Source organism: Triticum dicoccoides, chromosome 7A (genome assembly GCF_002162155.2).
Source record: "Triticum dicoccoides isolate Atlit2015 ecotype Zavitan chromosome 7A, WEW_v2.0, whole genome shotgun sequence".
In the NCBI taxonomy this organism is placed as follows: domain Eukaryota; kingdom Viridiplantae; phylum Streptophyta; class Magnoliopsida; order Poales; family Poaceae; genus Triticum; species Triticum dicoccoides.
This window is the reverse complement of record NC_041392.1, coordinates 125,683,428-125,755,516: the sequence shown is the minus strand read 5'-3', so window position 1 is coordinate 125,755,516 and position 72,089 is coordinate 125,683,428. Positions and strand designations below refer to the sequence as shown.

General features: G+C 47.0%; 3 protein-coding genes across 7 annotated transcripts in view; 2 read left to right on the top strand and 1 right to left on the bottom strand.

Moving 5' to 3' along the window:
- LOC119328463 (putative pentatricopeptide repeat-containing protein At5g08310, mitochondrial) overlaps nt 1–10,315 on the top strand; it is a 16,143-nt gene extending 5,828 nt beyond the window's left edge. For 2 of the 5 annotated variants that reach the window (XM_037601445.1, XM_037601442.1), the window contains exon 3: nt 9,597–10,315. The gene's annotated coding sequence lies outside the window, so the exon portion shown is untranslated. The remainder of the gene's footprint in view (nt 1–9,596) is intronic. The other 3 variants (XM_037601443.1, XM_037601446.1, XM_037601444.1) reach the window with 3 other exon arrangements.
- A 21,876-nt stretch (nt 10,316–32,191) lies between these two features.
- On the top strand, nt 32,192–47,541 carry LOC119328802 (pentatricopeptide repeat-containing protein At3g18110, chloroplastic-like). The gene is made up of 7 exons (XM_037601785.1): nt 32,192–35,873; nt 35,959–36,159; nt 36,812–36,902; nt 45,105–45,837; nt 45,912–46,031; nt 46,504–46,616; nt 46,782–47,541. Exons 1-4 carry the CDS (start codon nt 32,359–32,361, stop codon nt 45,639–45,641), a joined length of 4,344 nt encoding a protein of 1,447 aa, XP_037457682.1. The 5' UTR covers nt 32,192–32,358; the 3' UTR covers nt 45,642–45,837; nt 45,912–46,031; nt 46,504–46,616; nt 46,782–47,541.
- A 22,829-nt stretch (nt 47,542–70,370) lies between these two features.
- Nucleotides 70,371–72,089, bottom strand: part of LOC119328387 (pollen receptor-like kinase 3) — a 2,444-nt gene continuing 725 nt past the window's right edge. The window contains exon 1 of the mRNA XM_037601378.1: nt 70,371–72,089. This exon is cut by the window's right edge and continues 725 nt beyond it. Within this exon, the coding sequence (XP_037457275.1) occupies nt 70,538–72,089 (1,552 nt within the window). The 3' untranslated portion in view covers nt 70,371–70,537.

Here is a 72,089-nt window from a genome sequence, read left to right as displayed (position 1 = left end):
TCAGCGAAGAACACCTGCGCCACTGATTCTGCCGTGTACGGGTGGGCCAGCGCCACAAAGTGGCAATACTTGCTGAAGCGATCCACCACGGTGAGGATGACAGACTTCCCGCCCACGCGAGGGAGCGCTTGCACGAAGTCGATGCCGACGTCAGTCCACACGCCCGTGGGCACCGGCAGCGGCAGCAACAGCCCAGCGGGGTGCAAGTGCTCGGACTTGTACCTCTGGCAAGTACTGCAAGTGCGGATGTACTCTTGCACCGTCTTGCGAAGGTTAGGTGCGTGGAAGTCGCGGCGGAGACGATGCAAGGTGCGCAGGACGCCTTCATGCCCATCATCGTGCACGGCACTGAGAATCTCCTGGAGTAGCGGGGGCGACGGCGGAATGTAGAGGCGGCCGTTGAAAGTGACGAGGCCGTCGGAGAGAGCCCACGACTGCTGCCGCGTACCCGCCGTGATATCCTCACGCAGCGTGACGAGCGCCGGATCTGTGGACGTCGCTTGCCGGAGGCGATCGATGAAGTCGAAGCGAGGACCCGAGATCGCCATGATCGACGTCTCCTCCGTGTCGCGGCGGGAAAGGGCATCCGCCACCGTGTTTGTACTACCGGCCTTGTACTCCACGGTAAAGTCGAACCCCAATAGTTTGCCGACCCAATGATGCTGCGGGATGGTTGCCAAACGCTGGTCAAGTAGAAATTTGAGACTGTAGTGATCCGGTTTTACCGCAAATTGGCGCCCCCAGAGGTATGGTCTCCAGTGACGAATCGCGAGCACCAGGCCAATGAGTTCCCGTTCATATGCTGCCAGGGAACGGTGACGTGGCGCGGCTGGCCGGCTAAAGAAAGCCACCGGGTGTTGGTCCTGAAGAAGGACGGCCCCGAAGCCGTATGTCGAGGCGTCACACTCGACGATGAACGGCCGCGTGAAATCCGGTAACGCGAGGACGGGAGCCGTGGTGACTGTCGTCTTGAGGGCGTGAAAAGCTGCTGCCGCCTCCGGCGACCAGGAGAAACCATCCTTGCGAAGGAGGGCCGTTAGTGGCGCGGCAACCACGCCAAACTCCTTGACAAACTTGCGGTAGTACCCCGCAAGGCCGAGAAACCCCCGAACCGCGCGCGCCGAGCGTGGTTGCGGCCATTCGGCCACTGCCTGCACCTTTTCCAGATCCATGGCCACTCCTGCAGCGGAGATGGTGTGACCCAGGTATGAGATCGACTCGACGGCGAATGCGCATTTGGATCGCTTGACGAAGAGCCGGTGCTGGTGCAGGACGGTGAAGACGGTGCGCACATGTCGGAGATGGTCAGCCCATGTCTCGCTGAAAATGAGGATGTCGTCAAAGAAGACGAGAACAAAACGGCGCAGGTACGGCCGCAGCAGATCGTTCATGAGGGCCTGGAACGTTGCCGGCGCGTTGCAGAGGCCGAACGGCATCACCAGGAACTCGTAGAGGCCGTCATGAGTACGGAAGGCGGTCTTCGGGATGTCCTCCGCACGCATCCGCACCTGGTGGTAGCCGGAGCGCAAGTCGAGCTTGGTGAAGAAACGAGCGTGCCGGAGCTCGTCGAGGAGTTCGTCCACCACCGGGATCGGAAACGCATTCTTGACAGTAATGGCGTTTAGGGCGCGGTAGTCGATGCAGAAGCGCCAGGACCCGTCGGCCTTGCGGACCAGCAGTACCGGGGACGAGAATGCGGAACAACTCGCTCGGATGATGCCCTGAGCGAGCATGGCGGCGCACTGACGCTCCAGCTCGTCCTTGTGCGCGGCCATGTAGCGATACGGACGGACGGCCACCGGGGCGGAACCGGGCAGCAGGGTGATGCCGTGGTCGCGGCTGCGGGGCGGGATTGCCTTCGATCCACAACGGGGCGGCTGTTCCAGAACCAGAGCGCGTGACTCGTGCGCGCCTAGCACGCGGCGTTCGCCAGCTACTCGTCCACTGGAAGGGTGAAGCAGTTTCGTCAGCTACATGGGAGGATCTTGACAGTTTCGTCGAGCGCTACCCCGCTTTTCAGCTCGAGGACGAGCTGCTCGTCGAGGGGGGGAGAGATGTCATGTGGGGCACGTCTTACAGACGTGGGCCGCGCGGCCAGGAGCAGCCGACGGCCGCATCAGGCAAGGCGCAGGCTGGACAGGAGTCCTGATCCGGGCACATTAGTTCCTAGACTAGTTTATTTCGTATAGGTTTCTAGTTTGTTATTAGCCCATGGGGCCTTTATATATCAGATAGTTAGCACCCTTTAGGGATAAGCAATAAAGTTATTTCCTTCTATCTTCCCCTCCCGCATCATAGAGCAGCCAGGCAAAAACCCTAGCGCTCCTATCCACCGCGACTACGAACTACGTAGTCGAGGTCCTGCTGTCTTGGGCACCGAGGCCCTTGACAACTTGGTATCAGGTTCCAGGCGATCCTCCTCCTCGTCCACGCTCCATCCGCCGGCCGCTTTCCCCCCTGTGTCCGCGCCCAGCTCCCCGACATCGCCACAATCCGCTGCCGCCTCGGTCACTTCCGGCATGGCAGAACCGACCACCGCGGATCTGGCTAAGATGATCGAGGCCTTGACGGCCACGGTGATGTCCCTGCAGTCGTCCGTCACCGCACTCCAGAAGGACAAGTCCTCCTCTTCGTCCAGCGCGGCCGCCGCCCATGATGGGCAGCACCACAATGATCGGCCACCCAGGTTCCAGAAGATGGACTTCCCCAAGTTCGACGGCAAGTCTGATCCGCTCGCCTTCATCAACAGATGCTAGTCCTTCTTCCATCAACAACGGATCGCCGAGGAGGAGAAGGTGTGGATGGCATCCTACAATCTCGAGGGTCCTGCCCAACTATGGTATATGCAGGTCCAGCGCGACGAGGGCACACCTCCGTGGCGCCGCTTCTCCGAGCTGCTCAATCTCCGCTTCGGGCCACCGCTGCGCGCTAACCCGCTGGGCGAACTAATGGCGTGCAAACGCACGACGTCCGTCGTCGACTTCCAGGAGCGGTTTGAGGCACTCCTTCCCCGGGCAGGCACCTTATCCGAGACACAGAAAGTGCAGATCTTCACCGCGGGACTCCAGCCACCCCTCAGCCTCGACGTGGAGATCCATAACCCACAGTCCCTCGCCGTCGCCATGAGCCTCGCCCGCAAATTGGAGCTGCGCGACCAGTGCGCGCTTTCCGCCGCGCCACCGGTGCGTTTTCCACAGAAGGGCATCCTGCCGACACCAGGACCACGCCTCGCGCCCCCCGCTCCGGCCCCACCAGCCGCACCTCAGCAGGGCCACAATCTGCCGGACGGACGCCCAATCAAGCGTCTCTCCCAGACAGAGATGGAGGAACGCCGTCGCCTGGGCCTTTGCTTCAACTGTAACGAGAAGTTTGGCAGTTTGGCAGGGGCCACAACCGCGTGTGCCAGCGCATCTTTCTCCTCGACTTAGCGCCGGACGACGACGACGACGACGCGGCCTCCGCCACTGATGATGCATCGCGGGCCGACCCTCAAATCTCGCTCCACGCGATCGCCGGCGTGCGCACGAGTGAAACCATGCAGATGCAGATTACTCTCGGAGGTGTCTCCCTCCTCGCCCTGATCGATTCAGGCTCCACCCACAACTTCATCGCCGAAGAGGCGGCCGCTCGTGCTACGTTACCGCCCCCCACCACAGAGAAGATGCGCGTCACGGTGGCCAACGGCGAGCGCGTTCCGTGCCAGGGCGCGTACCGCGTCGTGCCCTTCCGCATCGGCCACGAGGAGTTCGCGGAGGATTTCCTCGCCTTGCCGCTCGCGGGCTATGACATCGTCCTGGGCACGCAGTGGCTGGCGTCGCTCGGACCGATCCTGTGGGATTTCCGAGCCCTCTCCATGACATTCTGGCGGCGGGGCCATCGGGTGTGCTGGCACGGCATTGCAGGACCGGACGGGCCAGCCCTAAAATCATGCAGCGGCCGCGACTTCCTGGACGCCATCATCACTGAGTTTGACGGCATCTTCGCCGACCCCTCCGGCGTGCCACCGCCCCGCAGCCGCGATCACGGCATCACCCTGCTACCTGGTTCCGCCCCGGTGGCCGTCCGTCCGTATCGATACCCGGCCGCGCACAAGGACGAGCTGGAGCGTCAGTGCGCCGCCATGCTCGCCCAAGGTATCATCCGTGCGAGTTGTTCCGCCTTCTCGTCCCCGGTACTGCTGGTCCGCAAGGCCGACGGGTCCTAGCGCTTCTGCATCGATTATCGCGCCCTGAACGCCATTACTGTCAAGAATGCGTTCCCGATTCCGGTGGTGGACGAACTCCTCGACGAGCTACGGCACGCCCGTTTCTTCACCAAGCTCGATTTACGTTCCGGCTACCACCAGGTGCGGATGCGTGAGGAGGACATCCCAAAGACAGCTTTCCGTACTCATGACGGCCTCTACGAGTTTCTGGTGATGCCGTTTGGACTCTGCAACGCGCCGGCCACGTTCCAGGCCCTCATGAATGATCTGCTGCGGCCATACCTGCGCCGTTTTGTTCTCGTCTTCTTTGACGACATCCTCATTTTCAGCGAGACATGGGCTGACCATCTCCGACATGTGCGCACCGTCTTCACGGTCCTGCACCAGCACCGGCTCTTTGACAAGCGCTCCAAATGCGCGTTCGCCGTTGAATCAATCGCATACCTGGGTCACACCATCTCCGCTGCAGGCGTGGCCATGGATCCGGAAAAGGTGCAGGCGGTGGCGGACTGGCCGCAACCACGCTCGGCGCGCGCGGTTCGGGGCTTTCTCGGCCTTGCGGGGTACTACCGCAAGTTTGTCAAGGACTTTGGCGTGGTTGCCGCGCCCCTGACGGCCCTCCTTCGCAAGGATGGTTTCTCTTGGTCGCCGGAGGCGGCAGCAGCTTTTACCACCCTCAAGACGGCAATCACCACGGCTCCCGTCCTCGCGTTAACGGATTTTACACGGCCGTTCATCGTCGAGTGTGACGCATCGACGTACGGTTTCGGGGCCGTCCTTCTTCAGGACCACCACCCGGTGGCTTTCTTTAGCCGGCCAGCCGCGCCACGTCACCGTTCCCTGGCAGCGTATGAACGGGAACTCATCGGCCTGGTGCTCGCGATTCGCCATTGGAGGCCGTACCTATGGGGGCGTCAGTTTGTGGTAAAAACGGATCATTACAGCCTCAAATTTTTGCTTGACCAGCGTTTGGCCACCATCCCGCAGCATCATTGGGTTGGCAAACTCCTGGGATTCGACTTTACGGTGGAGTACAAGGCAGGTAGTACCAACACGGTGGCGGATGCACTTTCCCGCCGTGACACGGAGGAGACGACGATCATGGCGGTCTCAGGGCCTCGTTTCGACTTCATCAATCGCCTCCGGCAAGCGACGTCTACTGATCCGGCGCTCGTCGCACTGCGGGAGGATATCATGGCAGGTGTGCGGCAACAGCCTTGGGCGCTCTCCGACGGCCTCGTTACTTTCAACGGCCGCCTCTACATTCCGCCGTCATCCCCGCTACTCCAGGAGATTCTCAGTGCCGTGCACGATGATGGGCATGAAGGCGTCCTGCGCACATTGCATCGTCTCCGCCGCGATTTCCACGCACCTAACCTTCGCAAGACGGTGCAGGAGTACATCCGCACTTGCGGTACTTGCCAGCGGTACAAGTCCGAGCACTTGCACCCCGCTGGGCTGCTACTGCCGCTGCCGGTACCCACGGGCGTGTGGACTGACATCGGCATCGACTTCGTGGAAGCGCTTCCTCGAGTAGGCGGGAAGTCTGTCATCCTCACCGTGGTGGATCGCTTCAGCAAGTATTGCCATTTTGTGGCGTTAGCCCACCCATACACGGCAGAGTCCGTGGCACAGGTGTTCTTCGCTGAGGTTGTTCGTCTCCATGGCGTGCCGCAGTCCATGGTCTCTGACCGCGACCCCGTCTTCACCTCCGCTTTTTGGCGAGAGCTCATGCGCCTCACGGGGACAAAGCTGCACATGACGTCAGCATTTCACCCGCAGTCGGATGGTCAAACGGAGGCTGCTAACAAGATCATTGTGATGTATTTACGGTGTCTTACCGGGGATCGTCCCAAGCAGTGGCTCCGGTGGCTTCCCTGGGCTGAGTACATATACAACACCGCCTACCAGACAGCAACCCAAGAGACTCCGTTCAAGCTTGTGTATGGCCGTGACCCTCCCACTATTCGCTCTTACGAGCCCGGCGACACACGGGTGGCTGCAGTGGCCAGGAGCATGGCTGAGCGCGACGAACTTCTCGAGGACGTCCGCTATCGTCTACAACAGGCACAGGCGGTCTATAAGTCCTACTACGACAGACGTCATCGGGACATTCGGCATGAGGTGGGCGATTGGGTTTGGCTTCGCCTTCGACAGCGCGCCGCGTCCTCTCTCAACTTGCCAACCAGGGGCAAGCTCAAGCCACGATTCTATGGGCCGTACCGCATTTCAGAAGTGATCAACGACGTGGCATACCGTCTTGAGCTTCCGGCACGCTCGCGCCTCCATGACGTGTTCCACGTGGGCCTCCTCAAGAAGTTCTTCGGCATTCCTCCAACTACACCGCCGGGATTGCCTTCGATCCACAACGGGGCGGCTGTTCCAGAACCAGAGCGCGTGACTCGTGCGTGCCTAGCACGCGGCGTTCGCCAGCTACTCATCCACTGGAAGGGTGAAGCAGTTTCGTCAGCTACATGGGAGGATCTTGACAGTTTCGTCGAGCGCTACCCCGCTTTTCAGCTCGAGGACGAGCTGCTCGTCGAGGGGGGGAGAGATGTCATGTGGGGCACGTCTTACAGACGTGGGCCGCGCGGCCAGGAGCAGCCGACGGCCGCATCAGGCAAGGCGCAGGCTGGACAGGAGTCCTGATCCGGGCACATTAGTTCCTAGACTAGTTTATTTCGTATAGGTTTCTAGTTTGTTATTAGCCCATGGGGCCTTTATATATCAGATAGTTAGCACCCTTTAGGGATAAGCAATAAAGTTATTTCCTTCTATCTTCCCCTCCCGCATCATAGAGCAGCCAGGCAAAAACCCTAGCGCTCCTATCCACCGCGACTACGAACTACGTAGTCGAGGTCCTGCTGTCTTGGGCACCGAGGCCCTTGACAACTAGGAGAAAGATGCGCTGGCACACGCGGTTGTGGCCCCTGCCAAACTTCTCGTTACAGTTGAAGCATAGGCCCAGGCGACGGCGTTCCTCCATCTCTGTCTGGGAGAGACGTTTGATTGGGCGCCCGTCCGGCAGACTGTGGCCATGCTGGGGTGCGGCTGGTGGGGCCGGTGCGGGGGGCGCGAGGCGTGGTCCTGGCGTCGGCAGAATGCCCTTCTGCGGAAAACGCACCGGTGGCGCGGCGGAAAGCGCGCACTGGTCGCGCAGCTCCAATTTGCGGGCGAGGCTCATGGCGACGGCGAGGGACTGCGGGTTATGGATTTCCACGTCGAGGCTAAGGGGTGGCTGGAGGCCTGCGGTGAAGATCTGAACTTTCTGCGTTTCCGACAAGGAGCCTGCCCGGGGAAGGAGCGCCTCAAACCGCTCCTGGAAGTCGACGACGGACGTCGTGCGCTTGCACGCCATCAGTTCGCCCAGCGGGTTCGCGCGCAGAGGAGGCCCGAAGCGGAGGTTGAGCAGCTCGGAAAAGCGGCGCCACAGCGGAGTGCCCTCGTCACGCTGGACCTGCATGTACCACAGCTGGGCAGAACCCTCGAGGTTGTATGACGCCATCCAGACTTTCTCCTCCTCGGCGATCCGTTGTTGATGGAAGAAGGACTCGCATCTGTTGAGGAAAGCGAGCGGGTCGGACTTGCCGTCGAACTTGGGGAAGTCCATCTTCTGAAACCGCGGGGGCCGATCGTTGTGGTGCTGTCCGTCGTGGCTGATATCGGCGGCTGACGAGGAGGCCGACTTCTCCTTCTGGAGGGCTGCCACGGACGACTGCAGGGATGTCACGGTTGCAGTCAGGGCTTCGATCATCTTGGCCAAATCAGCGGTGGTGGGTTCCGACATGGCGGAAGAAACCGAGGCGGCGGCGGATGGCGGCGATGGAGGTGGGCGGGGCGGCGGGTGCAGCGTGGAGGAGGCCGAGGAGCGGCTGGAACCTGATACCAAGTTGTCAAGGGCCTCAGTGCCCAAGACAGCGGGGCCTCGACTACGTAGTTCGTAGTCTCGGTGGATAGGAGCGCTAGGGTTTTTGCCTGGCTGCTCAATGGTGCGGGAGGAGAGGATAGGAGACGGAGGAAGAGGTAGGAGATAATAACTTTATTGCTTGCCCTCGAAGGGTGCTGATTATACGATATATAAAGGCCCCATGGGCTGCTAACAAACTAGAAACCTATACGTAACAAACTAGTCTTTTATTCTAGGAACTAATGTATCAGGACCAGGACTCCTGCCCAACCTACGCCTCGCCTGATGCGGCCGACGGCTGCTGCTCCTGGCCGCGTGGCCCACGCCTGTAGGACGTGCCCCACATGACAGTATTAAGATGGAAACCTGGGATACTATTTCTGATAGGAGAGGGTTTTATATTATGCAGCTTAGTGTGAAGCATAAAACTTTGAATTTGGAGTTGGCTGTGTTAGTTGTGTATGGAGCTGCTCATGATGAGCATAAGTTGGAATTTCTTTCTGAGATGTCTGAATTTTGCAATAGTATTGCTGTACCTCATGTTGTGACTTAATGTTTTGAGACATTGTGGGGAAAAGAATAAACATATGTCACTCCCTCGATCATCTGATATTTTTAATTCGATTATTCATACTTTAAATCTAAGAGAAATTCATATGATTGGGGGTACTTCGGAAAACTCCGCCTATGTCTTCTAGGCATAGCCGGTCCCAAGCCCGGGTAAAGGAGGAGGGTTGTGATAGGCTTGGCGAGCCAACGTAAAAACTAGCCAGTCCCATAGGTATGAAACCCATTTGAGCGAGAATAGTACTAGGATGGGTGACCTCCTAGGAAGTCCTCGTGAAAGGGTTTCATATCTAAGGGTTGTGATAGGCTTGGCGAGCCAACGTAAAAACTAGCCAGTCTTTTGGGTATGAAACCCATTTGGGCGAGAGTAGTACTAGGATGGGTGACCTCCTGGGAAGTCCTCGTGAAAGGGTTTCATATCTAGCCTACCCCAACTTGTTTGGGATAAAAGGTTTCGTAAGTAAGTGGGGGTACTTCGGAAGCTCAATATCCTGGTTTGTTTGACATTTGTCAACGGCAGGATTGTACTGTGGCTGATGCTTTAAACTCTGGGCTGGCTTTATCCTTTAGAAGGCTTTATGATGAAAGTCTCTCACATTGGGAGGAGATTTAAAAAAAATGCCCAGTCTATGGTGTTGAATGATATTTCCTGATGAAGTGAGTTGGGCTCATACTAAGAACAAGCTGTTTTCAACCGTATCTGTTTATAAGTGGTTGGAGAATGGGCTTGCTGGGGCTAATAATCAATAGATTTGGAGAGCACACATCCCGCTAAGGATTAAGGTCTTTATGTGGCAGTTATTTTAGAACTCTATTCTGACACGTGATAATTTGTGCAAGAGAAACTGGCCTGAAAATCCTTTATGTTCTTTTTGTGGTGATGTTGAAGCTGCTAAGCACTTGTTTTTTCTCATGTAGTGTGGCTAAGTCCGCCTGGGGAACTATTCGCAGGATTCTGGGCACCTTGTATTGTCCTAGGAATTTGTGGCAAAGCTCGACATGGCTGTATGCTTTCTTGCCGGACAGGACCAAATTCTATATGTGTGTATTGCAGCTGTTTGCTGGGGAATATGGAATGTGTGCAATAAGGTCACCTTTGAGAAGCATAAGATGCAATCCCCTATGGAAGTTGTGTTCATAATCTGTACATTTCTCTTATACTGGGAACTGGGCAGGTTTACTCAAAAGCGGGGAGCAAGGCGTCTTCAGGGCCGAAGTCGAGACATTGATGAACGAGGCTACCACTCCTGCGTCTCTCATGAGCTCGGCTTCTGCAGGGGGCGAGAACATCTTGTATTCCTGGAGGCCGAGTGCTTGGAGTAATCCGAAGCTGGGGACTCCTGTGGTCGTTTATTTAAGTGGCTGTAGAATTGTACCTGGTGTTTTCTGTCTTTTGGATTGCTCTTCCGATGTTGGCAATAGATGCATCTCTGTTAGAACTTGTGTTGGTTTGGTGGTAGCAGGTTTTTGCCCGGTGGTGGGTGGTTCGATGGCGAACTATCTATAGCGGTTTCCTGCTATCTGCCCCGCCCCGCTTCCTCTGCTTTGTAGTTTCTTTGCTGATTTCTGTTCGGAGAATTCTGTATTTCCGTTATGAAAGTAATGGAAAGGGGCAATACCCCGTTAAAAAAAAGTGATAGGGTGTAATTTTTAGAGAAAATTCCTTATTTAACACTATCTTAAAATCTGCTTCCTTATTTGACACTGGAAAAAATTTTCTTTCCTATTTGACACAAGTTCTAAATTTTGTTCCTTATATGACATTTCTGTTCATTTTGAGCCTAAATAAAACCCGAAAGACTCTTTTGTCCCTCATGTGGTATGTGTGTGGGGGGCAATAGCGCACACACGCAGCATCAGTGCGAGGGCAGGAGCACACACGCAACAACACATACACATGCACCAACACACACGCACGCGCACACACACGCAACAACACGCACGTGCACACACGCAGCAACATACATGCACGCACACACACACAGCAACACGCACGCAGCACACACACACGCAGGCAGCACATGCATAGGCACGCAACAGCGCACACACACGCGCGCGCACGTACACACGCAGTAGCAAACACACACGCAGCAGCACACATGCACACACACACACACATGCAGCAGCAGCACACATGTGCGCGTGCACCCACACATGCAACAGCACACACGTGCGCACACACATATCGCATGAAGGGCAAAATCGTCTTTTCAGGTGTCATTTAGGCTTAAAATGGACGGAAGTGTTGTATAGGGAATAAAATTTAGGACTAGTGTCAAATAGGAAAGAAATTTTTTTTCTAGTGTCAAATAAAGAACCAGATTTTAAGACAGTGTCAATAGTTTCTTCCGCTCCACATGCTTCACAGCAGCCTATTCTTTCAATGTGTCTCCTTCAGAAAGAACTGACCGGCAAGGCACCATAAACCTTTTATTACTCTCCACCAGTAACAAAAGTTTCTTCCAGTAATTACTGTTACCTGAGTTTGATGCATCATTTATTTGTCTTTTTGCAGTCATGAGTGCTCCGTAAGTGGAGCGAGCCGTAAACTGACCGCATTTCTCCAAATTCCAAGCCCATGCATCTTCCATTAGTCGCCCCAACGGAATCCTACATATGGCAGAGACATCCAGCTCTACAAAATATGTTTGGGCTCTTCCAATTAATGTCCCATGAATCACTGTCCTCGTCGACGAGAACCTCTGCCCTGTTTGTTCATTGTGGCCGCAGGCAGACGAACAAACGCTCGCCAAGAAATAGTAGACGGAATCCATGGATCCTCCCAAGGCCGAATGGAAGAACCGTCGCTCACACGTTTGATCAGTCCAGCATCAAGGGCGGCTCTGCCATGAGGGATTGCCCTCCATACACTTGGCCCTGCTTCAGGTAGGGTGGTTCGCAGTAACGCTATGTCGCCATCCCCTCTCATTTGCAGGTGACGACGTCTTCCGTTCTGTCAGTCTTGCCTGCTGGCCGGCAGGGTTGAAGCTCCTCGGTCCGGAGCGAGAGGGCAGGCAGTCATCCGACGAAGTCCGGTGGTTTCTGTGCGATGGCGGAAACGTCTTGCCCTATCCTGGGCGACGTGCTACGTGTTATATAGCAGGGGCACAATAACCCTGAGGCGCATACATGAGTTGGTTGAGAAGAGAAGAGAAAATCAAGATACAACTTGAGAAGGAAGAAAGCAAGAGATAGACTTGGTTACAACCGAATAGATATCCTAGCTAAACTACCTCTGAAGAGATCTCCTCTGTCATGTATATGTGTATGCGCCATGTATGTTTGACACCCCCCTTAATTACAATTTTATTAAGTTGAAATTATGTTAAAAAATTTCAAAGCTTCTCACAGGCAAAGCCTTTGTAAATCCATCTGCAAGTTGATCCTTGGAGTGAATAAAGCGAATATCAAATTGCTTTTGAGCAACTCTCTTACGAACAAAGTGAAAATCTATTTCAATATGTTTTGTCCTTGCATGAAAAACTGGATTGGTACACAGATAAGTTGCACCGAGGTTATCACACCACACACATGGAGCTGGTGTGTTCTTGATGCCCAGTTCTTTCAGCATGGATTGAACCCATATAATTTCAGTTGTAGCATTCGCCAGTGCTTTATACTCTGCCTCTGTGCTGGATCTAGAAACACTTGCCTATTTTCGAGCACACCATGAGATTAGATTCGGTCCAAAAAAGATTGTAAAACCACCGGTGGAGCGCCTGTCATCCAGGCATCCTGCCCAACCTAAGTCAGAGAAGGCACTAACAAGGTTTGAAGATGATTTGCTGAAATCTAGACCAATGTTCAAAGTTCCTTTGACATATCTCACTATGCGTTTTGCAGCAGTAAAATGAACATTAGTAGGTGCATGGAGAAACTGGCACACTTTGTTGATAACAAAAGATATATCAGGTCTGGTCAAAGTGAGATATTGAAGTGCTCCTACCAAGCTCCTGTATTTTGTGCTATCTTCTTGACTCAAGAGATTACCTTCTATGAGAGACAATTTTTCTGAGCTAGATAATGGAGTGGGTGTTGGCTTACAACCTTGCAGTCCAGCCTTTTTTACCAAGTCGGTTGCATACTTTTCCTGAGAGAGATGAAGTCCATTTGTATGTTTCTTCACCTCAATTCCAAGAAAATAGTGCAAGTCACCAAGGTCTTTTAGAGCAAAATCTGCACTCACATCTTTCAACAGTCCTGTGATTGCTTCATTTGATGAGCTTGTCACAATGATATCATCAACATATATCAAAACAAATATGCATGTGTTGGATTTGTTGTAGATGAATAAAGAAGTGTCAGACTTGGATGGAATAAAGCCAAGTGCTTGCATTTTATGACAGAGACAAGAGTACCATGCTCTCGGTGCTTGTTTCAACCCATAAAGTGCCTTGCCAAGTTTCCACACATAAGAGGGGGAACTTTTGCTTTCAAACCCAGGAGGTTGCTTCATGTACACTTCCTCTTTTAGAACACCGTGAAGAAACGCGTTCTGTACGTCTAACTGTCTGAGACTCCAGCCCCTAGAAACAGCAATAGACAAAACAAGACGGATGGTTGCAGCTTTAACAACTAGACTAAACGTATCCTCATAGTCAATGCCATACCGTTGTTTAAAACCCTTTGCAACGAGGCTAGCCTTGTAACGGTCAATAGTTCCATCAGATTTTCTCTTGATCCTGAATACCCACTTGCAATCAATTAAATTTTTACCTTGCTGTGGAGGAACTAAGTGTCATGTCTTATTTTTCCTTAGGGCCATGTATTCTTCATTCATTGCTTTCTTCCATTTTTCATCACCAAGTGCTTCTTCTAGAGTATGAGGTTCACCTGTAGAACAAACCATGCCATATTTTGTTACACGTTTGTAATTAACAGGTTGTATTACTCCCTTTTGTAGTCGTGTACGCCGCGGAGAAGTGGTCAGATTTTCAGCCACAGAGGATCTCGCAGGCTGAACATGAGTTTCTGCAGGTGCCGATCCCGAGGAAGATCCACACGCTGCAGCAGCAGGTTCCGCCCTGCTCAGATTTTCTGTGGTGAAGGACAGAAGTTGTTCACGTGTAGAATCCGCAGAAGATCCTGCTGGAGGAGCCGGCTCGTCATTGCCACATGATGGCGAATCAGCCTTGGGTCTGACGCTGGTCGGGTGCATGCGCATGTCGGCGCTGGATCCCGCGCCGGCTTTGGCCCCCATGCTGGTCGGGCAGACTGGGTGGCGCCGCTTGTAGCCCCTGTTCAAGAATTCATCCGATTAACCAGTTAACTTGCCGATTAATCCCTTCTCATAGGGTCCCCAAGTAGCTGATTACCCAATAAATCATCTGATTAATTGATTAAATGGCCGATTAACTTGCTGATTAGCCTATTAATCCCCTACTCACCAGCCGACCGAGCAGCTACCAGTTAACGATTTCCTCAACAATGCTTGTAGCACACCGGTTGGCTGGTGAAGCGTGCGCCGCCCGCGCCAACCGTATGATGACAAGTGGCGGGTGGCGATTGGTGATACGTCTCCAACGTATCTATAATTTTTGATTGCTCCATGCTATATTATCTACTGTTTTGGACATTATTGGGCTTTATTATCCACTTTTATATTATTTTTGGGACTAACCTACTAACCGGAGGTCCAGCCCAGAATTGTTGTTTTTTTGCTTGTTTTAGGGTTTCGAAGAAAAGGAATATCAAATGGAGTCCAAACGGAATGAAACCTTCGGGAACGTGATTTTCTCAACGAACAAGACCCAGGAGACTTGGACACTACGTCAAGACACAAAAGAGGAGGCCATGAGGTAGGGGGCGCGCCTACCCCCCCCCCCCCCAAGCGCGCCCTCCACCCTCGTGGGCCCCCTGTTGCTCCACCGACGTACTCCTTCCTCTTATATATACCTACGTACCCCCAAACAATCAGATACGTAGCCAAAACCCTAATTCCACCACCGCAACTTTCTGTATCCACGAGATCCCATCTTGGGGCCTGTTCCGGAGCTCCGCCGGAGGGGGCATCGATCACGGAGGACTTCTACATCAACACCATAGCCCCTCCGATGAAGTGTGAGTAGTTCACCTCAGACCTACGGGTCCATAGTTATTAGCTAGATGGATTCTTCTCTCTTTTTGGATCTCAATACAATGTTCTCCCCCTTTCTTGTGGAGATCTATTCGATGTAATCTTCTTTTTGCGGTGTGTTTATTGAGACCGATGAATTGTGGGTTTATGATCAAGTCTATCTATGAATAATATTTGAATCTTCTCTGAATTCTTTTATGTATGATTGGTTATCTTTGCAACTCCCTTTGAATTATCAGTTTGGTTTGGCCTACTAGATTGATCTTTCTTGCAATGGGAGAAGTGCTTAGCTTTGGGTTCAATCTTGCGGTGTCCTTTTCCAGTGATAGTAGGGGCAGCAAGGCACGTATTGTATTGTTGCCATCGAGGATAACAAGATGGGGTTTTCATCATATTGCATGAGTTTATCCCTCTACATCATGTCATCTTGCTTAAGGCATTACTTTGTTTTCATAAACTTAATACTCTAGATGCATGCTGAATAGCGGTCGATGAGTGGAGTAATAGTAGTAGATGCAGGCAGGAGTCGCTCTACTTGTCTCGAACGTGATGCCTATATACATGATCATACCTAGATATTCTCATAACTATGCTCAATTCTGTCAATTGCTCAACAGTAATTTGTTCACCCACCGTAGAATACTTATGCTCTTGAGAGAAGCCACTAGTGAAACCTATGGCCCCCAGGTCTATCTTCACCATATTAATCTACCAATACTTAGTTATTTCCTTTGTTTTTTTACTTTGCTTTTATTTTACTTTGCATCTTTATCATAAAAATATCAAAAATATTATCTTATCATATCTATCAGATCTCACTCTCGTAAGTGGCCGTGTAGGGATTGACAACCCCTTATCGCGTTGGTTGCGAGGATTTATTTGTTTTGTGCAGGTGCAAGGGACTCGCGTGTAGCCTCCTACTGGATTGATACCTTGGTTCTCAAAAACTGAGGAAAATACTTATGCTACTTTGCTGCATCATCCCTTCCTCTTCAGGGAAAACCAATGCAGTGCTCAAGAGGTAGCAAGAAGGATTTCTGGCGCCGTTGCCGGGGAGTCTACGCAAAAGTCAATACACCAAGTACCCATCACATACCCTTATCTTCCGCATTACATTATTTTCCATTTGCCTCTCGTTTTCCTCTCCCCCACTTCACCCTTACCGTTTTATTCGCCCTCTCTCTCTATCCTCCCTCTCTTTCCCGTTTGCCTCTTTTTGCCCGCTTGCTTTTTGTTTGCTTGTGTGTTAGTTTGCATGCTTGTCACGATGGCTCTATCTAAATTTGGCGATCTTCACCTTAAAAGGTTAGAAGAGATCGAAAGCAATGTCAGGAGTTTTATGGTTTTGCAATTTGAACATAATAGTTTCTTCAGAAACGAGCTTAAGGAACAGAAAAGTTTTATGAGTTTTATGAATAAAGAGCTTGATTATATGTCTAAAGAATTCGATGGTTTAAGATCCCATATTGCTCGTCTTGAGAAATTGACTGCTGAAATTTCGGATAGGCAGGCTACCTTAGTTAATAGGATGGCCGCTAAACCGGATTGCTATGAAAATAAAGATGAAGATCTAAAAGTTATTGATGTGTCCCCTATTAAACCTTTGTTTTGCAATATGAATCTTAATAATGATGAGACTGAATATGATCCACCTTTACCTAGAAGACGTTCCAATAATTTGGAGTTTTTAGATCTTGATGCTAAAATTGATAAAAGTGGGATTGAAGAAATTAAAACCCTAGATGTTGCTAAACCCACTATTTTTGGATTTCAAGGAATTTAATTATGAAAAATTCTCTTTGATTGATTGTATTTCCTTGTTACAATCAGTGATAAATTCTCCTCACACTTATAGTCAAAATAAAGCGTTCACTAAACATATCGTTGATGCTTTGATGCAATCTTATGAAGAAAAACTTGAGTTAGAAGTTTCTATTCCTAGAAAACTTTATGATGAGTGGGAACCAACTATTAAAATTAAAATTAAAGATCATGAATGATATGCTTTATGTGATTTGGGTGCTAGTGTTTTCACGATTCCAAAGACTTTGTGTGATTTGTTAGGTTTCCGTGATTTTGATGATAGCTCTCTAAACTTGCACCTAGCGGATTCCACTATTAAGAATCCTATGGGAAGAATTAATGATGTTCTTATTGTTGCAAATAGGAATTATGTGCCCGTAGATTTTATTGTTCTTGACATAGATTGCAATCCTTCATGTCCTATTATTCTTGGTAGACATTTCCTTAGAACGATTGGTGCAATTATTGATATGAAGGAAGGAAATATTAGATTCCAATTTCCGTTAAGGAAAGGCATGGAACACTTTCCTAGAAAGAAAATTAAATTACCTTATGAATCTATTATGAGAGCCACTTATGTATTGCCAACCAAAGATGGCAATACCTAAATCTATCCTTGCTTGTTATGCCTAGCTAGGGGCGTTAAACGATAGCGCTTGTTGGGAGGCAACCCAATTTTATTTTTATTCCTTGCTTTTTGCTCCTGTTTAGTAATAAATAATTTATCTAGCCTCTGTTTAGGTTGTGTTTTTTGTGTTTAATTAGTGTTTGTGCCAAGTAGAACCGTTGGGAAGACTTGGGAAAAGTCTTGTTAATCTTGCTGTAAAAAACAGAAACTTTAGCGCTCACGAGAACTGCTGCCATTTTTATTTGGAAAGTTTTATTTAGTTAATTATTTTTGCAGATGATTAATATATAAATTCCTCACGTCCAGAAATTTATTTTAGAATTTTTGGGGTTCCAGATCTTGCGCTAGCTACAGATTACTACAGACTGTTCTGTTTTTGACAGATTCTGTTTTTCGTGTGTTGTTTGCTTATTTTGATGAATCTATGGCTAGTAAAATAGTTTATAAACCATAGAGAAGTTGGAATACAGTAGGTTTAACACCAATATAAATAAAGAATGAGTTCATTACAGTACCTTGAAGTGGTATTTTGTTTTCTTTCGCTAACGGAGCTCACAAGATTTTCTACTTTGAGTTTTGTGTTGTGAAGTTTTCAAGTTTTGGGTAAAGATTTGATGGATTATGGAACAAGGAGTGGCAAGAGCTTAAGCTTGGGGATTCCCATGGCACCCCCAAGATAATCTAAGGACACCTAAAAGCGAAAGCTTGGGGATGCCCCGGAAGGCATCCCCTCTTTTCGTCTACTTCTATCGGTAACTTTATTTGGAGCTATATTTTTATTTACCACATGATATGTGTTTTGCTTGAAGCGTCTTGTATTATTTGAGTCTTTATTTGTTAGTTTACCACAATAATCCTTGCTGTACACACCTTTTGAGAGAGCCATACATGATTTAGAATTTGTTAGAATACTCTATGTGCTTCGCTTATATCTTTTGAGTTATATAGTTTTGCTCTAGTACTTCACTTATATCTTTTAGAGCACGGTGGTGGACTTGTTTTATAGAAACTATTGACCTCTCATGCTTCACTTAGATTATTTTGAGAGTCTTGAATAGCATGGTAATTTCCTTAAATAATCCTAATATGCTAGGTGTTCAAGATGGATATTTTTTTCTTATGAGTGTTTTGAATACTAAGAGAAGTTTGATGCTTGATGATTGTTTTGAGATATGGAGGTAATAATATCAAAGTCGTGCTAGTTGAGTAGTTGTGAATTTGAGAAATGCTTGTGTTGAAGTTTGCAAGTCCCGTAGCATGCACGTATGGTAAACGTTATGTAACAAATTTGAAACATGAGGTATTATTTGATTGTCTTCCTTATGAGTGGTGGTTGGGGACGAGCGATGGTCTTTTCCTACCAATCTATCCCCCTAGGAGCATGCGCGTAGTGCCGAGGTTTTTGATGACTTGTAGATTTTTGCAATAAGTATATGAGTTCTTTATGACTAATGTTGAGTCCATGGATTATACACACTCTCACTCTTCCATCATTGGTAGCCTCTTCGGTATCGTGCATTGCCCTTTCTCACATCGAGAGTTGGTGCAAACTTCGCCGGTGCATCCAAACCCCGTGATATGATACACTCTTTCACACATAAACCTCCTTATATCTTCCTCAAAACAGCTACCATACCTACCTATTATGGCATTTCCATAGTCATTCCGAGATATATTGCCATGCAACTTTCCACCATTCCATTCATCATGACACATTCATCATTGTCATATTGCTTAGCATGATCATGTATTTGACATAGTATTTGTGGCAAAGCCACCGTTCATAATTCTTTCATACATTTCACTCTTGGTTCATTGCATATCCCGGTACACCGCCGGAGGCATTCATATAGAGTCATATCTTGTTCTAAGTATCGAGTTGTAATCATTGAGTTGTAAATAAATAGAAGTGTGATGATCATCATTCATAGAGCATTGTCCCCCCAAAAAAGAGGCCAAATAAAAAAAGAAAGGCCAAATAAGAAAATAAAAAGAAGGGACAATGCTACTATCCTTTTTCCACACTTGTGCTTCAAAGTAGCACCATAATCTTCATGATAAAGAGTCTTTTGTCTTGTCACTTTCATATACTAGTGAGAATTTTTCATTATTGAACTTGGCTTGTATATTCCAACAATGGGCCTCCTCAAGTGCCCTAAGTCTTCGTGAGCAAGCAAGTTGGATGTACACCCACTTAGTTTCTTTTGTTGAGCTTTCATACGTTTATAGCTCTAGTGCATCCATTGCATGGCAATTCCTACTCGTTGCATTAACATCAATCGGTGAGCATCTCCATAGCCCATTGATTAGCCTCGTTGATGTGAGACTTTCTTTCTTTTTGTCTTCTCCACATAACCCCCATCATCATATTCTATTCCACCCATAGTGCTATATCCATGACTCGCGCTCATGTATTGCGTGAAAGTCTATAGGTTTGAGATTACTAAGGTATGAAACAATTGCTTGGCTTGTCATCGGGGTTGTGCATGATGAGAGCATTCTTGTGTGACGAAAATGAAGCATGACTAAACTATATGATTTTGTAGGGATGAACTTTCTTTGGCCATGTTATTTTGAGAGGACATAATTGCTTAGTTAGTATGCTTGAAGTGTTATTATTTCTATGTAAATATGAACTTTTGTCTTGAATCTTTCGGATCTGAATATTCATACCACAATTAAGAACAATTACATTAAAATTATGCCAAGTAGCACTCCTCATCAAAAATTTTGTTTTTATCATTTACCTACTCGAGAACGAGCAGGAATTAAGCTTGGGGATGCTTGATACGTCTCCAACGTATCTATAATTTTTGATTGCTCCATGCTATATTATCTACTGTTTTGGACATTATTGGGCTTTATTATCCACTTTTATATTATTTTTGGGACTAACCTACTAACCGGAGGCCCAGCCCAGAATTGCTGTTTTTTTACTTGTTTTAGGGTTTCGAAAAAAAGGAATATCAAACGGAGTCCAAACGGAATGAAACCTTTGGGAACGTGATTTTCTCAACGAATAAGACCCAGGAGACTTGGACCCTACGTCAAGACGCAAAAGAGGAGGCCACGAGGTAGGAGGGCGCGTCTATCCCCCCCAGGAGCGCCCTCCACCCTCGTGGGCCCCCTGTTGCTCCACCGACGTACTCCTTCCTCCTATATATACCTACGTACCCCCAAACAATCAGATACGGAGCCAAAACCCTAATTCCACCGCCGCAACTTTCTGTATCCACGAGATCCCATCTTGGGGCCTGTTCCGGAGCTCCGCCGGAGGGGGCATCGATCACGGAGGGCTTCTACATCAACACCATAGCCCCTCCGATGAAGTGTGAGTAGTTCACCTCAGACCTACGGGTCCATAGTTATTAGCTAGATGGCTTCTTCTCTCTTTTTGGATCTCAATACAATATTCTCCCCCTCTCTTGTGGAGATCTATTCGATGTAATCTTCTTTTTGAGGTGTGTTTGTTGAGAACGATGAATTGTGGGTTTATGATCAAGTCTATCTATGAACAATATTTGAATCTTCTCTGAATTCTTTTATGTATGATTGGTTATCTTTGCAAGTCTCTTCGAATTATCAGTTTGGTTTGGCCTACTAGATTGATCTTTCTTGCAATGGGAGAAGTGCTTAGCTTTGGGTTCAATCTTGCGGTGTCCTTTCCCAGTGACAGTAGGGGCAGCAAGGCACGTATTGTATTGTTGCCATCGAGGATAACAAGATGGGGTTTTCATCATATTGCATGAGTTTATCCCTCTACATCATGTCATCTTGCTTAAGGCGTTTCTCTGTTTTCATGAACTTAATACTCTAGATGCATGCTGGATAGCGGTCGATGAGTGGAGTAATAGTAGTAGATGCAGGCAGGAGTCGGTCTACTTGTCTCGGACGTGATGCCTATATACATGATCATATCTAGATATTCTCATAACTATGCTCAATTCTGTCAATTACTCAACAGTAATTTGTTCACCCACCGTAGAATACTTATGCTCTTGAGAGAAGCCACTAGTGAAACCTATGGCCCCCGAGTCTATCTTCATCATATTAATCTACCAATACTTAGTTATTTCCTTTGCTTTTATTTTATTTGGCATCTTTATCATAAAAATACCAAAAATATTATCTTATCATATCTATCAGATCTCACTCTCGCAAGTGTCCGTGTAGGGATTGACAACCCCTTATCGCGTTGGTTGCGAGGATTTATTTGTTTTGTGCAGGTGCGAGGGACTCGCGCGTAGCCTCCTACTGGATTGATACCTTGGTTCTCAAAAACTGAGAGAAATACTTACGCTACTTTGCTGCATCATCCCTTCCTCTTCAGCGAAAACCAACGCAATGCTCAAGAGGTAGCAATTGGCGCGGAGGTGGTGACGCACCGCAGCCCGTGAGCGGCGACCGCATGGCGCGCGCCTGGTCCGAGGCAGGCGTGCGTGCAGTTGGCTCCCCTGGCGCGTCTGCTGCCGCTGATCCCGAGGAGGATCTGATGTGCTGCAGGTGAACAGATCCCGAGGAGGATTTGTCTCCGGATTCCGGGCACATGAAATATAGCTCTGGTGGAGAGTTTTCTTCACTGTTTTCTTTTCTGGTTTCACCATTTTTCTCGCTGTTTTCACCTATAACACCACAAGGCTCATGCATATCATTAGTAAGAGGGTTAGTCAGTAGTTGATCATCACTATTGTTTCCCCCTTGATCAATACCAGAGAGATGAGGAGGCAAAAGAAGGATCTCTTGGCGAAGAAGAGCACTGGCGTTTGGGTGAAGATCAGCAAAAGGAAATTTGGTTTCATCAAAGACAACGTCTCATGAGATATACACACGGCCAATGGCAACATCGAGGCACTTGACACCTTTATGTTGAGTGCTATAGCCTAGGAAAACACACTGTTTTGAGCGAAACATGAGCTTACGGTTGTTGTATGGGCGAAGATTGGGCCAACAGGCACACCGAAGACACGAAGAGATTTGTAGTCGGGTTTAACGCGGAGAAGTCGTTCTAGTGGTGTTTTATTATTGATGACACGACTAGGAAGCATATTTATGATATGAACAGCTGTGGGAAAGCCTCATCCTAGAACTTGAGGGGCATAGATGCGCCAGCTAGGAGGGCTAAACCAACCTCAACTATGTGTTTGTGCTTGCATTCAGTAGAGCCGTTCTGTTGATGAGCGTGAGGGCATGACACATGATGTGATATGCCAAGGGTTTGGAAGAAGGATTTTAATTTTTCATACTCCCCTCCCCAATCCGACTGGACAACAATGATCTTACTATCGAATTTTCGTTCAACGAGAGCTTGAAAGTTTTAAAAAACTTGAAAAACATCAGATCTTTTCTTGAGAAGATAAATCCAAGAAAATTTGTTGTAGTCATCTATGAAGCTCACATAATAAGTGTGTCTACCAACAGAACTAGGAGCAGGGCCCCAAACATCAGAGAAGATTAAGTGCAAGGGTTTGGTAGAAACACTAGTAGATATGGGATAAGGCAATTGATGAATTTTTGCACGCTGACAAGAATCACAAATAGTTTCAAGATCACGCTCACCAACAAACGAGAGCTTATTTTTCCTAAGCAGTTTTTCAACTAAAGAGAAAGCAGCATGTCCTAATCTATTGTGCCACCGTGTTGACAAGAGTTTGGCAGCACCATAGGCTTTTTTATTGAATCTTCTACGCTCCGGAATCAACGGGTAGAGCCCTCAAACGCATCTACTTTGATAAAGAACTTTCTTCGTTGCCTGATCCTTGATCAAGAAAAAATAAGGATGAAACTCAAGGAAACATGGTTGTCAATGGCAATGCGATGAACAGAAAGAAGATTCTTGTCGGCATTAGGAACTAGCAAAATTTTCTTTAGATGAATTTTACGACGAGGGGTGCTAAAAAGTGAGTGACCAACATGACTGATCCTCATACCTTCGCCGTTGGCAGTGTAGATTTGATCTTTGCCCCGGTATTTTTCCTTCATGGTGACCTTCTCGAGCTCGCTGGTGATGTGGTTGGTAGCCCCACTATCGACGTACTAGTTCGTGTCAACACCGCAGGAGCCGTCCACAGCCGCAGCAACCTTGTCCTCGTCTTGGGAGGAGTCGTCATCTTCATCGTAGCGGTACCAGCAGTCCTTGGCTGTGTGCCCAAGCTTGCCACATATCTGACATCGGGGCGCATCAGGACGTGACCGGCTAGAGCCGCCGCTGCGGCGAGGCTTGGAGTTGATGGAGCGGCCGTTGTGAGAGTTGGAGGAGACGCTAGCATTGTCGTTTCCTCCTTACCGCCCATTGTTGCGGGGAGATCCACGCGAGCGAGAGCCGCCACCACGGCCGCGAGATGCAGCGTTGGCAGAAGACTTGAAGCCGCCGGAGGAGCCGTGGAACTGGGCCATGCGCTGGTCAAAGTTACTGAGCATGGCATAGAGCTCGTCGAGGGTGACTGGCGTAACACGGGCGTCGAGGGTGGAGACGAGCGACTGGTAGTCGACGTCGAGGCTGTGGAGGATGTACGAGATTAACTCGTCATCCTGGATAGGTTTTCTGGCGACGGTGAGTTCATCGGCGAGGCCACGCGGGGAGGCGAAGTAGGAGGCGACCAATTGGTTGCCCTTCTGCGCGTTGATGAGCGCAGTCCTGATGTTGTTGACGCGGCTGAGGGACTGGAACGAGAACATGCCCGCCAAGGCCACCCAGAGTTCGCGCGCCGTGATGATCGCGGTGACCGCGACCAGCACCTCCTTGGAGAGGGTACTCAGCAGATAGCCAGGCACCTGTTGATCCTCCTGGACCCAAAATGGGTGGAAATGGTTGGGCTCAGAAGACTCCTTGCCGTCCTTGTCCTTGGTGACGTGGAGTCTGGCCGGCTCCGGCGCGGTGCCGTCGACGTAGCCGAAGACACCGGCGCCCCGCAGGTGGGGTGTGACCTGCGTGCGCCATAGCACGTAGTTCGTGCGGTTGAGCTTCTCGGTGACCTGGCCATTGAGGCTAGGTTGAGCGGTGTCGGAGGATGAAGACATGGCTATGCACTAGATGCAATCGGGAGGCTAGATTGGAAGAGGAAGGCTCTGATTACCATGTGCGATGGCGGAAACGTCTTGCCTTATCCTGGGCGACGTGCTACGTGTTATATAGCAGGGGCGCAATAACCCTGAGGTGCATACATGAGTTGGTTGAGAAGATAAGAGAGAATTAAGATACAACTTGAGGAGAAAGAAAGCAAGAGATAGACTTGATTACAATGGAATAGATATCCTAGCTAAACTACCTCCTGAACTACCTCTGAAGAGATCTCCTCTGTCACGTATATGTGTATGCGCCATGTATGTTTGACAGTTTCTTCAAGGTGACATGTGTTCTTACGCCGCCGGCAGCCTAGGATGTGTCTCGTGGTGGTCCAGCCTCCCCTGTGATTTTTCTCGGCGTCTTGCTGACATCATCTAGTTGTGCACTCTTGGTACTCCCTCCGTTCGTAAATACTTGTCATCAAAATGAATAAAAGGGGATGTATCTAGATGTATATTAGTTTTAGATACATCCCTTTTTATTCATTTTAATGACAAGTATTTTCGGACGGAGAGAGTACTTATTAGTGGTGTTTGGTGTGTTTTGTCGTGCTGTCCATGTGGCTATATTTATTTATAAAGCAAGGTGAAAGCATGCTTCTGAGAGGCTCAGAGGAGGTTGGCCTTGGCGAGGATATCTTGAAGAAAAGCCGAAACGTTGAACAGGTTGCGAGTGCTCCACTGCTGTGCGCCAGGGCCGCCAAAGCTGAGCCGGATGTCGGCATGAGTGAACTCTGGCAAGAAGATGATGGCAGGAGGCGGACCCAAGGCTTCGTCGACCTGGCCCTCATAGGCTTCATGACACCACCATCAGCAAGAACGGGACACCAGGTCACTACCCCTCTAGGGTCTATGTCCCCCAACTTCTGTAACCGGGATTTGTTCTGCAGCTTCAGTGTACAATTGTTGCTATAGATTATTGTTCATGTATATTATGTTTGGTATCTTATTTTAATAAGATGCTAATCAGATTGTGTTTGGAAGAAGAGAATAATAGGATATGTTTTGCTATGACACCAGACTTTGTTTGAAGCTAGTATTATAGTACTCTAGAAAAGTTTGAATGCAAATAGTAGGTGACTTTGTGATTTACCTATGTACACGTGCTATGATCAGACTGAAGTTTAGTGTTCATCTGCTACAGTAGTGGAGCGAAACAGATTTCCTTAATTTTGTGTAGATACTTAATTTAGACTCCTTTGGCAAAAAAAAAAGTAGTCTTGATCCATCCAATTTGTTATGCACCCAAATGATTTACCGGAACTATTGTTGTAGTCTCCATTATGAAAGTGTTGGAGATAAGTTACAAGTAATCTAAAGAGTAGTTTACTGAATGTTCCGAATAAGGTGTCAACAAAGTTCTGGTTTTCATTTCAGTTTTCAACCATTTTGCTTTACCGGGATGTTAATCTGCTACTCCCTCCGTTCCAAAATAGATGACTCAACTTTGTACTAAAGTTAGTACAAAGTTGAGTCATCTATTTTGGAACGGAGGGAGTAGTTGCGTCAAAAAGAATGATAGAGCTTGAAGTTGACGTAGAGTAGCCATGGTACTTTGGAGTTTTATTTTGCAGTCGACGGTGGTACCATGTCTACCATCGCCCTCCAAGGAACTAAGGCGAGTGTGGTAAGAATAGCAAAAATAATATGACAATATATGACAAACATAGTCACAATTCAAATAGTCCTTAAGACAACCAGCAACGCGTTCCTGGTGCATGAAAGATATGGCGAGGTGGCGGTTCACCATTCATATGGGAGCAAACTACTGATCGGAGAGACTGGTTGCAGGAGCTGAGGGCATCTCCAACGCTGACCTGCAAACCTCCCGCATGCCTCCGGACCGCGTTGTTCGAAGCTCGGAAGCCATTCAACGCGGTCCTGTATCGGTCCACGGCACGGTTTGGACGTGTTTTATCCCGTAAACCGGAGACAAACGTGGAGGGGTGGGGGGCTTTGCAGTAGTCTGAACCGTTCCCAAGCCCTCTTTTAACCGCCTTGGCCCACCCAAAACCCCTTCCCCCTCCCGTGTGTTTTCGGTCAACGCTGCTCCAGAGTGTTAGCGCCCGCTTTCATGCTCGGCCAAGCGGACGCGGCCGTTCACTGGCATCGGCATTGAAAGCGGCGTGCTAGCCGAGAGAGCGCCGCCTGTGCCGCTTCCCAGTGCAGGCGACTGATGCGCGTCCAAACGACACAACGGCCGCCCGTCCGTCCGTTTGCCGCCCACATTGATGGCACGCGGTTGCCGAGGCGTCTCCTCCGACGCCACCCATCCACCCCTCTCTACACCACTCCGATCATGGATTACCCCCCCCTCCAAAGCTCTCTAGGACGGGCTGACTTCGGACCAGAAGAAGTAGATGGCCGCCATTGCTGCCGGCTGGCTGGCCGGCAGGCAGCCGGAGGACGACGATGTCCCAATGGAGGACGATGTCGACGACGAACCATCGCCACCCTCCTCCTCCGCGCCACCCTCTCCGGTGCATTGCACCATGACCATCGGCGAGGCTCATGCCCGTTACATGGACATGGTGTGCGAGGAGTGGGATGAGCAGTTTTGGGAGGTACAGACCGACGCTGCCGAAAATAACCACGTCTTCCAGGAGCACATACAAGCGAAGGAGCATCTCGCCGCCGACAGGGCGGTCGCGCTGGACGCGGACCTAGCGGAGCAGGAGGCGATGCTCGAATCCTACTACTCCGCCTGCGAGATCCGCCTCGCCCACTGGTGGTACGACCAGCGGGTGGCGGCGGTGGCGCCCTCCTACAAGAAGAGCGGTGACGCAGGTGAGGTGGTGTTCGGCGTGACCGACGACGAGGAGCAGGACATCGTCGAGGCTGTTGGGGAATGTAGCAATTCAAAAAAATTCCTACGCACACGCAAGATCATGGTGATGCATAGAAACGAGAGGGGAGAGTGTTGTCCACGTACCCTCGTAGACCGAAAGCGGAAGCGTTAGCATAACGCGGTTGATGTAGTCGTACGTCTTCACGATCCGACCAATCAAGTACCAAACGCACGGCACCTTCGAGTTCTGCACACGTTCAACTCGATGACGTCCCTCGAACTCCGATCCAGCCGAGCTTTGAGGGAGAGTTCCGTCAGCATGATGGCGTGGTGACGATTGATGTTCTACCGACGCAGGGCTTCGCCTAAGCACCGCTATGATATGACCGAGGTGGATTATGATGGAGAGGGGCACCGCACACGGCTAAGAGATCAAGAGATCAATTGTTGTGTCTATGGGGTGCCCCCTGGCCACATATATAAAGGAGTGGAGGAGGGGAGGGGCCGGCCCTCTCTATGGCGCGCCCTAGGGGAGTCCTACTCCCACCGGGAGTAGGATTCCCCCTTTCCTAGTAGAACTAGGATCCCTTCCAAGTAGTAGGAGTAGGAGAGAAGGAAAGGGAAGGGAAAAGGAGAAGGAAGGAAGGGGGCGCCCCCCTCCCTAGTCCAATTCGGACCAGCCCATGGGGAGGGGTGCGGCCACCCTTTGAGGCATTTCTCTCCTTTCCCGTATGGTCCATTAAGGTCCAATACGAATTCCCGTGACTCCTCGGTACTCCCGAAAATACCCAAATCACTCGGAACCTTTCCGATGTCCGAATATAGTCGTCCAATATATCAATCTTTACGTCTCGACCATTTTGAGACTCCTCGTCATGTCCCCGATCTCATCCGGGACTCCAAACTCCTTCGGTACATCAAAACACATAAACTCATAATATAATCGTCATCGAACTTTAAGCGTGCGGACCCTACGGGTTCGAGAATTATGTAGCCATGACCGAGACACGTCTCTGGTCAATAACCAATAGCGGAACCTGGATGCTCATATTGGCTCCTACATATTCTACGAAGATCTTTATCGGTCAAACCGCATAACAACATACGTTGTTCCCTTTGTCATCGGTATGTTACTTGCCCGAGATTCGATCGTCGGCATCTCAATACCTAGTTCAATCTCGTCATCGGCAAGTCTCTTTACTCGTTCCGTAACACATCATCCCGCAACTAACTCATTAGTTGCAATGCTTGGAAGGCTTATAGTGATGTGCATTACCGAGTGGGCCCAGAGATACCTCTCCGATAATCCGAGTGACAAATCCTAATCTCGAAATACGCCAACCCAACAAGTACCTTCGGAGACACGTGTAGAGCACCTTTATAATCATCCAGTTACGTTGTGACGTTTGGTAGCACACACAGTGTTCCTCCGGTAAACGGGAGTTGCATAATCTTATAGTCATAGGAACATGTATAAGTCATGAAGAAAGCAATAGCAACAAACTAAACGATCAAGTGCTATGCTAACGGAATGGGTCAAGTCAATCACATCATTCTCTAATGATGTGACCCCGTTAATTAAATGACAACTCATGTCTATGGCTAGGAAACTTAACCATCTTTGATTCAATGAGCTAGTCAAGTAGAGGTATACTAGTGACATACTGTTTGTCTATGTATTTACACATGTATTATGTTTCCGGTTAATACAATTCTAGCATGAATAATAAACATTTACCATGATATAAGGAAATAAATAATAACTTTATTATTGTCTCTAGGGCATATTTCCTTCATAGGCTGCTCCCCGCCATGACGGCCACAAAGCCGACACGTCCGGGGGCGCCGCCGACAGCGAGGAAGAGTAGTACACGGTAGGTCGTCGCCGCTCGTGTCCTAAGAAGGCCATCGCTCCTCCCCTCCCCTCGACGCCAAGCTTGGTGGGCTCAGCATTGGCGGCCGATTAGTCGCCTGGCGGCGACGTGGAGGCGTACAACTTCACTTCCCGGGTCTCCGAAGGCAGAGCTGGAGAGCACTGAGGCGGAACTGGAGAAGGCGAAGTTTCAGTTCTCGGGGCTCATGGCCACACACGGGGAACGGGCGACGGTGACCATTTAGATTATGTATTAATTATACCTCCAAAGCCGAACTAGCACCATTTTGATGTAAATGTAATGAAATTCGTCATATTTATATGAAATCCAGACATATTTGAATGAATTTCATCCGGTTGGTTGGAACTATTGTTAAAATGTACGTGATGAGGGACGAAATTTATGGGTTACCGTTGAAGATGCCCTAATGGGTTCACCGGTCCATAGAATCTAGATGTTGGTTGTCCACTCCCGCCGGAAAATGGCTACACTTCTACCCAGTGACTGAATTGTTGTGCTCGATCGATACTTCCGACTGATTATAAATAACAAACCTTATGTGGATTTAATTGCAAAAGAATGAACAATCTCCACATATTCTTGAAAGCCCAACACCGACTAGTGTTTGAGCAGTATATATTATCTCACTCATGATAGTGGAGTACTTTGTGGGGAGGCGGTGGTTACGTCCTAACAGTTAGGTTGGGAGCCATGCTGCAAGCTTCAGGTTATTTTTTGCGATTAGATTTTTAATTTTGTGAGGCTGCTGCCAGAACGAGATCTTCTGACTTTAGAAGAGACGACAAAGGATAATACAGGGCCCCGACTTCTCTTCGCCGGCCTTCTAAAAATTACGATCTAACACAACGATTTGTGAACAGTAATATCGAACAATGATTCATAAACAGTAAATATCTACAATGATTTGCAGAATACTGTGCGGTCTCTGACTTCCCTTCTCCATTTATACAAAGAAGCACTGTAGCTCTCTGCCTTGCCTCTTGCAAGTCAGAGGATCCGGCTCCACCGTTGCCATCGTTCACTTATATAATCCGCATGAGAAAGACATTGTTTGGTTCACTCACGACCGGCTCGAATTATTACAATAACAGTTGGGCGAGTTGAGTCTAAAAAGTAGGGAAATATCAGTAGCCACGCCTTTGTGATCTGTCTTATATATCGGTTCTAGGCGGGTGAGTTGTGGCGGTAACGACGGCTGACATTGACTATTTATATCAAATATTTGTACTTCATCAAAAGTTATCTTGTTCGCATGTCATTTTGTGTTGATATACATCTTGAAATATTTATACACTTTCTAACACTATTCATGTATTAATAAAGTAAACACGCTCATATATATTAAGTTACATTATTGTCAAACTATTTAGGATTTACTTTTTTGCATGGAGCCAAACTAACATCTATGTTAATACAAGATATTTCATTATAAAACAAAGCAAACAAACACTACCACATTATGTGAGTATATGTATCTTCTTGCCTATAATATCATTATATAGATATAATTTTTGATATTTTTTTGAGTTATAAAGGTGGGAAATAACTTGACCGGGTTTCTAAAGTATCCCTCCGTAAACTAATATAAAATCTTTAGCGATTTAAAATGTCTTATAGTATTGGTAGTTTATAGAGGGAGTACAAGACTATAGCGTGATGTGCTTTGTTTTTAGGCCACTACTAGGCGTCGGTGCGCTGCCATGGATGAGCGATGCGCCGGCCCAACTTTGGGCCGGTTGTACTAGCAATGTCCGATCGAACAACTCATAGCCGTACGATTCTCTCCTTTTCTTTCACCAGGCGTCTTCTTCCTTCAAAAAAAAACTCCCAGCGCTGCCATGGATGAGCGATGCGCTCAGCCTGAAAGTACCGCCCGCCTTGGTGCGCTCGCCTGTAGCCACCCTCCTCGCCGGTTGTCCTCATCGCTGCCGGCCGTCGTCATGGTGGAAGCAAAAACAAAAGCTAGATCTAGCAAAAACAGAACATGGTGGAAGCAAAATTTGGCAAAAACAGAACATGGTGGAAGCAAAATTTGAAGCTGTTTCCAATAAAAAATTATGGTGGTGGCAAAATAATTTGCTGGATCCAAACTTCTGACGATGCATGTGCTAGCAGTCAGGGTGGCTAGATGCATCATCTCTGCGTCTCCAACTCGCCGGGTTCGAGTGCCAAGGCAACAAAAATCTTCCAGCAAAAAAATCACCCCGGGTCGAAGTCGGGTGGTTGGTTGAAGCAAAATCAAAAAAATGCTTGTAGCAAAAACAAACTTAGGTGCCAACAAAAACGACATGAGCATTTGAGAGCTCTGTATCCAAAGAAGCAAAAAATGATCTTGGTTCTAGCAAAAAAATACACCGGTTCCAGCAAAAACAAAAAAATTGGTTCAGCAAAAAATGCATCAGCAAAAAAGTGGCGACCCACTCTTACAGCTCCCCCGGTAGCCGGTTGCAGCTCCCGACGTTCGAACGGCATTGGATACAACACTCCTTGCTGCTGGATGTAGCTTCCCCGACGAGGCACCGACCTTGTAGCACATACACCAGCTGGTTGCAGCAGACAGGGGCACCAATTCCAACAAAAACGAAGATGTTCATCGAAAACAAATGGGGATGGTAGCAAAAAACAAAGGGGTTGTAGCAAAACAAAATGGTGGACCGAACAAAAAAAACCCAGTTCCAGCAAAGCCCCTCGGTTCCAACACAAACTCGCCGCCGTGGCCGTGGCCGGATGCAGCTTGGCCATGGCGACCGAAGCACCTTGACTGCGACGGCCATTGAGAGGGCGTGTGTTCAGCTGCCGGCGAAGGCGGACAAGGCGACGAGCGTCACAGCCAAGGAAAGGTAGGAGCCGCACGAGCACCATGGAAGGAGCTGCTCACCGGGGGGATGGCCGTGCCATGGCTGACGAGATTGGGATTGGGAGGAGAGAGACTTGAGGGGAACCAATGGCTGTAGTGTGTTTTCAAGAGATAAGATGAAGAGGTAGGCGGTGGGTGGTCCCAGATGTTCACATAGTCACATGGAGAGAAAAACTAAAGCGAGCTACGCGGCGCGACCGGGCGAAGCTTCGGCCGGCGCGTCGTCTCCAAACGTTTTCCTTGTTTTTATGGTGAATCTTTGTAATAATAAAAATTCTACGGGTCGCCCAGCTAGCTTCAACTGGATTCATGTGTGAAAATCTAATAACGAATCAATGATGATCACAAATACTCGGAAAAAGTCGCCAGCCACTTCAGTTTAGCTTGCCCGGCCAAATATCTTCTTCCTTCTTCGTTACCCGCTCAAACTGCCAACGTTATCGCGACCAGTGGCGGAGCGGGCGTTCCACTCCACTCTCCTCCGTCCGGCCCCGGCGCCCGCGGCGACCACACCTGCGACTCCGCCGCCACCTCCATGCGCGCCTGACCCCCCCACTCCCTCTCGGACCCGATGCCTCTCATGGCCATCTCCTCCCCACTACCCTTCTCCTTCCCCCTCCCCTCCGCGCACCACCCCCGTCGCGCCACCGCCGGGGCCACAGCAGCGCCCTCCGCCACCGCCAGCGACGACTTCGACTACCCCCTCGCCGACCCCTCCGTCCGCTGGCCCAGCCTCCGCTTCCCGCACCTCCCCGCGCCCCGCTTCCCCGCCGCCGACGCCGCCCCTCCCGCCCCGGCGAGGCCGGAGCCCGCGAAGGACGACTCAACCGCGCCCTCCGCCTCCGGCCCCTCGGCCGTCGCCGTCGCCGTCGAGCCGCTGGACGCGCGGGCCCACCGCGGGAGGCTGAAGAAGCTGAGCAAGGTCGCGCTGCGCCGGGCGCGGGACTGGCGGGAGCGCGTCTCGGACCTGGCGGACCGCCTCCTGGCGCTGCCCCCCGGCGCGCCCGTCGCGGAGGTGCTCGACGGCGCGTGGGTGTCCCCCGACGAGCTTGCCTACGTCGTGCGCGCCGTGGGCGCGGCCTCCTGGCGGCGCGCGCTCGACGCCTTCGAGTGGCTCGCGGCGAGCGGCGACGGGAGCCCGGGCCCCCGCGTCGTCGCCGTCGTGCTCGGGGTCCTCGGCCGCGCTCGCCAGGACGGGCTCGCGGAGGAGGTCTTCCTCCGCTTCGTCGGGGAGGGCGCCACCGTGCAGGTGTTCAACGCCATGATGGGCGTGTACGCCCGCTCCGGCCGCTTCGACGACGTCCGGCAGCTGCTTGACGCAATGCGCGGCCAGGGTATCGAGCCAGACCTTGTCAGCTTCAACACTCTGATCAACGCCAGCGCCAAGTCCGGATGCTTAGCCCCTGGCGCCGCCTTTGATCTCCTGCACGAAGTCCGGCAAGCTGGGCTCAGGCCGGACGTTATCACTTACAACACCCTGATCAGTGCTTGCTCGCAAGGTTCCATTTTAGACGATGCAGTGGCAGTGTTCAAAGAGATGATTGATTCAGAGTGTCGGCCAGACTTGTGGACGTACAATGCCATGGTGTCAGTTCATGGCCGGTGTGGGACGGCACGGGAGGCTGAGCAGATGTTCATGGAGCTGCTAGACAAGGGTTTCAAGCCGGATGCAGTTACCTATAATTCTCTCCTTCATGCTTTTGCGAAGGAAGGAGACGTCGACGCGGTGGAGCGTGTGTGTGAGGAGTTGGTTAAGGCTGGGTTCAGGAAGGATGGAATTACTTATAATACCATGATTCATATGTATGGGAAAATGGGCAGGCTTGACCTGGCACTTGGTCTGTATGATGAGATGAGAGCCATAGGTTGCACTCCAGATGCTGTGACTTACACTGTCTTGATTGATTCTCTGGGGAAGGTGGATAGGATTTCTGATGCAGGGAAGGTGCTGGAGGAAATGGTAGATGCAGGGTTAAAGCCAACCCTGGTAACCTTCAGTGCTTTGATATGTGCATATGCCAAAGGTGGGAGGCGGGACGAGGCGGAGCAGACATTTGATCGCATGGTTGCATCAGGTGTCAAACCCGATCGTTTAGCCTATTTGGTTATGCTGGACATTATCGCAAGGTCTGGTGAGACAAAAAAGCTGATGCTCCTGTATCAGACAATGATGAAGGATGGTTATATGCCAGATGACACCTTGTATCAGGTTATGCTTGTTGCACTTGCAAAAGGAAATAAACACGAGGAGATTGAAGGAGTTGTCCAAGACATGGAGGTTGTTTGTCAAATGGATAGGCAACTGGTATACAGTGTACTCATCAAGGCGGGTTGCATTTCTCAGGGTGCTAAGCTGTTAAAGAAGGCATGCCTACAAGGACATGAGCCTGACAGTAAGAGTTTACTATCCATTTTGGATGATTATGAAACAATGGGAAAGCATGAAGAAGGCCTCTCCTTGCTTCAATGCATCCGGGAGAATGTCCCCAGCTCCCATAACTTGATATCTGAATGTTCCATCATGCTTATGTGCAAAAACCAGAAGATTGCTGCTGCCCTTCAAGAGTACAGCAGTATGCAGACATTAAAATGTGGATCTTTTGGTCAAGATCGTAACTTGTATGAGTGCTTGATTACATGCCTTGAAGAGGCTGAATTCTTGCCAGAAGCTTCTCAGGTGTTCTGCGACATGCAGTTTATTGGCATAGAGCCTTCCCAGAAGATATATGAGAGTATGATCTCTACATATTGTAAATTGGGCTTCCCAGAAACAGCTCGCCAATTGATGGATGAAGCTGTACAGTCTGGTGTTTGGCTAAATACTCTTTCATCTAGAGTAACCATAATCAAAGCATATGGGAAGACAAAACTGTGGCAGCATGCGGAAAATTTCGTGAAAGGACTGAATCAAGAGGCAGGTGTTGACAGGCGAATTTGGAATGCGTTGATACATGCCTATGCCGAGAGTGGCCTTTATGAGCAAGCAAGGGCAGTCTTTGACGTTATGATTAAAAAGGGCCCTCTACCAACTGTTGATTCAATTAATGGAATGATGAGAGCATTGATTACTGATGGCAGGCTAGATGAGTTGTTTGTGGTTGTTCAGGAGCTTCAAGATATGGGTTTCAAGATCAGCAAAAGCACAGTAATCCTTATGCTTGAAGCTTTTGCAAAAGCTGGGGATGTTTTCGAGGTAATGAAAATATATAATGGAATGAAGGAAGCAGGATACCTGCCAAACATGCACATCTACAGAAGTATGATTTCCTTGCTCTGCCGTAATAAACGATTCAGGGATGTTGAATTGATGGTTGCGGAGATGGAGGCAGCAGGATTCAAGCCAGATCTAGTCATACTTAATACCCTTCTTTTGATGTATACTGGGAACAGAGACTTTGATAAGACAGTAAAAGTATACCATAGTATTTTGGAAGCTGGCCTAGAGCCTGATGAAGATACGTATAATACACTGATAGTCATGTACAGTAGAAACTTGAGGCCTGAAGAAGGTTTTACTCTCTTGAATGAGATGGGTAAACGAGGTTTGACACCCAGGTTAGAATCCTATAAAAGCTTGCTTGTAGCATCTGGAAAAGCAAAACTATGGGAGCAAGGTGAACAGCTTTTTGAGGAAATAAGGTCAAAGGGTTATCGATTAAATCGATCTTTATATCACGTAATGATGAAGATGTACAGAGATGCCTGCAACCATTCCAAAGCCGAGCAACTACTAGCAGCAATGAAAGAAGACGGCATCGAACCGACAATTGCCACTATGCACATCCTCATGACTTCTTATGGAACTGCGGGGCACCCAGTTGAAGCTGAGAAAGTGCTGAACAGCTTGAAATCTTCCAGTTTGGAAGTCAGCAGTTTACCATACAGCACTGTTTTTGACGCTTACTTGAAAAATGGTGACTACAATCTTGCAATCACAAAGTTGTTGGAAATGAAAAGAGATGGTATAAAACCAGATCATCAAGTTTGGACATGTTTCATCAGAGCCGCTAGTTTGTGTGAGCGGACTGATGATGCCGTTCTTCTCCTAAACTCGTTACAGGATTGTGGATTTGACCTTCCTATTAGGTTGACGCCATACTTGACTATGTTCAAAATGATGGGGCATACTTCACAGGCAAAATTTGGCTATAACTTCTTGCATCTTTTGCAGGCTCGTGACTGAGAGGACTCCATCCCTGTTAACTGAGGTTGACAGTTTTCTACAAGAACTTGAGACACTAGAAGATTCTGCTGCTCTGAATTTTGTAAATGCACTAGAAGACCTGTTGTGGGCATTTGAGCGTCGAGCAACTGCTACATACATTTTCCAGTTGGCAGTAAATAGAAGCATATACCGTCACAGTATCTTTCGGTATTTACATCAATCTTTAACTCTGGATTCTTATTTTTGTTGTTAGAAGCTGTACTTAACTTTCTGCGTTGAAATATGCATTTCATGTACTTTATTTTTCACCAAAATAAGTGGGTCACACACTGATAGTTCTTGTCCAGATATACACAAGAAAAAGAAAGAAACGATAGATAGTTACAGACAGCAACTTTGTGGATAGCATTCAAAAGCTGTTCAGATAAGTAGATCTAGTCTCATAATATTTAAAATCTTTCATCAGAACTGTTGGTTTAAGATATACGCTAATGAACAGTAAGTTGCCATAATGTTTGGGCATGCTGTCCCTAGAGACTAAGCTTCGTCCCAAAGAGCCAGTCTCCTAATAGATACTATATTTGTACGCTCGATGCTACAAAGTTGAGACGTGCGAACAATATGGTCTGGTCTAACTTTTGTTTTTGTTTCATCTGTTTGTGAAGTTCTTATGACAGTAGGTCTTATCTTGTCGACATTTTTTTACTTATCCATATGTTTTGTTTATTGGTAGAAATTAGCCAAAACTTTTGGACGACATGATCTTATTGCCTTATGGTACAAGTATATGAAAAGTCCAAAGTGGCATTATTAAATATATTCTTACTGTATCAATTTTTTTTCCATATGAATGATTCAGGGTGATAGAAAAAGACTGGGGAGCTGACTTCCGGAAGTTGTCTGCTGGGGCTGCACTTGTCGCTCTAACATTATGGCTTGATCAAATGCAAGTAGGTGCTCTTAACAATGTTATTTGCAGTTTCATGTGCTAGCTAGTGAACTCAGAGTTTTAATTCCTAGAGTTTGGTTAAAAGAACCACTTTTTTCGAAAAGGGAGGACTCCCCGGCCTCTGCATCAGAATGATGCATACGGCCATCTTATTAACCAAATGAAGCAGTGCCAACATGGTTCCAAGGTCTCCAAAAGTAATAGAAAAGCAAAGAAAGCTCACACAGAGCCAAAAAGGGCTAGAAACACCAACTAGCCATGAAAAGACGCCACAACCGGCTGGCTAAAACTAGATAGGTAAACTAAATGCCTATCCTATTACATGACCGCCATCCAAACCGGTTGAAGATATCCCGAGCTACCATCTCCTAGCGGAAAGATCCAGTAACCAAATGCTCCCTGGCCTCCGTCGGGGTGAGTAGCGACCACGAACGGATCAGTGCCGTAGTTCGGAATATAACCTGCAAAAAATGGATATATGATATTCTGTTAAAAACCAAATCATTTCTGCAAGTCCAGATAGTCCACAACAAAGCGCAAACTCCAACCCGAATGTGTCTCGCTAATGCAGGCTCAATCCCATTAAGCCATGTCCCAAATAACGCGTTAACAGAATTCGGTGGATTGATATTAAAAGCAATGTGGACCGTCTGCCAAAGTACTTTGGCCAACGGGCAATCAAAAAAGAGGTGTTTGATTATCTCATCCCGATCACAGAAACTACACCTAGTAGGTCCTGTCCAATTACGCTTTATCAAGTTGTCCTTGGTTAAAATAACTTGTTTATGGACAAACCACATAAACACTTTTATTTTCAAAGGAACTTTGACATCCCAAACATGCTTGGAGGTAGGAATGAAGTTCGAATTAATAACATCAATATACATTGATTTAACAGTGAATACTCCAGACTTAGTCAATTTCCAGCGTAATTCATCGGGTTGTTGAGAAAGCTGGACCTCCATCAGTCTCCTAACTAGACGGAGCCATTCTTCCCAACGATTGCCCACTAGCGTCCGTCGGAACTGAATATTAAGGGGGATAGATTGAAATACCGATGCGGCGAACACCTCACGTCGTTGAACAATACGGTACAAAGACGGATATTGGATGGCCAAGGGTGTCTCGCCGAGCCAAGTATCCTCCCAGAAACGTGTACTAGTGCCGTTTCCAATAACAAACTTCATCCTATTAAACAAAGATTGTTTGACTTTCATCAGACCTTTCCAGAAAGGTGAATCGGTCGGCCTGACTGTAACCTGGGACAAAGTTTTTGTCTGAAGGTACTTGCTGCGAAGGATTTGAGCCCACGTGGCATCATTCTCCGTTGAGAGCTTCCACAGCCACTTGCTAAGAAGGCATCTGTTCTTAACTTCTAGATTCTCAATACAGAGACCCCCTTGGTCTTTCGGTCTACAGATGATATCCCATTTAGCAAGCCGATATTTTCTTTTAAGCTCGTCACCCTGCCAAAAGAAACGCGGTCGATAGAAGTCCAGTCTCTTCCTAACACCAACTGGGACCTCAAAGAACGATAGGAGAAACATAGGCATCCTCGTGAGCACCGAATTTATCAGGATTAATCGGCCTCCGTATGACATGAGCTTACCCTTCTAGCAACTCAGTTTCTTCTCAAATCGGTCCTCGATGCACTTCCACTCTCTGTTTGTCAGCCTACGATGGTGGATTGGAATACCTAGGTAAGAGAAGGGTAACTCTCCCAACTCGCACCCAAACAATTGCCTATAAGCCTCCTGTTCGTCTTTGGCTCTACCAAAACAGAACAGCTCGCTCTTATGAAAGTTAATCTTTAACCCGGTCAATTGTTCAAATAGGCATAACACAAGCTTCATATTTCTCGCCTTGGCCAAGTCATGCTCCATAAAGATAATTGTATCATCAGCGTACTGAAGGATGGATACACCTCCATCAACAAGATGAGGTACCAATCCACCTACTTGACCATTTTCCTTAGCCCTTCCTATCAAAATTGCTAACATATCCACCATAATGTTAAACAGGATAGGGGACATCGGATCTCCTTGTCTTAGGCCTTTATGTGTCTGGAAGTAATGACCTATGTCATCATTAACTTTAATTCCCACACTACCTTTTTGCGTAAATGATTCAACCTGTCGGCGCCAGGCTTCATCAAAACCTTTCATACGCAATGACTGTTGGAGGAATGGCCATTTGACCTTATCGTACGCTTTCTCGAAATCCACCTTAAAAATTACTCCATCTAAATTTTTGGAATGGATTTCATGGAGCATTTCATGCAGGACGACCACCCCTTCAAGGATATTTCTGTCCGGCATGAAAGCAGTTTGGGACTGTTGCACCACAGAATGCGCAATCTGTGTGAGCCTATTAGTCCCGACCTTGGTGAAAATTTTGAAACTAACATTGAGGAGGCAGATCGGCCTGAATTGCTCAATTCTCACAGCATCCGTCTTCTTAGGAAGCAGTGTGATAGTTCCAAAATTCAAGTGAAATAAGTGAAGCTGTCCAGAGAGGCAAGGCGATGGGCCCTGATTGTATCCCCATTGAGGTGTGGAAAGGTCTCGGGGACATAGCGATAGTATGGCTAACCAAGCTTTTCAACCTCATTTTTCAGGCAAACAAGATGCCAGAAGAATGGAGACGGAGTATATTAGTACCAATCTTCAAGAACAAGGGGGATGTTCAGAGTTGTACTAATTACCGTGGAATTAAGCTGATGAGCCATACAATGAAGCTATGGGAGAGAGTCATTGAGCACTGCTTAAGAAGAATGACAAGCGTGACCAAAAATCAGTTTGGTTTCATGCCTGGGAGGTCGACCATGGAAGCCATTTTCTTGGTACGACAACTTATGGAGAGATATAGGGAGCAAAAGAAGGACTTGCATATGGTGTTCATTGACTTGGAGAAGGCCTATGATAAGATACCGCGGAATGTCATGTGGTGGGCCTTGGAGAAACACAAAGTCCCAGCAAAGTACATTACCCTCATCAAGGACATGTACGATAATGTTGTGACAAGTGTTCGAACAAGTGATGTCGACACTGATGACTTCCCGATTAAGATAGGACTGCATCAGGGGTCAGCTTTGAGCCCTTATCTTTTTGCATTGGTGATGGATGAGGTCACAAGGGATATACAAGGAGATATCCCATGGTGTATGCTCTTTGCGGATGATGTGGTGCTAGTTGACGATAGTCGGACGAGGGTAAATAGGAAGTTAGAGTTATGGAGACAAACCTTGGAATCGAAAGGGTTTAGGCTTAGTAGAACTAAAACCGAGTACATGATGTGCGGTTTCAGTACTACTAGGTGTGAGGAGGTTAGCCTTGATGGCCAAGTGGTACCTCAGAAGGACACCTTTCGGTATTTGGGGTCAATGCTGCAGGAGGATGGGGGTATTGATGAAGATGTGAACCATCGAATCAAAGCCGGATGGATGAAGTGGCGCCAAGCTTCTGGCATTCTCTGTGACAAGAGAGTGCCACAAAAGCTAAAAGGCAAGTTCTACAGGACGGCGGTTCGACCCGCAATGTTGTATGGCGCTGAGTGTTGGCCGACTAAAAGGCGACATGTTCAACAGTTAGGTGTGGCGGAGATGCGTATGTTGAGATGGATGTGTGGCCACAGGAGGAAGGATCGAGTCCGGAATGATGATATACGAGATAGAGTTGGGGTAGCACTAATTGAAGAGAAGCTTGTCCAACATCGTCTGAGATGGTTTGGGCATATTCAGCGCAGGCCTCCAGAAGCTCCGGTGCATAGTGGACGGCTAAAGCGTGCGGAGAATGTCAAGAGAGGGCGGGGTAGACCGAATTTGACATGGGAGGAGTCCGTTAAGAGAGACCTAAAGGATTGGAGTATCACCAAAGAGCTAGCTATGGACAGGGGTGCGTGGAAGCTTGCTATCCATGTGCCAGAGCCATGAGTTGGTTGCGAGATCTTATGGGTTTCACCTCTAGCCTACCCCAACTTGTTTGGGACTAAAGGCTTTGTTGTTGTTGTTTGTTGTTGTTGTTGTCCAGAGAACAGATCATGGAACATAGGTAGCAAATCCCCGTTAATAATGTGCCAGCACTTTTTATAGAACTCGGCCGGGAATCCATCCGGTCCGGGAGCCTTATTGTTTTTCATCTGTGCAATATCATCAAACACCTCCTTCTCTGAGAACAGGGCAACCAGAATATCATTTTCGGCAGCCGATAGCTGAGGCACATCCTCAGTCCTGGACTCGTCGAGGGACACACAATTATCCTCCGGAGGTCCAAATAACTGCTTATAATACTCGGTAATATATGTTTTTAGGTTATCCTGTCCTAAAATAGTGCCCTCATCTTGTTCAAGCTGAAAGATACGCTTCTTTCTGTGCTTACCATTAGCTATCAAATGAAAGAATTGAGTATTCGCGTCCCCTTGGACCACTTTGCAGACTTTAGCACGCAAGGCCCACTTCAATTCTTCTTCGCGGAGCAGTTCTTTCAACCTCTTCTCCGCCTCAGTTTTAACCTGAAGCTCAGCTGGCAGTAAAATCGTGGATTCGGCCTTTATGTCCAGGGCCTGTATAAGAGAAAGGAGTCTATCCTTTTCAATCTTATACACACCACTGAGGTGCTTAGCCCAACCCCGTAAGAAACTTCTCAAATGCCTAATCTTATTCTGCCAATGCTCGATCGCAGTCGTGCCTCCTGCACCTCTATCCCATTCCCTGGCAATCAAGTCTAAGAACCCCTCGCGTTCGAACCATGACATCTCGAAAGAAAAGGTGTTCTTGTTACCCACGTGGTTCGGCTCACCTGAGTCCACGAACAAGGGTGTGTGATCGGATATTCCCCTCGAGAGAGCTTGCACCGTAACCAGAGGGAACTTTTGTTCCCACTCCACACTCGCGAGAACTCGATCAAGTTTTTCATAAGTTGGGTTTGGCAGAGCATTAGCCCAGGTAAACTTTCTACCAGAAAGCTCTATCTCCCTCAGATCCAAGCTTTCAATAATGGTACTGAACATAAACGACCATCTGCCGTCAAAGTTATCATTGTTCTTCTCCTCTCTCCTCCTAATGATATTGAAATCACCTCCAACTAAAATTGGAAGCTGTTCTGACCCACAAATTCGAACAAGGTCCGCCAGAAACTCCGGTTTAAGCTCGGGCTGTGCGGCACCATAAACCGCCACCAAAGCCCAGTTGAAACCATCTATCTTAGACCTGACTCGAAACTTCACCGTGAAGTTGCCCATCATTACACTTCAGACTTCAAGCGAATCGCATCTCACACCGAGTAAGATACCACCCGATCTTCCTCGCGGAGGGAGGCAATGCCAATCGAAATCAATACCACCCACAAGAGAAGAAAGAAACTGGGGCGCAAAGTTTTCTCTACCAGTCTCCGATAGAGCAATGAAATCTAACCGCTGCTCTAAAGATGCCTCAGCAAGGAACCTTCTTTTAGCCAAGTCCTTCAGACCTTTGCTATTCCAAAAGATTCCTTTCATATTTCATCATGGAATTTTTTAGTGATTCGAATCCTAGCACTCCTACGAACTGCGGAATCGGATAGATCTTCCGTTTCCACTTACGCTTTGGTTTACTAGGCTCTGACGCTCGGTCCTCATAACCGGGTTCACTTATACTACCAACATCATTCTCTAGGGGTACATCATCGTCCTCAGACTCATGATTGGGGGGTGCTAGATCCGCACACAGATTATCGAGCACTCTAACCCCTTACGCATCAATCTCATCATCATTCATTGGTTTAACCGCCGCAAGATTATGAATAGTCTTTAAGGCACGTTCCGCCTCCAAATCTAACCGATCATTCATCGAATTGGTAGTCTCACTATCCGTAGCACCTAGTGAAACTCCTATTTGGTTTGCATTATTTATAATCTCCTCATTAGAAAAATGCAATAAAGAATTAGATATGTTGATGAACATACCAGAAGATAATGCAGCCTCCTGAAGCTTGGCCGCCCTCATAGCGCACCGCTGCTGCATATCATCCACCTCCGGGAGCTCGTGGATGCGAGCACTCATCCGTCTCCCCGTCGAGATGGGGTCCGGGATCCCGCCAAAAGCGACAACCTCCTCCCTAGTAAAGCCTGGCGCTGAGTCCCTCAAAGGGTCAACAGAGGTTACCAGAGAAGGCGGCTGCGGGCTCCCAAGCCCCTCAGACAGGTGCCCCACGCCGGGGTCCACGGCCACGGGTACGAACGGAGAGGGGATGACGGGGGCCGCCTGCCCGCGCCCTCCTCCCGCCCCACCCGCCGGCACAGACGGAAGAGCCATCGGCGAAGGAGAGACGGTCCTACTGACGACGGTCCTACTGACCGCCGGGGAAGGAGGAGCCAGGGCCTCCTGCCCCAGCCCCCCCCCCAACGCAGCTGCTGGCGCGGGTGTCGCCGCCACCACCGGAGTAGCAGGAGCCGAGGCCGCCTGCCTCGGGCTCCCTCCCCCGGCGCTGGCCGACCCCAACGTGACCGACGTCGGGATATGGAGGGGAGACGTCAAGGCCTCCTGCCCCGAACCCCCTCCCCCCAACACCAGCTCACAAGCAGCAATCTGCACCGGAGCCTCGACCACAAGAGGAGGAAGGGAAAGAGAAGCAACCTCCGGCTCCCCCACCCCAACTCCATCCAGAGTCCTCGCCGATGAGGCCCTGACCAAGCGTCCAGGCACAGAACCGCCAGCCCCCTCAAACTCCAACAGAGGAAGCGTGCGCTCAAACATATCATCAGAGTCTACCCGGTCACTCCAAAGTCTGGGAAGCGCTGATGCTGGCTGACCCGAACCGCAACGAAGTCATAGGCACCGATGGCGATGCTGCCGGCTCAACCCCGGTCCCATCCCCGGGCAACTGAGCATTTGGGCGAGAGCCGTTAGACCCCTCTCGTGTGGACTCATCAGTTTGTGCCCCATTGGCTCCCGCACCGCCGTCACCCTCGTGCATATCAACATCATTCCCATTAACCGCATCAGCAAACAGCTCAGTGTCCTCAAACTCAATCTCGAGCGGGAACACCTCTCCCCTATAAGTCCAGTTGACCACATCAGGCACGAACTCAATATCCAGAATACTGACTAAAAGCCGGGCCACCCCATGAGCCCGGGTAAAAGCCATATCAACTCTCTCCGTCTTCCCAACCATCATACCCAAACTGGCCACAACTCGAACATCCTGCAAAGGCTTAGACGGGGCCCCTACAAACCGCAACCAGACCTGCGTAAGCGGCTCCACTAGATTTTGTTATTCCAGCTATGGTGACGGGTGTATAACCATTCTTTCTACAAAGTCCACATTTAAGTTTAAAAAAAGTTAATAAATAGAGGAAGACACCAACGTAAAGTGACATGTTCGCATATTTACTAGACAATAGTAAAATTTGGTCTCATGCATCATTTACCCAAAAAGGGTTTCCCCTCGCTTTGTATACAAAGCAACCAACCGAGACAACCAACGATAGGTGCTGGGGTGGAAGCAGCACAGTCATGCCCAAAAGAAATGAAAGAGAAAATACAAGAGGAACAAATGCCGACAATGGCGGATCGACAAAAAACGAAGAAGCCTCGTGGCACAGTCATGCATCATTTGTGTTAACGTTACCACTTACCATGACTTTGGACAGTAAGGTTGTTGGTCTCACTGAGATCCTGCTAGCTTAACAGATTCACTAAATTAGCATGTGTCTACTTTATGCCCTAATACCGGCGATATGCCAATATTCCCTTTATAGGTGCTCATATGAATATGAAATTAATTATATTGCAGTGAAGATGAAAAATGTGCTAAATTCAGGTTTATGTATCTCACTTTTTAGTGCATGTGCACTACTGATGATTTCTATTTGTAACTTCTTTGACATTTTATGCAGTTTTTCATGTTGTGTGTCATTACAGTAAAGTTAATGAATAACTTTCCTTTCTTTGTTCCAGCAGCTCTCGGCACAAATTTAGACCCTTTGTTTACTGATAGAGGGCACAAATTTAATTGAAAAATCACGAAAACAACTCAGAACCCCTAAAGAGACATTCTTACAGTTGCAACATCCCGATATAATTTCACCCCGTCTCCTTTTGCTTTAGTCCTAAATTCTTAATATGGACATTCTTTCGTTAAAATTGTTTAAGCAGTTGTTGATTCCTTAACTCTTAACTCCTCTATCTGATCATTAACATGCCATCTGATCTCCATTTTTAATGCAGGATGCTTCACTGCAGGGTTCACCAGAATCCCCCAAATCTATTGTACTGGTCACAGGGGAGGGGGAATATAACATGGTATCCTTGCGTAAGACGATCAGAGCGTACCTTTTGGAAATGGGCTCCCCTTTCTTGCCATGTAGAGCTCGAACAGGTCGCTTTGTGGCGAAGTTTTACTCTCTTAAGATGTGGCTGAAAGATTCTCCTTTCTGCATGGATCTTGAGTTGAAAGACGCTCCAGCTCTTCCTAAAATGAACTCAATGAAGCTCACTGAAGGGTACTTCATGAGAGCTGGTCTTGTATCAACATTCAAAGATATACACGAGCAACTTGGGGAAGTACGGCCAAAGAAATTCTCCAGATTAGCTATGTTGTCAGAAGAAAGCAGGGCCAAATTTATTAAAGCTGATATAAAAGGAAGGAAACACAAACTGGAGAGAATGAAAGAAAAGGGGCTTGTCATACCAAGAAAATCTAAAAAAGGACCACGGAGAGCAAAATTTGTTAGAGAACAAAGCACGCAGGAGGTTTTGAAGTAGTGTTTGTTTTGCTTCATCACGACATTTGGACAAACGGCACTGTGGCATTAACATGAATATTCTTAATGGGAGAAGACGAAAAGGGAATGGTGAAAATACTGTGATGCTGATCGGTCAAGGTATGAGTGTGATCGAACAAAAGATGGGATGCATTAGCTTCCAGGTTAATTTGTCACAGCCTATCAAGTTCATACTGGTAAATGGTTTATCATCTCTTCTGTAATATTTGACCTACAAGTTTATGATTTGATACAGTACTTCTCTTTGCAGAGATGAACAAGTGTTGGAGATGGGATGTTTCACTCAGCATGACATCATCATGGGACACTGTAATTCAAAACAATGCCCTTATCCACGCCGTACTTGGAGTAACCTTTACAACTGTTTAAGGTAGTCATACTGAATCCAAACATTGAATTTTGTTTTATGCATTGACCCAGACTGGCAGAAAAGGGCTGCTTTATATGATTCCACTGCTTCATTTGATAGTCATTATGCTTCATTTGATAGTTTGGTGACTGGTGGAATGATTAGTTTCAACCCGACTTCTATAATTCCACTGCTCTGTACTCCCTGCGTTCCAAAATACTTGTCATGGTTTTAGTTCAAATTTTGAAATGTATGAGTAACTTTTAAGATCCTTTCAGAACCTATATGAAAATGCTTCCATCTTAACAATGTTCTGAAACCACCAGGACTTGACGGTACTTACCAAAGCATAACTAAATATTCAATGCGCACACTTGTTCTGAAACTGGAATTCTTTGTACTGTTCGAACATGACTGAACTAATTAGTCTGAAACTCTGAATGCACTTCTGTTTGACACATTTCACCCACTGTAAACTTCCCAATTGCCGCAGGAGAATTTCCCTGAATCGGAGCTCTTAATGTTCCTCTCGATACCAAAGAAGCCGACTCCGAGCGAGGGAAACATACCACACGAGCCAGCCATGGCGCTCTTCCGTCTTCTTGGGTAAGGATGCTCTACCTGTAGTTGAACTGTCTGAGTAAACAAGTCCTTCCGGTTCCGGTTCCAGTTCCAGAAGTTGTATCGCACAATTGAGCACCTGGGACTGGGAAGCAGCGTTGCTAATTGCTATTGACTCGCATTGCCTCTTCCTCCTTCTGCATGTTGCAGATCTAGACATATGCAGAACGTTTTTGGAACGAGGCGCTTCTCTGGTTTGATCTTCGACTCCCCCGACCACATCCAGATTCATGGGCAAGAGATATTCTCTGTGACCCCCACTTTTCGGATGGAGATAGGCCCAAGATTATTACGATCATGTGGTCTATTTGGCACTCTAGGAACAAACTGAAGCATGAGGAGGGGGGATCCGATCCGACTAACTGCATGCGCATGACCAGAGAAGCCCTTGCGCTTCTTGAACTCCCACTATAAAGCAAGCTAAGCCGGCCTAGTTAAAATCAACACAGATGGTGCTATATCATTTGATTCTAATAGAGCCGGTGCAGGTGGAGTGGCTCGATCTAGTGCTGCTCTTATGGGTGCATGGCGCAAACCATATGTGGGTATCAGTGATCCTCTCATCGCTGAAGCAAAGGCGCTGTGTGATGGTGTCATCTTTGCCAAACTTCATGGATACAAAGCATGCGATAATGGAGGTGGACTGCTGGAACACTCGCCACAGTTCTCGAGTCGATTGTGGCTCCTATCTTGTTGAAATTGGAGAGCTAGTTCATGATTTTTCTTTTTTTGTAATCCAGCATGTAAATCGATCAGCTAAGGTACCAGCACATCTTTGAGCCAAGCATGCTTGCACTTTGAACGTGACTGATAGCTAGCTCTAGAACACCCCTAGCTTCCTGCGTCATGAACGTGACTGATAGCTGGCTCTAGAGCCTTGAGCATGCAAAGATGGTGCATTGCCGGGTCATGAACCTGTGTCTACTCGACATGTACTTCAAGTGTGGCAGCTCATCGGATGCCCGGTTTGTGTTTCACACGATGCGGGTGCTCGACGTGGTGTCGTGCACGACCATGATTCTCGGCTTCGGGCGGCATGGCGAGGCCATGTTATGCCCTTCAGAGAAATGATCCATGGTGGATTTAGGCCAGACAGCATCACATTCCTCGCAGCCCTTTCTGCCTGTAGCCAAGGGGGTCTCGTGGACGAAGGGCTTGCGATCTTCCACTCCATGGTCGAGGATCATTGTGTTAAGCCACAGAGGGAGCATTGTGCTTGCATTGTTGATCTGTTAGGACACACCAGCAGATTGGAAGAAGCAGAGGGATTAATCAGAGCCGTGGGGCTGGAAATCGACTCATTGGCATGGGAATCGCTTCTAGGTGCTTGTGCTTTACATGGGGAAGTCGAGCTGGGAAGGTCATGGAACTAGAACCATGGAAGCACGGCCCTTATGTTTTGCTGTCCAATATGTATGCTGAACGATGTCAATGGCGTGAAAAGGAGGTGCTGAGAGAGAGGCTCGACGGCACCAGTGTCAGGAAGGGTGCCGGTCAAAGCTGGTTCAAACTTTGAGAAGCCAGCTGAACGCTGGACCTATCGGTGTTATAGCGTGCTTAGTTACTGACAGTACACCGGATCCTTGGCGCAATGGTAGCGCGTCTGACTCCAGATCAGAAGGTTGCGTGTTCGATTCACGTTTTGCTTTTGACAACGAACTAATCTTTATTACTCCATTCCAAATTAATTTAAGTTTTAGGATTTTCCTAAGTTTTGTTGACTAACTTAATTAAATTTTGTTTTCTTTGGTAAGTCAATAAATGCTTATCAAATACTCTTTCCGGTTTATAGGGCTTATCTCAAAAATTTAGTTTTTCTATTTTATAAGGCTTAATTTGGTTGTTTCTTATCATAAATTTAGATTTCAAGATGCATTAAATCATTGCATGTAAGTATTAAGAGAAAATTGACCAATGCATGTACTTTATGCATGCATGCATTGCAATTAATGCATTCGTAAACATAATTTTTTAAGAAAAATAAAAGCATTAATTGAATGCTTTTACAGTATTCCACCACTCAACATCTACCTTGGTTGGTGAGATTTTTGAATTGTGCCCTATAAACCGGAAAGAAGAAAATAAGATCATGCACCTAATGTTTTAATTCCACATACACCAAGAACAACTAATTAACTCTAGCCAAACCTTTAACATAAATTTGCATTTATGCCCATACAAAAAGGGACAACAGGTTTTGCCCATTGGTTCAAAGAAGTATGTTAATAACCTTGGAGATGTATTACTCTTCTGAACTTGATCAGTTGGTATTACACTAGAAATGGTCGCGCGCCTTGCCGCGTTGTTTCTCTTATTGGGGATTACGGTGTTTCTCTTACATGGTAGTTACGATACTTAGGTGCATGAACCTCGACCCCAAAAACTGGCACACATCAAGATCACACATCCACGAACAAAAATACAAACTCACCCAGTTAGATAATCAAGGTATGTTTGAAGTGCGCCTCAACAAGCCCTACCAAAACTTAGACCAGAATACTGGGAACCTTTGGTTATTTCTATTGTAGCTTGGTACTTGCAAACATTTTGACAAAATAAGGCTTCCATTTGGTTTGGGGCCAAATTGCTTGTGCGACATTTGACAACAGAGTGGCTAGAGTTTAGTTTGGTTCCAAAATCCGAAGTTTCCGGGAAGAAGCCAATACAACAAACTGTAGACGGCGCCAACAATGATGGATCCCGTGGCGACTGCTTCAATACCCCGAATCTAATCTGGTCTCTTTTTTTCTTTTTGGCTTTTAGCCCACAGTGTCTTGCTTTCGACAACGAACTAATCTTTATTACTCCATTCCAAATTAATTTAAGTTTTAGGATTTTCGTAAGTTTTGTTGACTAACTTAATTAAATTTTGTTTTCTTTGGTAAGCTAATAAATGCTTATCAAATACTCTTTCCGGTTTATAGGGCTTATCTCAAAATTTTAGTTTTTCTATTTTATAAGGCTTAATTTGGTTGTTCCTCATCATAAATTTAGATTTCAAGGTGCATTAAATCATTGGATGCAAGTATAAAAAGAAAATTGACCAATGCATGTACTTTATGCATGCATGCATTGCAATTAATGCATTGGTAAACATAATTTTTTGAGGAAAATAAAAGCATTAATTGGATGCTTTTACAAACTACAAAAAGTATTTCAGCACTCACCATCTACCTTGGTTGGTGAGATTTTTGAATTGTGTCCTATAAACCGGAAAGAAGAAAATAAGATCATGCACCTAATGTTTTAATTCCACATACACCAAGAACAACTAATTAACTCTAGCCAAACCTTTAACATAAATTTGCATTTATGCCCATACAAAAAGGGACAACAGGTTTTGCCCATTGGTGAAGGAAATATGCCCTAGAGGCAATAATAATGTTATTATTTTATTTCCTTATATCATGATAAATGTTTATTATTCATGCTAGAATTGTATTATCCGGAAACATAATACTTGTGTGAATACATAGACAAACCAAACGTCACTAGTATGCCTCTACTTGACTAGCTCGTTAACCGAAGATGGTTATGTTTCCTAACCATAGACATGTGTTGTCATTTGATTAATGGGATCACATCATTAGGAGAATGATGTGATTGACATGACCCATTCCATTAGCTCAGCACCCGATCGTTTAGTATGTTGCTATTGCTTTCTTCATGACTTATACATGTTCCTATGACTATGAGATTATGCAACTCCCATTTACCGGAGGAACACTTTGTGTGCTACCAAACGTCACAACGTAACTGGGTGATTATAAAGGAGCTCTACAAGTGTCTCCAAAGGTACATGTTGTGTTGGCGTATTTCGAGATTATGATTTGTCACTCCGATTGTCGGAGAGGTATCTCTGGGCCCTCTCGGTAATGCACATCACATAAGCCTTGCAAGCATTACAACTAATGAGTTAGTTGCAAGATGATGTATTACAAAACGAGTAAAGAGACTTGCCGGTAATGAGATTGAACTAGGTATTGAGATACCGACGATCGAATCTCAGGGCAAGTAACATACCGATGACAAAGGGAACAACGTATGTTGTTATGCGGTCTGACCGATAAAGATCTTCGTAGAATATGTGGGAGCCAATATGAGCATCCAGTTTTGACATCCATTTGCCAAATTTCATGATCATAAAATGCGGCAATTGCTAACATGATTCGGACAGACTTAAGCATCGCTACGGGTGAGAAGGTCTCATCGTAGTCAATCCCTTGAACTTGCCGAAAACCTTTTGCGACAAGTTGAGCTTTGTAGACAGTAATATTACCGTCAGCGTCAGTCTTCTTCTTGAAAATCCATTTATTCTCAATTGCTTGCCGATCATTGGGCAAGTCAACCAAAGTCCATACTTTGTTCTCATACATGGATCCCATCTCAGATTTCATGGCTTCAAGTCATTTTGCGGAATCTGGGCTCACCATCGCTTCTTCATAGTTCGTAGGTTCATCATGATCTAGTAGCATGACTTCCAGAACAGGATTGCCATACCACTCTGGCGCGGATCTTACTCTGGTTGATCTACGAGGTTCAGTAGTATCTTGTTCTGAAGTTTCATGATCATTATCATTAGCTTCCTCACTAATTGGTGTAGGTGTCACAGAAACTGGTTTCTGTGATGTACTACTTTCCAATAAGGGAGCAGGTACAGTTACCTCGTCAAGTTCTACTTCCCTCCCACTCACTTCTATCAAGAGAAACTCCTTCTCTAGAAAGTTTCCGAATTTAGCAACAAAAGTCTTGCCTTCGGATCTGTGATAGAAGGTGTATCCAATAGTTTTCTTTGGATATCCTATGAAGACACATTTCTCCGATTTGGGTTCGAGCTTATTAGGTTGAAGTTTTTTCACATAAGCATCGCAGCCCCAAACTTTCAGAAACGACAACTTTGGTTTCTTGCCAAACCACAGTTCATATGACGTCGTCTCAACGGATTTTGATGGTGCCCTATTTAACGTGAATGCGGCCGTCTCTAGAGCATATCCCCAAAACGATAGCGGTAAATCAGTAAGAGACATCATAGATCGCACCATATCTAGTAAAGTACGATTACGACGTTCGGACACACCATTACGCTGTGGTGTTCCGGGTGGCGTGAGTTGCGAAACTATTCCACATTGTTTTAAATGTACACCAAACTCGTAACTCAAATATTCTCCTCCACGATCAGATCGTAGGAATTTTATTTTCTTGTTACGATGATTTTCAACTTCACTCTAAAATTCTTTGAACTTTTCAAATGTTTCAGACTTGTGTTTCATTAAGTAGATATACCCATATCTGCTTAAGTCATCTGTGAAGGTGAAAAAATAACGATATTCGCCACGAGCCTCAACATTTATCGGACCACATACATCTGTATGCTTAAGAAGAAGACTGACGCTGACGGTAATATTACTGTCTACAAAGCTCGACTTGTCGCAAAAGGTTTTCGGCAAGTTCAAGGGATTGACTACAATGAGACCTTCTCACCCGTAGCGATGCTTAAGTCTGTCCGAATCATGTTAGCAATTGCCACATTTTATGATCATGAAATTTGGCAAATGGATATCAAAACTGGATGCTCATATTGGCTCCCACATATTCTACGAAGATCTTTATCGGTCAGACCGCATAACAACATACGTTGTTCCCTTTGTCATCGTTATGTTACTTGCCCTGAGATTCGATCGTCGGTATCTCTATACCTAGTTCAATCTCGTTACCGGCAAGTCTCTTTACTCGTTTCGTAATACATCATCTTGCAACTAACTCATTAGTTGTAATGCTTGCAAGGCTTATGTGATGTGCATTACCGAGAGGGCCCAGAGATACCTCTCCGACAATCGGAGTGGCAAATCCTAATCTCGAAATACGCCAACCCAACATGTACCTTTGGAGACACCTGTAGAGCTCCTTTATAATCACCCAGTTACGTTGTGACGTTTGGTAGCACACAAAGTGTTCCTCCAGCAAATGGGAGTTGCATAATCTCATAGTCATAGGAACATGTATAAGTCATGAAGAAAGCAATAGCAACATACTAAATGATCGGGTGATAAGCTAATGGAATGGGTCATGTCAATCACATCATTCTTCTAATGATGTGATCCCATTAATCAAATGACAACACATGTCTATGGTTAGGAAACATAACCATCTTCGATTAACGAGCTAGTCAAGTAGAGGCATACTAGTGACGTTTGGTTTGTCTATGTATTCACACAAGTATTATGTTTCCGGATAATACAATTCTAGCGTGAATAATAAACATTTATCATGATATAAGGAAATAAAATAATAACATTATTATTGCCTCTAGGGCATATTTTCTTCAGTCTCCCACTTGCACTAGAGTCAATAATCTAGATTACACAGTAATGATTCTAACACCCATGGAGCTTTGGTGCTGATCATTGCTCGTGGAAGAGGCTTAGTCAACGGGTCTGCTATATTCAGATCCATATGTACCTTGCAAATCTCTATGTCTCCTACCTGGACTAAATCCCGGATGGAATTGAAGCGTCTCTTGATGTGCTTGGTTCTCTTGTGAAATCTGGATTCCTTTGCCAAGGCAATTGCACTAGTATTGTCACAAAAGATTTTCATTGGACCCGATGCACTAGGTATGACACCTAGATCGGATATGAATCCTTCATCTAGACTCCTTCGTTTGCTGCTTCCAAAGTAGCTATGTACTCCGTTTCACATGTAGATCCCGCCACAACGCTTTGTTTAGAACTGCACCAACTGACAGCTCCACCGTTTAATGTAAACACGTATCCGGTTTGCGATTTAGAATCGTCCAGATCAGTGTCAAAGCTTGCATCAACGTAACCATTTACGATGAGCTCTTTGTCACCTCCATATATGAGAAACATATCCTTAGTCCTTTTCAGGTATTTCAGGATGTTCTTGACCGCTGTCCAGTGATCCACTCCTGGATTACTTTGGTACCTCCCTGCTAGACTTATAGCAAGACACACATCAGGTCTGGTACACAGCATTGCATACATGATAGAGCCTATGACTGAAGCATATGGAACATCTTTCATTTTCTCTCTATCTTCTGCATTGGTCGGGCATTGAGTCTTACTCAATTTCACACCTTGTAACACAGGCAAGAATCCTTTCTTTGCTTGATCCATTTTAAACTTCTTCAAAATTTTGTCAAAGTATGTGCTTTGTGAAAGTCCAATTAAGCGTCTTGATCTATCTCTATAGATCTTAATGCCCAATATGTAAGCAGCTTCACCGAGGTCTTTCATTGAAAAACTCTTATTCAAGTATCCCTTTATGCTATTCAGAAATTCTATATCATTTCCGATTAGTAATATGTCATCTACATATAATATCAGAAATGCTACAGAGCTCCCACTCACTTTCTTGTAAATACATGCTTCTCCAAAAGTCTGTACAAAACCAAATGCTTTGATCACACTATCAAAGCGTTTATTCCAACTCCGAGAAGCTTGCACCAGTCCATAAATGGATCGTTGGAGCTTGCACACTTTGTTAGCTCCCTTTGGATCGACAAAACCTTCTGGTTGCATCATATACAACTCTTCTTCCAGAAATCCATTCAGGAATGCAGTTTTGACATCCATCTGCCAAATTTCATAATTATAAAATGCGGCAATTGCTAACATGATTCGGACAGACTTAAGCATCACTACGGGTGAGAAGGTCTCATCGTAGTCAATCCCTTGAACTTGTCAAAAACCTTTTGCGACAAGTCAAGCTTTGTAGACAGTAATATTACCGTCAATGTCAGTCTTCTTCTTGAAGATCCATTTATTCTCAATTGCTTGCCGATCATTGGGCAAGTCAACCAAAGTCCATACTTTGTTCTCATACATGGATCCCATCTCAGATTTCATGGCTTCAAGCCATTTTGCGGAATCTGGGCTCACCATCGCTTCTCCATAGTTCGTAGGTTCATCATGATCTAGTAGCATGATTTCCAGAATAGGATTACCGTACCACTCTGGCGCGGATCTTACTCTGGTTGATCTACGAGGTTCAGTAGTATCTTGTTCTGAAGTTTCATGATCATCATCATTAGCTTCCTCACTAATTGGTGTAGGTGTCACAGAAACTGGTTTCTGTGATGTAATACTTTCCAATAAGGGAGCAGGTACAGTTACCTCATCAAGTTCTACTTTCCTCCCACTCACTTCTTTCGAGAGAAACTCCTTCTCTAGAAAGTTTCCGAATTTAGCAACAAAAATCTTGCCTTCGGATCTGTGATAGAAGGTGTATCCAATAGTTTCCTTTGGATATCCTATGAAGACACATTTCTCCGATTTGGGTTCGAGCTTATCAGGTTGAAACTTTTTCACATAAGCATTGCAGCCCCAAACTTTCAGAAACGACAACTTTGGTTTCTTGCCAAACCACAGTTCATAAGGCGTTGTCTCAACGGATTTTGATGGTGCCCTATTTAACGTGAATGCGGCCGTCTCTAGAGCATATCCCCAAAACGATAGCGGTAAATCAGTAAGATACATCATAGATTGCACCATATCTAGTAAAGTACGATTATGATGTTCGGACACACCATTACGCTGTGGTGTTCCGGGTGGCGTGAGTTGCGAAACTATTTCGCATTGTTTCAAATGTACACCAAACTCGTAACTCAAATATTCTCCTCCACGATCAGATCGTGGGAATTTTATTTTCTTGTTACGATGATTTTCAACTTCACTCTGAAATTCTTTGAACTTTTCAAACGTTTCAGACTTATGTTTCATTAAGTAGATATACCCATATCTGCTTAAGTCATCTATGAAGGTGAGAAAATAACGATATCCGCCACGAGCATCAACATTCATCGGACCACATACATCTGTATGTATGATTTCCAACAAATTTGTTGCTCTCTCCATAGTACTGGAGAACGGTGTTTTTGTCATCTTACCCATAAGGCACGGTTCGCAAGTACCAAGTGATTCATAATCAAGTGGTTCCAAAAGTCCATCAGTATGGAGTTTCTTCATGCGCTTTACACCGATATGACCCAAACGGCAGTGCCACAAATAAGTTGCACTATCATTATCAACTCTGCATCTTTTGGCTTCAACATTATGAATATGTGTGTCACTACTATCGAGATTTAATAAGAATAGACCACTCTTTAAGGGTGCATGACCATAAAAGATATTACTCATATAAATAGAACAACCATTATTCTTTGATTTAAATCAATAACCGTCTCGCATCAAACAAGATCCAGATATAATGTTCATGCTTAACGCTGGCACCAAATAACAATTATTTAGGTCTAATACTAATCCCGAAGGTAGATGTAGAGGTAGCGTGCCGACCGCGATCACATCGACTTTGGAATCATTTCCCACGCGCATCGTCACCTCGTCCTTAGCCAATCTTCGCTTAATCCGTAGTCCCTGTTTCGAGTTGCAAATGTTAGCAACAGAACCAATATCAAATACCCAGGTGCTACTGCGAGCATTAGTAAGGTACACATCAATAACATGTATATCACATATACCTTTGTTCACCTTGCCATCCTTCTTATCCGCCAAATACTTGGGGCAGTTCCGCTTCCAGTGACCAGTCTGCTTGCAGTAGAAGCACTCAGTTTCAGGCTTAGGTCCAGGTTTGGGTTTCTTCTCTTGAGTAGCAACTTGCTTGATGTTCTTTTTGAAGTTCCCCTTCTTCTTTCCTTTGCCATTTTTCTTGAAACTAGTGGTCTTGTTGACCATCAACACTTGATGCTCCTTCTTGATTTCTACCTCCACAGCTTTCAGCATTGCGAAGAGCTCGGGAATTGTCTTATTCATCCCTTGCATATTATAGTTCATCACGAAGCTCTTGTAGCTTGGTGGCAGTGATTGGAGAATTCTGTCAATGACACAATCATCTGGAAGATTAACTCCCAATTGAACCAAGTGATTATTATACCCAGACATTTTGAGTATATGCTCACTGACAGAACTGTTCTCCTCCATCTTGCAGCTATCGAACTTATTGGAGACTTCATATCTCTTAATCCGGGCATTTGCTTGAAATATTAACTTCAACTCCTGGAACATCTCATATGCTCCATGACGTTCAAAACATCGTTGAAGTCCCGATTCTAAGCCGTAAAGCATGGCACACTGAACTATCGAGTAGTCATCAGCTTTGCTCTTCCAGACATTCATAACATCTGGTGTTGCTCCAGTAGCAGGCCTGGCACCCAGCGGTGCTTCCAGGACGTAATTCTTCTGTGCAGCAATGAGGATAATCCTCAAGTTACAGACCCAGTCCGTGTAATTGCTACCATCATCTTTCAACTTTGCTTTCTCAAGGAACGCATTAAAATTCAACGGAACAACAGCACGGGCCATCTATCTACAATCAAACATAAACAAGCAAGATACTATCAGGTACTAAGTTCATGATAAATTTAGGTTCAATTGATCATATTACTAAAGAACTCCCACTTAGATAGACATCCCTCTAATCCTCTAAGTGATTACATGATCCAAATCAACTAAACCATGTCCGATCATCACGTGAGATGGAGTAGTTTCATTGGTGAACATCACTATGTTGATCATATCTACTATATGATTCACGCTCGACCTTTCGGTCTTCGTGTTCCGAGGCCATATCTGTATATGCTTGGCTCATCAAGGATAACCTGAGTATTCCGCGTGTGCAACTGTTTTGCACCCGTTGTATTTGAACGTACAACCTATCACACCCGATCATCACGTGGTGTCTCAGCACGAAGAACTTTCGCAATGGTGCATACTCAGGGAGAACACTTCTTGATAATTAGTGAGAGATCATCTTAAAATGCTACCGTCAAACAAAGCAAGATAAGATGCATAAAAGATAAACATCACATGCAATCAATATAAGTGATATGATATGGCCATCATCATCTTGTGCTTGTGATCTCCATCTTCGAAGCCCTTCATGATCACCATCGTCACCGGCGTGACACCTTGATCACCATCGTAGCATCGTTGTCGTCTCGCCAATCTTATGCTTCCACGACTATCGCTACCGCTTAGTGATAAAGTAAAGCATTACAGCGCAATTGCATTGCATACAATAAAGCGACAACCAGATGGCTCCTGCGAGTTACCGATAACTTGGTTACAAAACATGATCATCTCATACAATAAAATTTAGCATCATGTCTTGACCATATCACATCACAACATGCCCTGCAAAAACAAGTTAGACGTCCTCTACTTTGTTGTTGCAAGTTTTACGTGGCTGCTACGGGCTTAAGTAAGAACCAATCTTACCTACGCATCAAAACCACAACGATAGTTTGTCAAGTTGGTGCTGTTTAACCTTCGCAAGGACCGGGCGTAGCCACACTCGGCTCAACTAAAGTTGGAGAAACTGACACCCGCTAGCCACCTTTGTGCAAAGCAGGTCGGGAGAACCGGTCTCGCGTAAGCGTACGCGTAATGTTGGTCCGGGCCGCTTCGTCCAACAATACCGTCGAACCAAAGTATGACATGCTGGTAAGCAGTATGACTTATATCGCCCACAACTCACTTGTTTTCTACTCGTGCATATAACATCAACACATAAAACCTAGGCTCGGATGCCACTGTTGGGGAACATAGTAATTTCAAAATTTTCCTACGCACACACAAGATCATGGTGATGCATAGCAACGAGAGGGGAGAGTGTGATCTATGTACCCTTGTAGACTGACAGCGGAAGCGTTAGCACAACGCGGTTGATGTAGTCATACGTCTTCTCGGCCCGACCGATCAAGCACCGAAACTACGGCACCTCCGAGTTTTAGCACACGTTCAGCTCGATGACGATCCCCGGACTCCGATCCAGCAAAGTGTCAGGGAAGAGTTCCGTCAGCACGACGGCATGGTAACGATCTTGATGTTCTACCGTCGCAGGGCTTCGCCTAAGCACCGCTACAATATTATCGAGGATTATGGTGGAAGGGGGCACCGCACACGGCTAAGAAAATGATCACGTGGATCAACTTGTGTGTCTAGGGGTGCCCCCTGCCCCCGTATATAAAGGAGCAAGGGGAGGAGGCCGGCCGGCCCTATTGGCGCGCCAAGGAGGAGTCCTCCTCCTAGTAGGAGTAGGACTCCTACTAGGAGGGGGAAAGGAAGTGGGGAGGGAGAAGGAAAGGGGGGCGCTGCCCCCCCTCTCCTAGTCCAATTCGGACCAGGGGGGAGGAGGCGCGCGGCCCACCCTAGCTGCCCTTCTCTCTCTCCACTAAGGCCCATATGGCCCATTACTTCTCCCGGGGGGGGGGGGTCCGGTAACCCTCCGGTACTCCGGTTTTCTCCAAAATCATCCGGAACACTTCTGGTGTCCGAATATAGCCGTCCAATATATCAATCTCTATGTCTCGACCATTTCGAGACTCCTCATTATGTCCGTGATCACATCCGGGACTCTGAACTAACTTTGGTACATCAAAACTCATAAACTCATAATATAACTATCATCGAAACCTTAAGCGTGCGGACCCTACGGGTTCGAGAACAATGTAGACATGACCGAGACATGTCTCCGGTCAGTAACCAGTATCGGAACCTGGATGCTCATATTGGCTCCCACATATTCTACGAAGATCTTTATCGGTCAGACCGCATAACAACATACGTTGTTCCCTTTGTCATCGGTATGTTACTTGCCCGAGATTCGATCGTCGGTATCTCAATACCTAGTTCAATCTCGTTACCGGCAAGTCTCTTTACTCGTTTCGTAGTACATCATCTCGCAACTAACTCATTAGTTGCAATGCTTGCAAGGCTTATGTGATGTGCATTACCGAGAGGGCCCAGAGATACCTCTCCGACAATCGGAGTGACAAATCCTAATCTCGAAATACGCCAACCCAACATTTACCTTTGGAGACACCTGTAGATCTCCTTTATAATCACCCAGTTACGTTGTGACGTTTGGTAGCACACAAAGTGTTCCTCCGGCAAATGGGACTTGCATAATCTCATAGTCATAGGAACATGTATAAGTCATGAAGAAAGCAATAGCAACATACTAAACGATCGGGTGCTAAGCAAATGGAATGGGTCATGTCAATCACATCATTCTCCTAATAATGTGATCCCGTTAATCAAATGACAACACATGTCTATGGTTAGGAAACATAACCATCTTTGATTAACGAGCTAGTCAAGTAGAGGCATACTAGTGACGGTTAGTTTGTCTATGTATTCACACAAGTATTATGTTTTCGGATAATACAATTCTAGCATGAATAATAAACATTTATCATGATGTAAGGAAATAAAATAATAACATTATTATTGCATCTAGGGAATATTTCCTTCAATAGTGTGCAACACCTCAACATACATGGGCGACTATGTCAACGAGAGTGTGCAACTCAGTGTCCATGTGTGAGCACCTCCGCAGCCGTGCGTATGTGACTATGCGAGCGAGTATGCAACTCCACGGCTGTGTGTGAGCACCTCCCGTAGCCGTGCATGTGCGACTATGCGCACCATAGTATGCAAATCCGCGACCACGCATGTGTGAATATGTTGATGAGAGTGTGCTACTCCATGACCGTGCATGAGGCACCTCCCGCGGTTATGCGTGTACGACTATGCAGACGAAAGTGTGCAACTGATGCTACGCGTTCGACTATGTCGACGAGAGTGTACAACTCTGTCGCCGTGCTTGATCTACTACACGACGAGAGTGCAGTCCATGGTCATACATGTCCGACCATGCCGTCGTGCATGTGCAACTCCTAATGTCGTGTGCGTGCTACTATGCCGAGGAGAATGTGCACCTTCACTGCCACGCGTGTATGACTATACCGATGAGAGTGTGCAAGTCCCAGAACCAACGAGAATGGACATCTATGCCGACGAGAATGTGCAACTCCGCGATCATGCGTGTGGGACTATACGGCCGAGAGTGTGCAACTCTATGGCTGTGCATGAGTTACTAAGCCGACGAGAGTGTGCAGCTCCGTAGTCGTACTTGTGCGACTATGCCCTCGCGCGTGTGCAACTCCTCTAGTCATAGGTGAGCTACTATGCCGACAAGAGTGTTTGATCACCTCACTACCCTTGCCGGTGAGATTTGCAACTTCATCTTCTACCTCGGCTAACTGCCTACCCAATCGTGCGCAACTTCTTCCGTTGCCCAACCAACTGTCTGCCAGCCGTTGTACAACTTTGTATCCTGACCCGACCAACTGCTTAACAGTCGATGTACAATTTATCCCTACCCCGTGGATGTGTAGATTCTGACCAGAAATATGACTAGCAACTACTATGTCTGCAACTACAATTATTGCGGATGCCAACATTAACTACTTTGTGTGCAACTACAACTATTGCGGATGCCAACCAGAAATGTGACTAGCAACTACTATGTGTGGAACTACAACTATTGTGGATGCCAAATTTACTACTATGTGTGCAACTACAACTATTGCGGATGCCGACCCGAAATGTGACTAGCAACTACTATGTGTGGAACTACAACTATTGCGGATGCCAACATTTACTACTATGTGTGCAACTACAACTATTGCGGATGCCAACCCAAAATTTGACTACCAAAACTATATCAACTTAAGCAAAAAACATCATCTAGCCAACTTAGTATCACAGTATTATGCAACTTTCCGATGATAATATACCGAGAACTACTATATGTGCAACTACAATTGGTATTTGATAATTTACTCTACACACAATACTGAAGGTCATGACGCATCAATATCTGAAGCAAGAAAGAAAATACGCCGTTGAAGCATCAAGATACATGCATCAAGGGGATTAACAGCTGCAGACTAGCGTGTTGGATGCGCTGACAACACACGAACATAACCAATCTGAACCAGTTTGGTTGAGGGGCAAGCTTTGCTTTCTCAGAAGGTAATTCAAGTGAAAAATCTCAAACTAGGTATGTTCAAAGAAAAACGAGCAAGCAGACCTGATACGTTCAGAGATCAAGTTCAAAGGAACAACTGCTTCTTATAGCTAATCAAGCTGTCGTGCAACAAGAAGCAACAATCAGGGAGCTGCAGAGTGAAATTGAAGAAAGACGATTGATGTCGCTAGATTAAATGAACTGAGGAATACTAATGAAGAGAAACTGAAAGTCGAAGGAGTGTCGAGCACCGCATGGGTTGGGGCAGTGACAAACGCGGGCTCCGGTGAGCTCGCTGCTATCCATGGTGCTCACCTCGTGTCATATGCATCCACGACGCACGGCCTTGCCCAGCAGCTGAATCCCACATGGACTTTCTCGGTGGAGCACGACGGGGCCTAGGACTTGGGCGGCAGAGGTGCTGGAATTTTGTCTATTTTGGGCCTAGCCTAATAGCAGTTTCCGAAATTCCTAATAAATCCTAGAGGCCCACTTAGCCAATTTGTGCAAGGCAAGGGATACTACTAAAGTTTAGTCCCACATTGCTAGTTTAGTGGGAGTTGGACCTCCTTATAAGGGAGGTTCTTTCCTCCTCCGCCGCCCGCCTCACCACGCCTCGTCACGACGCGGGTTGCGGAAATGAGCCGAGCCGATATCGCTCCTCTCTAGAGAGGCACAACAGAAGCCCCTCTTCCTTTCGCCACAAAGTTCTAACCACTGTGTTGCTGCTACGTTCTTCCCCATCTCGTCTTGCGGCGTGCACCGCAGGTCGGGACAGTAGGCCTCCGAAACCGCACCCTTTGAGTCCTGTACGGGAGAAGGGTGATAAGGTTTTTGGGGAGCGCTCAGCGCGACTACTGGCTGCTTCATCACGGACGATCCGGTCACCAACGACTTCTTTCCCGACGTCCACAACCTCCTCGACGACATGGCAGGTGAGGACACCGACCCCAAGTCCAGCGCTTCTGCTGCTGCTGTCCCGTATGTGTTCTTGTCTTTCCTGTTAAAGGTTCTACCGCAGTTCCTTGTTCTAGTCCTTATCCTACACATGATAGGTTCTACTTCATATATGCTACTTGCTATACTGTCTGCTTTAGATATGATAGGCTACGGTTCATATATGCAGAAGCTATTTACCTTCTCTCTGTTAGAACTCATGACTTGTTTTATCTCTACTATATTAGTCATGCTTTATCTAGTATTTCTGTTAATAAAATCATTTGGTAAATTGCTCATATTTCCAACAATCCAAAAACCTTATTATAGGCAATTTACCCCAAGTGGTTTTGCTGCTTCCATGAGACCTCATATGTTTGAGGGTATCCACTATAAGAGGTGGCGCGTGAGAGCGGTCTTATGGTTTCAAACCATGAGTTGCTATGTCGCCACTCTCGGCAAACCTGAAGGAGAGCTTGATGCTCAACAGGCACAAGTTTTTCAGAAAATGGATACTTTGTTTAAGGCTGCTCTCTTGAGTGTTCTTGGTGAGAACATAGTTGATGCTTATGCGTCAATTGATAATGGAAAAGATATGTGGGATGCACTCGAGGCCAAGTTTGGGGTCTCGGATGCTGGCATTGAGCTGTACATCATGGAGCAATTCTATGATTACAGGATGACTGAAGAGCGCTCCGTGGTTGAGCAAGCTCATGAGATACATTCATTTGCTAGAGAACTTGAGCACTTTAGTTGTATGCTACCGGACAAGTTTGTTGCCGGAGGTATCATCACTAAGCTTCCTCCTACATGGAGGAACATTGCTACCTTGCTGAAGCATAAGAGGCAGGAGTTTTCGGTCTCGGATCTCATTGGCACTCTTGATGTGGAAGAAAAGGCGAGAGCAAAGGACACACATGCTCGAGGTATTTAGGGAGGATCTAGTGCCAATGTGGTACAGAAGCAGAACTTCCAGCCCCACAAGTTCAAGAACAAGGGCAAGTTTGATGGAAAAGCAAAGTTTGATGGGAAGAACAAGGCTGTGCAACACACGAACTTCAAGAAGAAGAATGGCAAGAAGAAAGGTGCTTGTCATGTGTGTGGGGATCCTGATCATTGGGCTCCTAGTTGCCCTAATCGCTATGACAAGCGTCATCCTGAGAAAGGCGGCAAGACCGCTAATGTTGTCATTGGAGACACTGACATGAAGGATGTTGGGTATGGTATATTTCCCACTATTCTTTCAGTATGTAATTCTCCTGACTGGTTGATTGACACGGGTGCTAATGTGCATGTATGCAGTGATATTTCCATGTTTTCGTCTTATCAGACCGCAGGAACTTCAACCGTGCTGATGGGCAACGGTTCAAGTGCTTCTGTTCGTGGTGTTGGCACGGTCGATCTGAAGTTTACTTCGGGGAAGACCGTGCGGCTGAAGAACATGCATTATGTCCCCCCCATCAATAAAAATCTTGTTAGCAGATCTCTTATGTGTAGAGATGGCTACAAGCTTGTCTTTGAGTCGAATAAATTTGTAATATCCAAGTATGGAACCTTTGTTGGTAAAGGCTATGAGTCAGGAGGCTTGTTTCGCTTATCCTTATCAGACGTTTGCAATAAAGTTGTTAATCATATTTGCAACAATAGTGAATCCAATGTGTGGCATTCACGTCTTTGTCATGTTAACTTTGGTTGCATGTCGCGACTAGCGAAGTTGAACTTAATCCCTAGTTTCACCACCGTCAAGGGATCTAAGTGTCAAGTGTGTGTGCAAGCTAAGCAACCTCGTAAGTCTCACACGACTGCGGAAATAAGAAATCTTGCACCACTAGAGCTCATACATTCAGATCTATGTGAAATGAATGGTGTGTTGACAAAAGGTGGAAAGAAATATTTCATGACGTTAATTGATGACTCCACTAGATACTGCCGTGTGTATCTTCTGAAATCTAAGGATGAGGCTTTGAACTTTTTCAAGATCTATAAAGCTGAAGTGGAAAACCAACTTGATCGGAAAATCAAGAGGCTTAGGTCCGACCGTAGTGGAGAGTATTTTTCCAATGAGTTTGATACTTTTTGTGCGGAACATTGTATAATCCATGAGAGGACGCCTCCCTACTCACCTCAGTCAAATGGGGTGGCCGAAAGAAAGAACCGTACTCTAACTGATTTGGTTAATGCCATGTTAGACACATCGGGTCTCTCCAAGGCATGGTGGGGGGAGGGGATATTGACAGCATGTCATGTCCTGAACCGAGTCCCCATAAAGAACAAAGAGATAACTCCATTTGAGGAATGGGAGAAGAAAAGGTTAAAACTCTCTTATCTGCGAACATGGGGTTGTTTGGCAAAAGTCAATGCTCCAATTTCAAAGAAGCGGAAGCTTGGACCAAAGACTGTGGATTGTGTTTTCCTGGGATATGCTTTTCATAGCATTGGCTATAGATTCTTGGTTGTAAAATCTGAGGTACCTGACATGCATGTCGGTACGATCATGGAGTCGAATGATGCGACTTTCTTTGAAGATATCTTTCCCATGAAGGATATGGCTACCTCATCTAATCAGGAGATGCCTAGTTCATCGAATCAGGAACCAGTTACAATTACCGAACCTACAATTTTGATGGAACACTTTGAAAGTCCTATGGAGGAGAACAATGAAGTTCCTATTAGGAGCAAGAGATAGAGGACTGCAAAGTCCTTTGTTGATGATTTTCTTGTGTACCTCATAGATGACACTCCCAGTTCTATTTCAGAGGCCTATGCATCTGAAGATGCTGACTACTGGAAGGAAGCGGTTCATAGCGAGATGGATTCCATCTTGGCAAATGAAACTTGGGAGATAACTGATAGTCCTTATGGGTGCAAACCTATAGGATGCAAATGGGTATTCAAGAAGAAGCTTAGGCCTGATGGTACTATTGAAAAGTACAAGGCTCGGCTCGTGGCTAAGGGTTATACCCAAAAGGAAGGCGAAGACTTCTTTGATACTTACTCACCTGTGGCTTGACTGACCACTATTCGAGTTCTACTTTCACTAGCTGCCTCGCATGGTCTTCTCGTTCATCAAATGGATGTTAAGACAGCTTTCCTAAATGGAGAGTTGGACGAGGAAATTTATATAGAACAACCAGATGGGTTTGTACTAGATGGTCAGGAAGGGAAAGTGTGCAAGTTGCTGAAGTCTTTGTACGGACTTAAGCAAGCACCCAAACAGTGGCATGAGAAGTTTGAAAGAACTTTAACAGCTGCAGGCTTTGTTGTGAACGAAGCTGACAAATGTGTGTACTATCGCCATGGTGGGGGCGAGGGAGTTATCCTGTGGTTGTATGTTGATGACATACTGATTTTTGGAACAAATCTGAATGTTATTAAGGAGGTCAAGGATTTCCTATCTCATTGTTTTGAGATGAAGGATTTAGGAGTGGTTGAGGTCATTCGGAACATCAAGTTGTTGAGAGACGATGATAGTGGGATTACATTGCTTCAATCTCACTATGTGGAAAAGATCTTGAGTCGCTTTGGCTATAGTGACTACAAGCCCTCTCCAACACCATATGATGCGAGTGTGTTACTTTGAAAGAATCGAAGAATTGCTAGAGATCAATTGAAATATTCTCAGATTATTGGCTCGCTTATGTACTTAGCAAGTGCTACAAGACCTGACATCTCTTTTGCTGTTAGCAAACTGAGTCGGTTTGTCTCAAAACCAGGAGATATGCATTGGAAAGCTCTAGAGAGAGTTTTGCGTTATTTGAAAGGCACTGCAAATTATGAAATTCACTACACCGGGCATCCAAAGGTGCTTGAAGGGTATAGTGACTCAAACTGGATCTCAGATGCTGATGAGATAAAGGCCACGAGCGTTTATCTATTCACTCATGGAGGTGGCGCTGTTTCTTGGAAGTCTTGCAAGCAGACCATCTTAACGAGGTCAACAATGGAAGCAGAACTCACAACACTAGATACAGCTACGTTGAAGCAGATTGGCTTCGCCGGCTCTTGAATGACTTGCCGGTTGTTGAGAAACATGTACCGGGTGTCCTTATGAACTGCGACAATCAAACTGTGATCACGAAAGTGAGCAGCTCAAAGGATAACATGAAGTCGTCAAGACACGTTCAGAGAAGGTTAAAGTCTGTCAGGAAAATGAAAAACTCTGAAGTTATTGCGTTGGATTATATCCAAACGTCTAAAAATCTGGCAGATCCTTTTACTAAGGGTCTATCACGTAATGTGATAGATAATGCATCGAGGGAGATGTGTATGAGACCCACAATATGAGTTGTTCACAGTGGTAACCTATTCTTTGTGATCGAAGATCCCGTGAATTAGATGTGGAAGACAAGCTGTTGGTCAACTGAGACGAGAGTATCCTTACTATTCACAGTACCACTCCATGAAGATGCAATACTCTCCCAATCTGCATGGTAGGTTGATGTATATCTTAATGTGTTCTAAGTGGCTTATTTAAGCAGAGGTGTTATCCTGCAGAACATCTTTTGAAGAACACACCTATATGAGTCCGATTGTCAAACGTCGCAATCTATGAGAGTAGGGTTCTCTCTAGTAAACTCATGAAAGGTCACGGAGTATGACGCATAAGCTCCACCCACGGGGAAGGCCCACGGTAGCCACGTATCGGTCAAGGCTTTATGTGAAGCTAGATTCGCAGAAAACTTGCAGTTCAAGGCCCAGTCCACTGTTCAAGTTGCTTACTAGTGTAGCATAGAGTCTAGGTGGAAATTCAACTTAACAGTCTCCACTGCAGTACTGGTATATAAAACAGTGTTTTGGAACCAAAGTCAATTTTCTGTGTGCCTCTGAGATCTGGTGGGGGATTGCTGGAATTTAGTCTATTTTGGGAAGCCCTATAACTATTTCAGAAATTCCTAATAAATCCTAGAGGCCCACTTAGCCAATTTGTGCAAGGCAAGGGATACTACTAAAGTTTAGTCCCACATTGCTAGTTTAGTGGGAGTTGGACCTCCTTATAAGGGAGGTTCTTTCTCCACTTGTACGAGCATGAGAACAAGAGGGATATCCATGCGCGATCCTCCTCCGCCGCCCGCCTCGCCACGCCACGCCTCGCCTCGTCACGACGCGTCGCGGGTTGCGGGAATGAGCCGAGCCGATATCTAAATTTTTGCCACGCACGACGGGTATACGAAAGGTCACGTGAGAGTTGAAACATTTTCTGTAGTGGACACTGAATTCGATCGGCGCGCCTCTTCGGCCGCTGCCTGTTCGCTTCGTCTCCCTTCGTTGCTTCACCTCCTACCGCAGCCTCTTCGCGTCCTTCTCCTGTGCCTATATAAGAGAGGTCGCTCCTCTCCAGAGAGACACAACAGAAGCCCCTCTTCCTTTCGCCACAAAGTTCTGACCACTGTGCTGCTGCTATGTTCTTCCCCATCCCGTCTTGCGGCATGCATCGCAGGTCGGGACAATAGGCCTCCGAAACCGCACCTTTTGAGTCCTGTACGGGAGAAGGGTGATAAGGTTTTTGGGGAGCGCTCAGCGCGACTACTGGCTGCTTCATCACGAACGATCCGGTCACCGACGATGACTTCTTCCCCGACGTCCACGACCTCCTCGACGACATGACAGACGAGGACACCGACCCCAAGTCCAGCGCTTCTGCTGCTGCTGTCCCGTACGTGTTCTTGTCTTTCCTGTTAAAGGTTCTACCGCAGTTCCTTGTTCTAGTCCTTATCCTACACATGGTAGGTTCTACTTTGTATATGCTACTTGCTATACTGTCTGCTTTAGATATGATAGACTACGGTTCATATATGTAGAAGCTATTTATCTTCTCTCTGTTAGAATGCATGACTTGTTTTATCTCTACTATATTAGTCATGCTTTATCTAGTATTTTTGTTAATAAAATCATTTGGTAAATTGCTTCCTTCGCCGTCGGCCGCAGGAGCATAGACCCGTGATCCTGCCTTGGTCGAGTCCGGGCGCAGCGCGCGATGCCAGGAGGACGGAGACGGCCGGACGCATGCTGGGTGTGGCGCGCGTCGATGGGAGGCAGCTGGAAGAGCGCGGCGGTGGGCGCGTTTCCGGTAGGAAGGATGGGACGGTGGCCGCTTGGAGCGGGCGGATAGGCGAGGGGCCGGGAGAGGAATGGGGCAGCCGCGTCGCAGTCGCAGGTAGTAGGTGCGGGGCGGGAGTGAGAGGTGAGTGAATGGATAAGATATGCGATGTGCCGCGTGCACGATCCACGATTCTTCCGACCAGGTCACACCTGGCATTGCAGGCCGCACGATACGCACACATCGAGCGGTCACCGCTCGGCCGCTCGGTTCGCTCCGATTGTGCGGGCGCACTTTTTAGATTTTAGGAACTTTTTATCTTAAGACGAATGTTGTCACAGCAGCCCATTTTGCACTGTTATTAAAAAAAAACTTTATAAATACATGAATATTGTAACCATGTGCTATAAATAAAATAAATTTCAAAATAACAATGAACACTTTATATACTAGATAAATATCTTAATTATATAGATAATTTTTAAATAATACTTGAATATTTTATAGCATAATATTATTCTATATAATTACTACTTATCACATAAAAATATAATTTACATATATTTTATAAATTCCTACAGCAAGTAACACGGCTGGGTGGTGCGATGCCCAGATATTGCTGCTTCGAATCCCAGCCAGCTATTTTTACACTATATGTGTAAAATAAAATTACACTATATGGATATATGCTTTTTAAAGCATGAACACTTCTATATACTGCATGAATAGTTTGTTAAAACTGTGAATATTTAAAATTTATATAAAAATTTATGAAAAAATATAGAAAACTCAAAACTTTCTTAAAGCATGAACACTTTCATATACTTACATGATTTTTTTAAACTGTGAACATTTTTAAACTTATATAAGCATTTACTAAAGTATACTTCCTCCGTTTCAAAATATAGTGCGTCTTTGATTCCCGCGCTTCAACTTTGACAATAAATTTAACCAACGAGACCAACTGGGGCGGAGCAAAAATTATACTAGTGAATTCGTATTTGAAAGAAGTTTTCAATTATATATATTTTGCTCCCGCCGCAGTCGGTCTCGTTGGTTAAATTTATGGTCAAAGTTGAACCTCGAGAAGCGCGTACGCACTATATTTTGAAACGGGGGAGTATAAAAAATAAACACTTTCTTAAAGCATGAATACTTTTGTATATTACCTTAAGATTTCTTTAAAACTGTGATAAAAATTAAACTTATATAAGCATTTGTTGAATATATGTTTTTATTCAATATGCAAATTATTAAATAAACATTTTTTTATTTATAATTTCATTATTTGGGTAATGTTAAATTAATACATCATTATTTTATAATTTAATTTAATTTGTTAATATGTATATTATTTATAACGTGTGATTATAATTTACATATATCCTATAAATTCATAAAAGAACAGTGTAAAATGGGTTGTAGGGACTGTAGCCCGCATAATATTCAAAGAATATATAGGGGCAGCATCCAGTTGTTACATGAATTTGTCCTCGCTCAGGCGGTTAGGCGCACGCAGCTGTGAGCTACAGGACAGCGGTTTGAATCCTTGCAGGTGCCATTTTTTCAATTATTTTTGAGACGCTGACAAATGGACCCTTGCGGCTATGGCAAGAGCTTTTTCATGAGGACATATTTCTGAGGCTATTTTTGTGCAAAATAGCAGGCCACACGTCCTCTTTGTCTTGCTGACAGCGGGCCCCGTGCCACATTGGCGCGTCTAATCAACACCCTTTTTTATAGAAGCGTAATTTGCACTGTATATGCGCCAAAGCCAAGTTGTGACACCAGTTCAATATATATTACAAGTTTTAATATTAAACTGACTTTTCGCGCCAAATTGTGACACGAGTGGTGTAGTTGACTCTTCCTTTTGCTTTGTGTATCGACGTGTATATGTGTGTTCTATTTTTCCTGGAGGAAACTGTGAAATATCTGATTGCTCATTTCTGGAGCTACATTTACATGTACAAGAGTTGGCTACTGAAATATACATACAAGGGGCTAGGTAAAGGGCACCAATGGCATACATGGATTTACAACATCTGACTCCGGCCAGCCTCGCCGCCATGCCACCGCCTCACGAGATGCCGGCACTCGTCACCCGCTGCATGGACTCGTCTCTCCCGACCGCAGCGTGCGCGGGTGCCTCCTGCCTCACCGTCGCCAGCGCCGCGGCCACGGTCTCCTCCACCCTCGACGCGGCCTGCTTCATGTCCGGCCGCCTCTCCAGGTCCGCCTCCACGCACTCCATCGCGATCTGCAGCAGCCGCTTCATGTCCGGCAGCGCGTACCTGCACGCCGTCACGATGCCCTGGTCGAATAGGTCCTGCTCGTGGCCGTCGGCCTGCGCCGTGGTCGCCCACATGACGAGGTCCGTGCCGCCATTCGCGTTGTATTGCGAGGGGAACTTGCCGGTGAGGATCTCGAGGAGGACGATGCCGAGGCAGTACACGTCGGCCTTGGCGGAAGCCGGGTTCCCGGCGACGCACTCGGGGGCCCGGCGCGAGAACATGGACGCCGGCGACTCCGTGTAGTTGACGAGGCTGGAGTAGCCGAAGTCGACGAGCAGCGGCTCGAAGTCCGGCGCGAGGAGCACGTTGGACGACTTGAGGTTGCCGTGCGGCACGTCGTGCCCGGCGGCGGCGAGCTCCGCGTGGAGGAACGCCGCACCGCGCGCCACGCCGGCCGTCACCTTGAGCCGCGTCGGCCAGTCCAGCGCCGCGTAGTCCACGCCGCGGTCCCCGTGGAGCACGTAGAGGAGGCTGCCCTTGGGGATGTATTCGTACACCAGCAGCTTCTCGTCCTTGCGGTAGTGGTACGCCAGCGGCGGCAGCAGGTTGGCGTGGCGGATGCCGCCCAGGCGCTTCATCTCGGCCTCGAACGCGACCCTGGTGGCGCGGTTCATGTCGCGCGCGCGCTTCACCACCACCGCCACGCCGTTGGCCATCACCGCCTTGTACGCCGACCCGAGCCCGCCGCTGCCGATCATCTGCGCCGCCGCCTTCATCAGGTCCGTCAGACCGAACACGCCCTTGCAGTCGTTCACGATGACCAGGTCCCCGGCGACGCCCCCGGTGCTCAAGTCGTCCACCTTCGCCGCGGACGACGCCCGACGGTGCCCCCCGCCGGTGCCGCCCGCCGACGACCCTCCCGTCCTCCTCCCGAGCCACGACATGCTCCGCTTCTGCGCTGTCGATGATCCCTGCTTCACCATGTACACCGGCGGCGCCTCCTCCGTGTCGCCCTTGTGGGCGTGGTCGTAGCCGTGGACGGGGGCCGGCTGGCCGCCGCTCGCGGAGAAGACGACGACGACCACGATTGCCAAGGCGAGCAGCATGGCCAGCACCACGCCGAGCCAGCTGGTCGACTCGGGCGTGATCTCCGGGCGCTTGCACGGCTGCCCGGGGGTCGGCACGTAGCAGAGGTACTGGTTCCTGCGGAACCCGCTGACGTCGAACCGCCGGAACGCCTCCGGGACGACGCCGTCGAGGTCGTTGTCGGACACGTCGAACGACTTGAGCGCCATGGGCGGCGCGGGAGGGAGCTCCCCGGAGAACTTGTTGCGCTCGAGGTGGAGCTCTATGAGCTGCTCGGCCTCGGCGAGGGACGCCGGGATGGGGCCCGAGAGC

Coding starts and splice junctions, on each gene's coding strand:
- LOC119328802 (XM_037601785.1), top strand. CDS start 32,359: ATGCCTCTCATGGCCATCTCCTCCCCACTACCCTTCTCCTTCCCCCTC. Junction 35,874..35,958: donor GGATTTGACCTTCCTATTAG/GTTGACGCCATA, acceptor CATCTTTTGCAG/GCTCGTGACTGAGAGGACTC. Junction 36,903..45,104: donor TATGGCTTGATCAAATGCAA/GTAGGTGCTCTT, acceptor TTTTTAATGCAG/GATGCTTCACTGCAGGGTTC.